This window comes from Fomitopsis serialis, assembly GCF_022376445.1.
Source record: "Fomitopsis serialis strain Sig1Antser10 chromosome Unknown B0H18scaffold_250, whole genome shotgun sequence".
Taxonomy (NCBI): Eukaryota; Fungi; Basidiomycota; class Agaricomycetes; order Polyporales; family Fomitopsidaceae; genus Fomitopsis; species Fomitopsis serialis.
In genome coordinates, this window is record NW_025955210.1 from 1 (window position 1) to 57,509 (window position 57,509).

The 57,509-nt window shown below is 54.8% G+C and overlaps 11 protein-coding genes across 11 annotated transcripts; 7 read left to right on the top strand and 4 right to left on the bottom strand.

Annotated features, from left to right (window-relative positions):
- Positions 1 to 38: 38 nt before the first annotated feature.
- B0H18DRAFT_1127401 (uncharacterized protein) lies at positions 39 to 1,574 on the top strand (the record flags this gene model as incomplete). The annotated part of the gene is made up of 6 exons (XM_048035277.1): positions 39 to 438; positions 521 to 637; positions 693 to 771; positions 826 to 856; positions 916 to 999; positions 1,053 to 1,574. The coding sequence occupies 6 exons, from the start codon at positions 39 to 41 to the stop codon at positions 1,572 to 1,574; spliced, it is 1,233 nt and encodes a 410-aa protein (XP_047885362.1).
- Positions 1,575 to 8,144: 6,570 nt separating this feature from the next.
- On the bottom strand, positions 8,145 to 15,229 carry B0H18DRAFT_1127404 (uncharacterized protein; the record flags this gene model as incomplete). Its single annotated transcript, XM_048035278.1, has 17 exons — positions 8,145 to 8,278; positions 8,702 to 9,049; positions 9,112 to 9,220; positions 9,269 to 9,436; positions 9,491 to 10,282; positions 10,343 to 10,575; positions 10,624 to 10,759; positions 10,814 to 11,107; positions 11,157 to 11,284; positions 11,340 to 11,559; positions 11,807 to 12,378; positions 13,025 to 13,177; positions 14,329 to 14,507; positions 14,564 to 14,578; positions 14,637 to 14,800; positions 14,868 to 15,125; positions 15,182 to 15,229. The coding sequence occupies 17 exons, from the start codon at positions 15,227 to 15,229 to the stop codon at positions 8,145 to 8,147; spliced, it is 3,951 nt and encodes a 1,316-aa protein (XP_047885363.1).
- A 4,329-nt stretch (positions 15,230 to 19,558) lies between these two features.
- Positions 19,559 to 19,815, bottom strand: B0H18DRAFT_826411 (uncharacterized protein; the record flags this gene model as incomplete). The annotated part of the gene is made up of 2 exons (XM_048039353.1): positions 19,559 to 19,646; positions 19,694 to 19,815. Coding segments are annotated over 2 exons (210 nt in total), but the record flags the coding sequence as incomplete, so codon positions are not given.
- A 1,222-nt stretch (positions 19,816 to 21,037) lies between these two features.
- B0H18DRAFT_961220 (uncharacterized protein) lies at positions 21,038 to 23,846 on the top strand (the record flags this gene model as incomplete). Its single annotated transcript, XM_048043038.1, has 13 exons — positions 21,038 to 21,136; positions 21,186 to 21,347; positions 21,378 to 21,455; positions 21,492 to 21,523; positions 21,645 to 21,655; positions 21,923 to 22,080; positions 22,163 to 22,453; positions 22,505 to 22,540; positions 22,639 to 22,678; positions 22,735 to 22,937; positions 22,991 to 23,275; positions 23,369 to 23,488; positions 23,610 to 23,846. 13 exons carry the CDS (start codon positions 21,038 to 21,040, stop codon positions 23,844 to 23,846), a joined length of 1,752 nt encoding a protein of 583 aa, XP_047885365.1.
- A 433-nt stretch (positions 23,847 to 24,279) lies between these two features.
- B0H18DRAFT_1127407 (kinase-like domain-containing protein) lies at positions 24,280 to 25,383 on the top strand (the record flags this gene model as incomplete). The annotated part of the gene is made up of 5 exons (XM_048035279.1): positions 24,280 to 24,355; positions 24,404 to 24,678; positions 24,730 to 25,208; positions 25,265 to 25,281; positions 25,340 to 25,383. The coding sequence occupies 5 exons, from the start codon at positions 24,280 to 24,282 to the stop codon at positions 25,381 to 25,383; spliced, it is 891 nt and encodes a 296-aa protein (XP_047885366.1).
- A 4,737-nt stretch (positions 25,384 to 30,120) lies between these two features.
- B0H18DRAFT_890420 (uncharacterized protein) lies at positions 30,121 to 30,656 on the top strand (the record flags this gene model as incomplete). Its single annotated transcript, XM_048041302.1, has 3 exons — positions 30,121 to 30,168; positions 30,213 to 30,455; positions 30,516 to 30,656. Coding segments are annotated over 3 exons (432 nt in total), but the record flags the coding sequence as incomplete, so codon positions are not given.
- Positions 30,657 to 32,725: 2,069 nt separating this feature from the next.
- B0H18DRAFT_1055045 (uncharacterized protein) lies at positions 32,726 to 33,467 on the top strand (the record flags this gene model as incomplete). The annotated part of the gene is made up of 5 exons (XM_048031038.1): positions 32,726 to 32,916; positions 32,952 to 33,001; positions 33,032 to 33,099; positions 33,130 to 33,279; positions 33,415 to 33,467. Coding segments are annotated over exons 1-5 (444 nt in total), but the record flags the coding sequence as incomplete, so codon positions are not given.
- Positions 33,468 to 39,287: 5,820 nt separating this feature from the next.
- Positions 39,288 to 40,212, bottom strand: B0H18DRAFT_1055048 (uncharacterized protein). Its single transcript, XM_048031039.1, has one exon. The coding sequence runs from the start codon at positions 40,094 to 40,096 to the stop codon at positions 39,647 to 39,649; it is 450 nt and encodes a 149-aa protein (XP_047885369.1). The 5' UTR covers positions 40,097 to 40,212; the 3' UTR covers positions 39,288 to 39,646.
- A 4,090-nt stretch (positions 40,213 to 44,302) lies between these two features.
- B0H18DRAFT_961224 (uncharacterized protein) lies at positions 44,303 to 49,374 on the top strand (the record flags this gene model as incomplete). Its single annotated transcript, XM_048043039.1, has 21 exons — positions 44,303 to 44,452; positions 44,786 to 44,953; positions 45,118 to 45,323; positions 45,395 to 45,565; positions 45,835 to 45,977; positions 46,058 to 46,378; positions 46,443 to 46,721; positions 46,781 to 46,900; positions 46,952 to 47,142; positions 47,182 to 47,496; positions 47,545 to 47,922; positions 47,971 to 48,195; positions 48,248 to 48,339; positions 48,389 to 48,404; positions 48,463 to 48,530; positions 48,558 to 48,573; positions 48,621 to 48,673; positions 48,731 to 48,826; positions 48,941 to 49,008; positions 49,062 to 49,108; positions 49,240 to 49,374. 21 exons carry the CDS (start codon positions 44,303 to 44,305, stop codon positions 49,372 to 49,374), a joined length of 3,258 nt encoding a protein of 1,085 aa, XP_047885370.1.
- A 2,830-nt stretch (positions 49,375 to 52,204) lies between these two features.
- On the top strand, positions 52,205 to 52,988 carry B0H18DRAFT_1127412 (uncharacterized protein; the record flags this gene model as incomplete). The annotated part of the gene is made up of 3 exons (XM_048035280.1): positions 52,205 to 52,437; positions 52,461 to 52,867; positions 52,912 to 52,988. 3 exons carry the CDS (start codon positions 52,205 to 52,207, stop codon positions 52,986 to 52,988), a joined length of 717 nt encoding a protein of 238 aa, XP_047885371.1.
- Positions 52,989 to 53,984: 996 nt separating this feature from the next.
- Positions 53,985 to 57,486, bottom strand: B0H18DRAFT_1127413 (uncharacterized protein; the record flags this gene model as incomplete). The annotated part of the gene is made up of 8 exons (XM_048035281.1): positions 53,985 to 54,125; positions 54,184 to 54,465; positions 54,521 to 54,686; positions 56,544 to 56,660; positions 56,715 to 56,840; positions 56,889 to 56,959; positions 57,019 to 57,189; positions 57,250 to 57,486. Coding segments are annotated over 8 exons (1,311 nt in total), but the record flags the coding sequence as incomplete, so codon positions are not given.
- Positions 57,487 to 57,509: the final 23 nt, after the last annotated feature.

A 57,509-nucleotide genomic window follows, 5' to 3' on the forward strand; every position in this document is an offset into this window, starting at 1 on the left:
GTCCCGTGCTGCGATTCAGGGCGTGGAAGAACTCCAAGATGGAGATCGTCGTCCCACAGGAGCTGAGGCCTAAACCTCCGGCAAGGCGCCACGCCCCAAGCCTCGGCAAGCCACTCCCGGACCGTCTCGCCCACGTCGCCGGCGGTCTCCCCGACGTCGCCAGCGATGAGGAATCTGCGGTGGAGACCGATGGAGAGGAGGACTTCGGCGAGGTGTTCAAAGCTGACTTCAGTACAGATGAGGAGGAGCAGCCGGTGAAACTGTCCCCGAAGCGCAAGGACAAGGGAAAGAAAAAGGAAGTGGTTCCCGCGTCGCCGGATGAGGACGCACCACCGCCAGCCCGAAAGGACAAAGGGAAGGGTATCGTTCCACGTACTGCGCCGTCGAAGCCCGAGCCCACTCGTCGGGCATCCGGAAATGACAGCTCGGTCACGGCAGGTCAGTCGGGCAGACTCAAGAAGCCCGCAGCAGTTGCAGCGGCGGCAAGGTCGTTGACGAAGCGGGCAACACGACCTCAAAGCCGGCAGCGAGCAAGTCCCGGGCGGCAAAGCGGGTGTCAAGCCCACCAGTGACCGGCCCGAGCCTGCCCCCGAGCCCTCTGTCAGCCGGAAGCCCGTCAAGCCCAAACCAAGGTATCGTACCACCACTGATCAGCAACCGACAAGGTCGCCAAGCAGCCTGACGCAAACCAGAAGCTGGGCCAGTCGGAAGAGAAGGCTCGGCCGAATCCGATGCCGACGACGACAACGAGGTGGTATTCTGCCGACGCGGGTAAGTAACGGTCAGTGTCGCATGTGCCACATCTAACATCCTTCCATTTTGTAGTCAAGCCGAAGAAGACAAGGACGCGCCGGCCGTGCGCACGGGTCGTCCTGGACCACAGCCACACGAGGATAGCCCGGCCGTCGCCGCAAGACTTGGGAGGAAAGGCGGCAGTGGATCAGGGAGCTAACCGTGGACGACGGCGTTATGAAGCTCGTAGACAATCTGCACCACCTGGTGGGTGTATCAGTTGAAGCCTGGGCTGCGTGGTGTTGACGAGCAGCGACCAGCCGGAGACCGGAGCATGGCAATCCAAGACGAAGTGGGATTGGGCCAGTTGGAAGTACCGCCGTGCAAGGTGCACTCCGGATATCCATAGGGACAAGGGTGTCCTCACGCAGTTCCGCTCCTGGCTCACCAGGATCCGCACAAGCCTCACCGACACTCCGATGGGCCGGGAAGACGGCCTCATGGTCACACTGGCCATTGCAATGGTTGTGAAGGACGTCGAGAAGAAAACCGAGCACCGGAGTGACGAGGAGGCGGAAATCCCGCAGTACGTGCACGAATCCCAACTGACTTACCGCTTTGTCGAGGAATTGGGGGAACATTGCACCGAGATCGCGGACCTATGGTCGGACATGGCATACCGCACGCAGAAAAAGCGGAAGGCGGATGGAGAGCCCGAGAAATCATCCGCCATCGGTGCCCGGGCAAAACGGGTCAAGCCGAACGTGTCTGCATCGCCGGCGCCGGGAAAGCGGTCGGCAAAGAGCACGAAGGCGACCAGATCGTCCACTCGCCGGCGTTAGAGATCATCCTGATGTCACGTTTGTACACTCTCAATTGCAATGAAATGCCCACGATGCTGTCTGTCCCACTCCTAACATGGACCTCTCGGGCCGAGTGTTTGAGGATATGCTCGGGCCGAGAGTTGATTGAGTTGCTCGGGCCGAGAGTTCGGTGAGATTCTCGGGCGAGGATTTGGTGAGATTCTCGGGCGAGAGCTCGGTGAGATTCTCGGGCGAGAGTTCGGTGACATTCTCGGGGCGAGGATTTGGTGAGATTCTCGGGCCGAGGATTTGGTGAGATTCTCGGGCCGAGAGCTCGGTGAGATTCTCGGGCCGAGAGTTCGTTGAGACTCTCGGCGAGAGCTCGGTGAGATTCTCGGGCCGAGAGTTGGTTGAGTGTTGGTGGGCGGTCAAGCTCGGTGCTCGCTTCAGTCTAGGAACAGTGAACTACTGTGTATTTCGTTGCCACAAGATACATTGTACAGATATTGGACTCTACGTTACAAGTCCATTGCGAGGACACTATCATACTACGACCCCCGGCATCTCTCACTCCAAGCCATTAGCACCACTCATGTCCTTCTGCGAGCCCAGCACGGGCGGTTCATTGTCTCCAGACTGAGGGGCCCCGGCCGACGGCTCAGTCCCAGTATTGTCAGTTGGGACAGGGGGCAGAGGTGGAGGTGCTTCAGCCGGCTGAGGTGGCACATCTGGGATGCTGGAGGAACCCACAGGGACGGCAGAGGACTGGCTGGTTGGTTTCGACGGCACGACCGGTGGCGTCGCCGGAGCTTGCTGGGCTGCATCGGGGTCGGGTGCAGACTGGCCGCCGGAGTTCGAGCCTGACGGGGCCGGGAGTGCGGGACGGCTCACCTCATGCGGAGTGCCCGTCGCGGTTGTCGGCATTGGCAGCGCGGTGTCGGCCGACGGCGGACGGGGAGGTGCGTTCGCGGCGGCCGCCAGCATCTGGGGCACTTGGCTGAACAGGGGCCTCGGCATGAAGCTACCCAGTCCGCCCGCGCCTGTGCCAAACTCGCGACTTGCCCATAGGAGGCGGGGTGGCAGAGCGGGAACCGCCGGGGGTCCCTGCGTCGACGGGCCGGGCACCGGAGCCTCGGATGTGGCTTGCGCCGGGGCCGGCTAGGTTACAGCGTTAATGTGCCGCTCGGACATAAAGGTACATCGTGGAAAGAACTCACTGTAGCGCGCGCACTGGGCGGCGATGCTTGCATGGGGACTGGTGGAGGGCGGGCCGGACCAATAGCGACGGCCGGCTGGTCTTCCACATCCTCCCCCCGAGCCTGACCTGTTCCCAGCGCCGGCCCAATGGCTTCCGGTGCGGGTGGTGGTGACTGGGACATCGACTGTCGCCCAGGACTGTTCATCTCCGCAGGGGGCCCTTCGTTCCCGCCGTCCACCATGTCGCGCAGGGCTTCGATGTACGCCGCCTGATTGCCCCCGCCCAAGAATGTAAGACCTGAAGGACATGTTAGCCCGAGAAAGCGAGGGGCATGGTGCGACTTACCAAGCAACCGCTGGTGCTCCAGCAGTGCATTGTTCATCGCCTCCAGGGCGGCCACCTGCTCGTTGAGCCGCCACACGTTACCTTCGAGCTCGCGGATACGTAGCTCAGTGTTCGCGGCGAGCTCGGCCTGACGTTGTAAGACGACCACGGGAGCGCCGAGAGAGCCGCCATCCCCGCCCGGAACCACTGGATACATACGCCCTACGACATTAGTGGGCAGTACCAGAGGCATGGGTACCTTTCACTTACTGATATCTGTCGGGTCGGGCGGCGGGTCCTGTGCAGTCTTCGCCCGCTTCCGTGGGGGCTCTCGGCCGGCATCCGCCTTGGATGATTCCTCGCCGTGGTCGGCCCTCCCCTTTCCTTTCGATGGTGCAGCACTCCGTCCTCGCTTCGCTGGCTGCTTCGTGACGGGCATTGGTCGCCGCGAAGGCGTATTGCTGCGACGAGTGCTTCGCCGCGAGCCCGTTGTGGCGACCGAGCCGGTGTCGCTTTCGTCGTCCGAGCCGGCGCCCGTGCTTGGGGGACCCTCGGCGACACTCTGCGACCGATCCGACACCACACTGCTAGCTCGAGAGCCAGAGCCTGGCGATTTCTTCGACGATGTGCCCGGCTGCTCTTCTGTGGCTTGAAGGTGCCCTCCGTGTCGATATCTACGCACCGTGTCTTCTTGACGTGGCAGAAATCCACGCCGGGACCTTCCTTTTCTTCGGCTTGCCGTCCTTACGGAGTGCTGACACCTCGGGTACCGAAATGTAGCATGGGAACCCCTTGCAGGCCGTGCAAGGAGGGTTCTGCAGAGGATGTGAGTGTGGAAAGATCAGGTTAGATAGGCGGAACGTACCCTCAGGTCCTTGTCAACCTCCTTCCGAGTTTCGCCTTCCGCGTTATAGTCCATTTGCCAGGCGGCACGATCCTTCTTTGCGGCCTTTGCGGCCTTTGCGGCCTTCGCATCCACCGTTGCGTCGCGCGTGTTCCGCTTGAGGATCCCCTTCTGCCCCGCTTTGCCTAACGTCCTGTCTGTTACCAATGGCCTCGCGACCGAAGCTCTGGTACTCACCTTTCCCCTTCGACTTCGCCTGGATTTCCTCCTCCTCCTCCTCCTCCTCCTCCTCCTCCACCTCGTCCTGCTCCTCCGCCTCCTGCTCATCCACGGAGTCATCGTCGTCCGGGCGTGCGCGCCGTTTACCTTTTGCCGACCTGGGCGGAGTTGCAGCGCGTTTACGCTTCTTCGACGCAGCCGACCTCTTTCTCCCCGAGCTGCTCTTCTTCACCACGGCCCGCGATTCCCTCGGCTCGTCCTCGTCGATCTCCATCTCGTCCTCATGCACCGGAGCCTCCTCCTCACCATTTGAGTCGTCTTCCGCAAGGTCCCGGAAGCGTACGGCGTGGCTTGGGCGGGATGGTCCCGCGGCTGCGTTGCCGTGGCTGGCGGCGGAATACAAGCCGGGCGGGGCGAGCGGGTTGTACCACTCGCAATCCGGAAGCCTGTCATCGAGGGGGGAAATCCGAGACAGCCTCACCGGGACTCCCTCGGAGTCGACAAGGTTGATCTCGAGGATGGCCGAGAGCAGCATCAGCGGGACAGTGGAAGCAGCTCGAGAGGCTTGTCCTCCGACCAGCACAGGGTGATCTCCTCCATTGCGTCACGCTGTTCCACTCTCTCAGCATGGCTTTGTCATGGGCAAGACATGTCACTTACCAAGAGGTCCACGAGAGGATCGAGCTGCAGAGTCCAAGGTCAACAACGCGGGAAATACACAGCGGGTATGCAACACTCACTATCTCCTCCAACAGCTTCTCCTCCTCGTCCGGACGAACCATGCGCCCCCCCAGCAACGTTACGAGACGTTTGTTTGCCTCCTCCAGATACACGGCGATTTCCGCCGGCGACTTTGCCGTGCGCGGAGGCTCGGGGTTGGCGGATGGTGGGGCGGTGGCGGTGGCAGCGTCGGTCGACATTTTGGGCGAGAGCAAAAGCGAAGCAGAGTGGATGAGGATGCGAGGACGGCGCGGCAACAGACAGTGGACGCGGGGTGATGAAAGCAAGAGACAAGCGAGCCGAAGCCACACCGATCGTGAAGATCAACACCGACGGTCACGTGCACACGGCGGGCCGCGGGAAAATTAACCGAACATGAACATCGTGATGGCGCGTCGCGTTGTTGTTGCCTTCCATCATCCAAGATGTCTACGCAAGGTACGGTGTATTCCACCCTCTGTGTTCTATTGCTGACTACCCCGGATAGGTTCTTCCGCTCGACCCGCAGCAGCAGAGGAAGATTCGAGCAGTGCTCGCATTCGGGCCGATGTGACGTTGGGACATACGGCTAAGGATGCTGCGGCTGCTGAATCTCAGGTACGTGGACGTTCAGCTCGAAATTCGGTATTACACTAACAACAGGTCGTCCTAGCGGGCGACACAGACAACGGCCAATGCGGATAAGCAAACTCCGGCCACAGCAGCCGGGGATATGAAGGCGCCAACCTACCGTGTGCGGCCGGGAGGGTTCAATGTCCCGATGAAGCGCAAGGGCTCGCATGCCCCGCCCGACAATGTACGTATATTGGATCATTTACTCTAACACTGACCGACGTGTATGCAGGGCCAATCTCACTCTGCCCGGCGCGAGACGGATCACTTGGATGGCGGGGAATCATCGCAGGCCCCGGAGAAGCGTGTCAAAATTCCGGTGAGTGCGGGTAGTGCGCTACTTTGCCAAATGCTTCGCGCTAATCCACCCAATCAACCAGCGAACCACCACACAGGTTCTCCCGGCGGACGCGGACAAGGGGGTTGCGAACGGCGCGCAGGCTATCCGAGGAGAACAAAGCCGAGATCCGGGAATGCAGGTAAGTCTTCTCCACGTTACCTTGTTCATTATCTTGTCTTCCATTGTTTTCGTGCTTACTGCGATGCCACACCTTCTAGGCGAATCCACCTCCGGCGCAAGTCGCTGCCGGGGGCCCAATCAGGCTCGGACGATGGGGCATCCCTTTCAAGCGCAAACCTGCGGTAAGTCATTGGAGCTGGGCTGGTTGCTTTACACTCACAAGGCGTTGCATCAGAGCCTCACCGAGGTATCGATGCCTACGGGTTACTCCCCGTTGTCTCGACAGGTGCCTCTCACGGGAAAGCAAGTGGGACCGAACGTCAAGGGGGGGAAGCAAGTAGTGACTCCGACGTCGTCATTGTCGGCCACACAAAGCCGGCGACGCAGAGCACAAGTGCGGATTCTGACATGGAGATGGTGGACGAAGGGAACAAATCCCTGAAAGCCGGTGCCACCCAGATGAGCCCGCCCCACGTCCCCGCCTCTACAAACCCTCGCCCACGCCCTCGCGCTCTGAAGGTTGCTCGGCCCGACGTGATTGGCCCCGCCGCGGTGGGTCAGGACAAACCCGCTAAGCCCGTCAGTCCAGCGGCGCAATCGGTCAACTTGGGGCACACATCAAGGCCCCGCGTCCAAGCTCATGCCCCGGTTCAAAAGAAACCGGTGTCTCGTCACGGTGCGAATGAGTCTGGCGGGGCTCCGGATCCAACCATTTTCGAAGACAATGAGGGCGAGGCCTCGGTACGTGTTCATGGGATATTTCGCGACTTATGCTCATTGTAGTCGTTCCCAGGCTTCAGAAATTACGCAAGGCATGGAGAACAGCACTGAAGACGGTGAGTGACCTTTGTACACAGCTCTTCGCAGCCTGGTCTTCGGCACTGCACCCATCGTCCGGGGCGTGCTTCGAACCGAATGCCATATGCAAGCCCGGTTAGCGGTGTAGGCTTGGGCGTGCATCCGGACTTTATGACAGCCGAGTGTCAGGTCTGATGCGACCATGTTTATAGCATACCGAGTACACGACGAGACCATGCTGCTTGGCAGGGAAGAAGACCCGTTTTTCACGTTTTCGGTGACAATGACTGCACGTCACGATCCCGCAAATCACTTGTGGGAGGCAGACGGTCACCCCGATGTGGACTGGCCGCCAAACTGTACTGTCGTGTTTCCCAGTGTGCGATTACTTGATTTACTAACATTTCGGTACTCAGTTCCCGGCCCAGCGTTCACCGGTGCCACACCGACAAGGGTGGCCGAACTACAAGCGGAGAAGGCCATCATCATGGCTCGCATTGACGCACTGACTGCACTTCAAGCAGCGAACACTCGAAACCACCGCGCTGTTGACTGGGTGACGGAGTACTATCAGGCGCGGAGTCGTTCGGGATAACGGACATAGTCGCAATGCATGTAGTAGTTAGATACGATGCTGTTGAATGCTACCCTGGTCTGTGGTGACACTCACGCGACCGCCCAAAAGAAATTCATTATAAGCCCAGAGTATGAATGGCGAGACAAGCCAGCATGCTATACGAGAGGCCGGCCGGACCGTTATAGTGTCGGGCCGAGCATGCCTAGCCAGCCCCGGGAAGGTCCTGCATGCCATACGAGAGGCCGGCCGGACCGTTATAACGTCGGGCCGAGCAGGCCTAGCCAGCCCCGGGAAGGTCCTGCATGCCATACGAGAGGCCGGCCGGACCGTTATAACGTCGGGCCGAGCAGGCCTAGCCAGCCCCGGGAAGGTCCCTACATGCCATACGAGAGGCCGGCCGGACCGTTATAACGTCGGGCCGAGCAGGCCTAGCCAGCCCCGGGAAGGTCCCTCCATGCTATATGAAAGCCCGGCCGGACCGTCAGGACGAGCCCGGGCTAGGTCATACATGCTATGCGAATGGCCGGCCGGAACGTCTCAGCTGTAGTCTCCATAATCCCCCATGACAACGGCCGCCACGTGTAGCATGGCATTCATGGTACACCGGCCGGGGCGCTGGGAGCGGTCGTGTTGACTCCCCGGCCGGTGCGTTTCACATGAGTAATCGCATTGTACGGCTGAGCCTGCCAGACGGCTCTGGAGACCTATGTATCCTGGACACCCACACCTCCCCTTGTATCTGTTCAGCGCCGGCCAGAACGTTCCCAGCATCGCCAGGCATCACCGGCCGGAACGCTTACAACGCCCGAGTGTTTGCTCCGGTCGGCCTCCGGGCCAACGTTGCAAACAGCCGAATCTCACTCCGGGTTTACCGTTGATAACGGGTTAGACACACTAAATAATGTGATGATGGGATAGTAACAGAGCGTCGAGACGGAGCCACAGAGAGGCGCGGTGGCGGTGGGCGACAAATGGTGGCGGCGGAGGGAGACTGGAGGGGATATAAGTCAGCACGCTCGGGGTATGGCGACGCAGAAGCCTCGGAAGGGGTCAAGCAAGCGGGCGTGCGTACAGCTGACGCATGGGCGACAGAAGGCCCGCTGGGAAGAGGCGAGTCACGAACCTCACGCAGAGCAAGTTGATGCGCAGGTGGACGCGCGGGGCGAGTGGACACATGATCAGGCGGAGGGAGAAGTGGACGGACGGATGACCGGGCGGATAAATGACCGGGCGGACGAACGGACGGGAGTTCAATATAGCTCGGTATTCCGATGCATGAGTACCAGAGTAGTCCAAGTGTTTGACGGTTGTAGTACTTAATGATCTTGTAGTGTACAACGCAATCATTATTCGTAAGGCTACCATATTGTCTGATACGAGTATTTACTACTCCAGTTGTTCATTAGAAACTTACTGGCCTTGTCAAGTACCGTATCCGAGCTCCAGTCTTGTGGTACTTGTGCAGGTAAGTCGATGGATGTAGGCTTTGGAAACTTCGGAATCAATTGACAAGACTGACGGATCGTTCTCAAAGGCACGATCTCCCCCGCTGAAGTCCCGTCTGCTCTCAGCGGCATCTTCTGGACATCGTACATCATGTGTACGGGGTCCGCTGAGGCCGGGAGCTTAGCGAACCATTCGACGTAAGCCAACGGACCTTCGTGAGCCCATTCCTCCGGTGCCTGCATCTCCGCCATCATCCCATGCTGGCGTATCTTCTGAGGTAAGCGGAAGATCACCTTCACCCTCCCAATTCTCGTACCTAGTCCCAGTCAGTAGTGTGTAAGTATGAAATGTAAGCATGAATATGTATTCTGAACTCACCTTGGAGCCCCGTTGCCTCCGCCTCGTCGCCTTGTAAAACCACTACGGTGTCGAACCTTGCTGCGTCTGTTCCGCAAGCCGGTTTGGCCTTGACAGCGTCGCGTTCTGGCTGAGTGTCGGTGAGTGGAATTGTTGTGAATTTGAAGTTGTGGAATACGTCGAGACGGGTGAATGGTAGGTATGAACTTGCCATGTCCAGTTCCTTAGGCGTAAGTCGACGGCCGAGTTTGAGCGAATATATATATTGATTCAGGGCTTTGGTGAACCCGCGAGCGTGGTGTCTGTCGGCGATCGACTGAATGGGTTGCTGGATGACAGATGGATGCTTGGGCATCATGAGACCGGTTCTGGGTCAGTGCGAGTGGGCTTCTGGAGCGACACCAGAGTCGTCAGTGTTGCCAGAGTCCTCTCGAAGCCTCTGGCGAAGCGTTTCGAACATCGATATCTTCTCCTGGCGGTCCAACCACTTGACCATCTGAGGGCGTGCGTCGCGATGATTGGAAGCTCGCCACGCCTTCTTCGCACAGTCGATGTGCAGCCGTTCGAACATTTCGGTATTGTAGTTGTCCGTCGTCCCGAGGTTTCGAATAGAGTCGATGTAGTGATGGAGTGAATGGAATTTGGGGATGTTGAGGTGCTCACGGATGCCGAGGGTCTTCAAGATCGATTTGTGCTTGTGGTAAGTCTTCAATATGTTGTCCATGTACGACAGGGTCGTCTCGTCGTGAGTTGGATACTGCGCGAGATAAATGAAATCAAGGAGCACGTGGAAGGTGTGGATGATGGCGCTAGGGACACGACCTACAAGACACCCCAAAAGGATACGAGCCATGTCTTTGCGCTCGCTCCCGGACACCTGTGAAAGTGCGGAAATTCCGTTCTTGAAGTGCCGGGTTCCGTACGCGGGCGGAAGACATCGAATGCGTGCGTCGAGTTCCTTCTCGTCCATGACCTCGCCGCACCATTCGACGACATGCTTGAAGACTCCCTGGTAGAGCTGGTGGAGGACATCGGGCGTGATGCACATGTGTATGTCGGTGAACGGTAGGTCTTTCCAGAAGGGCTCGACGACGTAGCCAGAGACGTTAAACTCCTTGCACGCATTGAAGAACGGCGTCGAGCCCTTCGTCCCTTTCGCCTGCGCCTTGCGTAACACATCCAGCGTCCACAGCTGTCTACGTGGAGTTCGCGGTGAGTCTTCCCCAAGACCCGACTCCGGGCACTGGCACACGCTACACGTCCCGTACTTGGTGCAAGTGACCAAGCACTGTTCGGGGTAGTCTGCGACGTACGACGCAAGAACTGGGTGTACGCGGCGAACCTTTCCGTCACCTCCTGTAACGTCGATTCTTTTCTTCCCCGCCTCGATCAAAGGCTTGAGTATCATCTTGACAGACGAGTGGAAGAGCTGCTGCACCAGAGCGCGGTGCTTGCGCTCGGTGAGCCCAGTTGAGTCCACTTTGTCTACGGACAAGTAACCGATCAGTACACAAGCGTGTTCCGAGGGCTTACGTCGCAGGGCCTTCGGAATGTTGCCGAGAGTCAGATAGACAGGGTAAGCCGATTTATTGCCTGAGAACTGCGTGAGTTGAGTTTTATCCGTCGAGATGATGACCGGTGCCAACGCTGCGCCAGTCGGGAGGAGACTCTGTATTCAAGGTAATGTTGGTCATCGTCTTTGACTAATCAAAATGCGACTCACCTGTACCGCGTGCCACCACTTCCCCGTCCACATCTCTGAATAAATACGGTTCTTCTTCGACGTGTCAGAGAACATCCAGCTCGGCCGGTAAACGATATGGTCGGCGTGAGCGGGATTTCCAAGTAGAGCCTTGATGGCTTCGATTATGTCGCGGAACTGCAAGAGGTGCCGTTCGCCTGGCCGATCCTTGAACGATAACCATCGTTCCTTCCACCGCGCTCGCTCCGGTAGGGAGTCAACCTTTTGAAGGAGAGCTCTCGTGTTATGGTAAGACAACCCGAGTTTCTCCTTCACCTGGGTACTCAGTCAGACTCTGGAGTTGCACAGATCGCAACAAACGCACCGAAGGTATTTTAAGGAAACGGTCTACAGCACCCTGACTAATACCCTCTTTGACGCACCAGGACACTATCTCCCAGTCCGTTTCGGATTCGAACGGCTCCCACAGCAATCTAGGAGACTCGTTTTCATCTACGGTAAGCAAGCGTGTCAATGTTTGATTAGCAGCTCTGCAATCAGTACTCACCTGTGTCTCCTTGCCTCTCCGAGTCCTTCTTTTTCCTCTTTGCAAGATGGTGGCGCCACGCCTCTTGAACGGTCTGTCCATCGCCTATGACCTTTCCGGCTTTCTCATCTACTACTTCCACTCTTGCGTCTAGTGTTGCCGCGGCTTCGGCGCTTAATCGACTTAAGTCGGCTCGAAATACGGCTTTTCCGCGATAGCTTTCGAGCTGCATATGTAACTCCTGGTCTGAACTATAAGCTCATCTCTGGCTGAGTTAACATTTGACCGAGCTCAGCCCGTGGCTCAGAGCCGGCTCAAGATTCTTTTATAGCATTGAAATTGGCTAAGTAATACTTATTATTATCTATCGATCTCTATCAACGACTCGTTTACCGTAAGTCGCGCTACTCGCATCCGACTCAATGCTGTGATTTGGTGAGTTCGTGTACACCTGCCTCGGGATGGTATACGTCGAGGAGCCTGCCCACCGCTGCATGCTTCTCGCCGATGATACCCACACCGAACGTGCACATCATCGCGACAGCCATGTCAATGTAGGGCTGTGAGATGACCTGCCGCCCGTCAGCTCGAGTCTGCTCGACGGTGATCGGGTGATCGGTTCCTGCGCGTATGGTGCACACAGCAAGACGGTCGTCCCCTACTGCCGGTGTGCGGCCTTGCAGCTCGGAAGGCACGACCATTAGGTCATCCTGCAGTGCAAACAGGTTGTCTTCCTGGCCAGCAACGTGTACGACGGACTCTACGTTCAGCATTACACTTGCTGGCGTGGGCGCGGATGCGGGCAAGTAGGTGTCGGAGTGGGTACATCCGTCAAGAATGTACCTGCACTCGTCGATGTTTGGTGCTGGTCGGTAGTCTGTACGTCGAACCTTGGGCTCGGCGTGCTGATTGTGCGATGGCTGGATGTAGAACGGTGGGGCACGTCGGGTGTGCAGCGCTGCGCATTCGTCGTGTCGCCATATGTAGCAGCCAGTATGACTCTCAAGTTCGTATTGGCTGGAGACGCTCGCAGCGAGCTTGATCCGTGTGCCCTTCAGTCCTGCAAAGGCAGTGGGAGCGAGAGACAGCCCTGGGCCTCGAGATACTGCCATCATACTGGATGTTGCTGCCGATCTGGCGCTACTTCGTGCGCGTGTTCCCGGTGATAACTGTGTGCTCGCCTGGCACTGAGTCCTACACGAGTGTGCAGACCTTAGCGAGGAACCGTGCAGCAGTTTCGGCATTAACGAGGTAAATGTTCATACCATTCGAAGATCTCGACAGAGAAACTTGTCCAAGGGCAGCGAGGAGCAGCGCACCATTGCAGATACTCTTCGAGTAGCCATTGTAACAGGGCTCTTCGTCGGGATGCCCGCCACGACCCTGACCACCTCCAACAATGTCTTGTATGGACGCTGTCTGCGGCGACAGAACACCGTCCATACTGGAGTGTCTTTTAGCTACTCTGACCTGCACCGCCTCGGCGCTCCGAGAGTGACACAGACGTCGAGCCATCAGAGTATCGACTGACAATAGCACCGAAGCCGGCCCTTGGCACCAGGTAGCGACACGGAGGTCCGAGAGGGACATGGGGAGGTTGTACGCCCTGAGGCAACACGTCAACCGCCCGACTGCGATTTGACTGACAACACCAAGTTGCCTCGCGACCTCCGCCTCCAGAATCATGCCAGCGCTGACACACTCACCATGGAGCATCGTGGGCGTGAGCACGGCCGCAATAGCGTCAAATTGTCGAGGCTGCGCAGGCTCGCACTCATCGATGGTGACGATGTGCGCCTTGACGGTGATGGAACCGGTGTCGACAGAGAGGAACAGCCACTGGGCGACGGAGCGTGTCGCTGCGATGAGGGCATGTGGATGGCCGCAAAGGTTTTGAGCGCGGAAAACTTACTTTCATTCCGGACGGCAGCAGTCGGTCTGTGCGGGCATACAATGTCACAATGGTAGGAGGGCCGGTGGGAATAGGAGATGGACGCACTGTGGCTTGGCCATGTCATTGCAAAATTCGCGCGCCGGGAATGTTTCGAAGGAAACAGACGGAAGATGTGGTCTGGCTGCCAGATATCTGAGGACCAGATCACGCTCGTTATACCCGAGCAGGCGAAACATAGCAAGAGCATACCTATCATACTCACATTAGGCAGCCTTTACACGACTCTCACGATTGCCGCTGTCCATGTTCACGCCCATACTCGCCGGTGTCCATGACATCTCTTCTGTTGGGGGGAGTTTCGTTACGACGTCGCACACGAGGAAGACATACGGGAGGATGGGTATCGGAAGCGTAGCCAGACGAATGGTACCTACCTCGAGCTTGCCAAGGACCTCACGACGTGCAACTCGTAGAATACACGGACATCAGTACTCACCATTTGTACCATCGCTGCATCCCTCCCTTCCTTGTGACTTCACAGTTCGGTCGCTTGCAATGATGTTGAAGTATTCGTAGAAGGAACACTTGAGGTAGTCGGCGAGATCAAGAAGCGATGACCGTAGACAGTGGGGATACAAACGGGCCCGAGCCACCAGTCAGCCAGACACCTGCCGAAGTGCTCTCGAAGAGCTTCAAGTCCATGTACCCGCCACCGAGTCCCAGGCATGCTGTGAGCCTAAAGCTAAAGGGAGGACTGTCACGGCGGTGTTGGCAGTCAGGATCAACGCAGGTCGGGCGCTAACTGAAGCCGACTGATCACAGCCAGCTATCAGGGAGTCTAAGGGAGCCTCAGGTTATTCTCCCGCCCACCATGTATACTTGGAATTGATAAAGATCGTGTAGCTACGTCGCGGCAGTGGAACAAACAGCTGACATCTATATTTGACAGCCCGATGGGATACGAAACTAGAAACATATGGTAATTGAGAGTTATACAGAACGAATTTACGGAATAGGCGGTAGGGGCACACTTGTGCGACCTGCTGGCGATGGAACATGCATTCTACACTGCACAGCGGAGTCAGGCAACGTACCACAAATGAACATATTACTCACCAGCTCGAGATGCCGATCTAAACGTGATGCCCATGAGGTGGTCCGTGGTCAACGGAGGCGTGTACATCGGGTTTGTGACCGTGAGATGGGGCTCGACGAAATAGAACGTCTTCTTATGCTGATCATGGTCTACACCACAGCAGGTCTGTATGTCAGTGCGTGAACAGCCACAGTCAGCGCTAGGTGCAAGAGTGGTGAGAATGAAACTCACAGCGCGGGCATGCTACACCCATACCTAGTCACCTCCACTCTACCGAACAAGCAGTGCGATCGAAGACGGATGCGAGGGTCGAGGTGAGGATGCGAACTTCGTCCCCAGTGAGAGCAGAACCTGCGGGTTGTCCTTAGAGAACACGCTGACGAGAGTGTCGATGAGCGCCAGCTCCTGGTGCTGCGACTGGTTCAAGCGGCCCTTGACCGAATACGCCTCCTTGAGCTTCTCCAGCGCGAGCACCAGGAGCTTGGTGTTGTGCTTGTAGTTAAGCGGCGGGAAGGGGTCAGCATGAGGGGTACTTGCGCTGAGAAGGAGGACGACTGACCTTGTACTTGTAACGGTACATTCCCGTAAGGGCACCAATGTGCGCGAAGATGTACTGCAACGCATCCACGAGCTGGGATGCATCGACGTTGCCGAGACGGAATTTGATGTGCGCGTTGACCAATAACTTCGTGAGACGACAGATTTCACGGCAGAGATGGAAGGCATTGCCGGATCGCGACTTCTTATGCTCCTTGGTCGTGAGCGTCGTCACCGGCTTCAAGGACATGTTGTAGTCAAGGTGGAGATAGTTCAAGTTCTGGTGAAACTTGAGCAGCGTCTGATACAATACATGAGGTGCTGAGTATCACGTACCGGCTGCGCGCAACGCATCAATATGCCAACATTCGGACCAGAAGGCATCCGCACCAGAGAGCCATCTCCTCCGCAGACGACCTGATCATCGGTGCCCTCCTTGACCACGTTACATGCTGCCGTCTGCTGGCCTTCTTGTGGAGCGAGAAGTTCCAATAAAAGTTCCAACCTGTTAGACGCAGTCAGTTTTCGCTGCTCAGATAGACGATGGGGACCTCAAGGTCTCACCAATTTCAGAGCTGGTCGTGCGACGTGAGGGAGCCGGTACTAGTGCTTTAGCGCCGAAGGACCGCGTCGCGCGTTTGACGCTGACCGACCAGTCGATTAAAGTTGTTAGTGCAATCAGCGTTGAAGAATAAGAGACAAAATCTGACAGACCTACTAATAACATACAGGAGGAATGATTCAAATGAAGATTTAACATCGGCAAATAATATTACTTGCGAGGGATGAGGCGCATTGCACCACTGTCGGGCGCTTGCAAACTGCCAGTGGCGTCGGGCGATCTTACACACAGCAAAGTTGCAGAATCGAAGTACTAGTGTATTGCATCAACATATCCAGTGCGAGAATCGTGTATCGAGCACCACCTGAGTCATCCTACGCTATCGTACATGCAACATGGAAGTAACAGAACAGATACATTGTACATCTGACACATCCGAGTCACGCCGCCTGAGCATCGTACATGGCTACGCGCATCTTTGTCAGTTAAAGTGGATTAACAAGGGTACTTAGAAGTACCTTAGGTCAGATTAACTTGGTACACTAATGTACTTCCTAATCTGTGATCCAGTATTGATCCAGGATTAGCAATTTGGATTTAGAGTTTGGATCAGTGTCATTAATCCTGGGCTAATCTGGGTGGATTAATACCAGCTAATCTGATGAGGCTACTGGATTAACTGATGATTTAAAGTGGATTAAGAAAATAAATGGCACCAGCCAGGATTGAACCCCTGACCTCATGCAATATTACATAATCACCTATTTGAGTCGGACTCTCTGCACTCTAACCACTTCACCATATGGTTGTTATAAACCTAGAAACACAATGCCATATGACACATTCTCTGAATGCTAGACTTAGACATATTCTGGCCCTCTGTTACTGTGCTCTGCACATACCTGGTTAATCTGCAGATTAGTACTGGATTAACACAAGCTGATCTTTCTGGATTAGTGGTGCTAATCCTCAGTCCCATCTTGTCTTAGACCAGCTGTGTTGCTGCATGGATTAACAAAGTTAATCCAGTGGATCAGAGCATACTGATCCAAATCTCAGTGATGGATTAGTGTACTCTAAATCTGATCTCAAAACTGGCTTAAGTGTAGATAGATCATGGATCAATACATTCTAATCCTGATCTCAGAATTGGATTTAAAACTGGATTAACTGTACCAATCCAAATCTCTAATCCAAGATTACACTCACAGTTAATCCAATTCTGAGACCAGGATTTATCTACACTTAAGCCAGTTTTGAGATCAGATTTAGAGTACACTAATCCATCACTGAGATTTGGATCAGTATGCTCTGATCCACTGGATTAACTTTGTTAATCCATGCAGCAACACAGCTGGTCTAAGACAAGATGGGACTGAGGATTAGCACCACTAATCCAGAAAGATCAGCTTGTGTTAATCCAGTACTAATCTGCAGATTAACCAGGTATGTGCAGAGCACAGTAACAGAGGGCCAGAATATGTCTAAGTCTAGCATTCAGAGAATGTGTCATATGGCATTGTGTTTCTAGGTTTATAACAACCATATGGTGAAGTGGTTAGAGTGCAGAGAGTCCGACTCAAATAGGTGATTATGTAATATTGCATGAGGTCAGGGGTTCAATCCTGGCTGGTGCCATTTATTTTCTTAATCCACTTTAAATCATCAGTTAATCCAGTAGCCTCATCAGATTAGCTGGTATTAATCCACCCAGATTAGCCCAGGATTAATGACACTGATCCAAACTCTAAATCCAATTTGCTAATCCTGGATCAATACTGGATCACAGATTAGGAAGTACATTAGTGTACCAAGTTAATCTGACCTAAGGTACTTCTAAGTACCCTTGTTAATCCACTTTAACTGACATCACTGCTACGCGTTTCAGCAAGAAAATCGACGATGGATCATCTAGTCGTACTAACAAGACCTACAGGACATTGCAACGAGTTTACGGTCATGACGCCTGACATAAATGATTCGAGTCAAATTCCGAAGGAAGCCGCACTGAAAGACTCACTGATATTGACGTTGACAAAGGTCTTGTGCGGCAGCTCAGCCCGACGGCTCGTTCGTAGGCGCAGGGTCTAGCTGGTTGAGCCGACGAAGCAAACTGTCCATAGCGTTCTCGGCGTCGCTGAGCAACAGATCGCCTAATCTCGGCATGTCTTGCATCCGAGGGAGCACCTGGAAATCACTTTCCACAGACTGCCAACCAGTAGTGAAGTCGATTGGGTCTTCCTGGCCGTTACTAACCCTTCGCTTGATCTCGAACTTCGCCATTTGTAGCGCTTCCATCAGGATCGGCGAGGTACGGTTGCGACGCTTTGTGTCGGTCTCCGCACCGGCCGAGAAAGCATGTTCCGCCGGCACCGACAAAGACTGTGCCGACAGATAGTCGAGGGCAATGCGGTACAGGATCGGGTACGCGACCTGTGATCTCTGATGAAAAAGAAATTAGACAGCTGTGGTTTCACCTCAGGAATGTACTCACATGCCAGAACTTGAGAAGATCGACGTCCTCCCGCTCCGGTGGAGAGTGAAGGTAGGACTGAAATTCACGCTCAACGATTTTTTCCACAGGCTCGTCGTTTCCTTGTGCAGCTCTTTCACGAAAGTCGGTCTCCATTGCGCGGACCTCGTTACCAAGCGCATCAGCGACGGTGTAGTACGAGGGAGCCCCTGCTGCAGAGACTTGCGACGTCGACGCGCCAGACAGCTGAGATGTTGACTCGGCAGACGACGTGGACGTGGCCGGTCTGACATATTCGTAGTATTTGATCATCTGTAATAGTACATATGAGCATCAGCGATGTATTGACGACCTGACCGATGCTGCCATACTTACCATCCGACGTACGATCGCATATGCGTCGATGACCCACGATGCGCCCCAATTAGCGGCGATCCACGAGAAACGCATATGCGGGTGGAGAACTGTTCCGTGTGAGCAAGGTGCATGATTAGAATCTCAGAGACTTACACATCGCGATGATGTACACGGGACTGTCGTCCATAAACCTGTAGTATTTCTTCGCGCGATTCAGTCCTGCCTCGATGACACCCTTAAGATGGGGCTTCTTCTTGGAGAGTGCCTCCCACCCCGTCATCATTTTCTCGAGCGCCATGACCGATCCGGCCAGCATCGGCGACTTCTCCTTCGACATCATGGTTTGCATGACGTGCAGGGGCTGGAATAGGTATTAAGCACAACATAACGAGGGTCAATGAAATCACGCGACGTACCCTCAACAGTTCATAAAGATCCTCGATCAAGTACCACTCGTCGACGTTGGGGATCATTGGCGTGATGTCCGAGTTGCGCTCAAAGAGCCCAAAGGTATCCAGTGCCTACATAGAAGAAGGTAAATTCAATGGGAGCAGCATTATGTGAAAGTGCGTACCGGTCGTAGCTCAATGAAGCGGATGCACATCGCATAGGTAGAGTCCCACCGGGTGCGAGCGTCAAGGATGAATTCGCGGTCCGTAACCAATATGACCTGATTGGTTCGAGCATTCTTGAAGCTGCGTGTTTCATTTCCGTGTTGCAAGATCGTCTTGAATTTCATCTTGTTGAAATCTGAGTTCCGGAACTTCTTGGAGACGTCACGCATGAGCAGAATAACTGGGTGGTTAGATCTCGAGGCAGCGTAGTTAAACTCATTGGTCTCCAGATCGTCTCCTTGGAGGTCCTCGTCGGTGTCGATGTCATTCTCGCCATCGTTCTCATCCTCACCGTCCTCGTCGTCGCTCTCGTCGTGAGAAGGTGAGATGGTACCCTTCGAGAACGCACGGATGACGACCTGAGCACAAATATTGACCGTATGGGGGAAACAGCGGATATACCGCGAACGTGCGACGAAGTCGAGGTTGGGGCTGTCGAGCCTCATGTTGCGTTCCAAGCTGCTTAGGAATGTGAGATTGTTGGACGCATTGTCCATGGTAAAAAACCCGATCTATTCGATTGAGGTTGTCAGTGCTTAATACTTAAGAAAGAGAATCACTACCTTCTCGCAGGGGAGCTCCGCACGCTTGAAGAGGTTGATCATGAGGAGCGCGATGTTTTCGCCGGTGTGTCTTCCTCGCAGATAATGAAAGGCGAACAACGTGGACTCCATCGTGAGATACGACTCTCCATCGCCCTTGCGCAAGGCGAGCCAATGAGCCGTCACCCCGAGGTAACCCCGTCGACGCTGATCGCTCCAAATATCGGCCGTGAAGTTGATACGCCCCGGAGCGCTCTACCAAAATCAGTACGCCCCCAAGCATGAGCAGAGAGCAATCACACCAAAAGCTCCTTCTTGACGTCCTCGAAGAAGAGCTTCCATCGGTTGATGATTAGCTCCCGCAGTTTGGTGCGGTGAGGAATGTCTTTGTCGCGCAACTCAGAGCGCAGAACGAGCATGAGCGCCCGAAACTCCCTACTCTCGACGACATTCAAAGACTGAATGAAAGTCAGTCTCAACAGACGTGTAAAAGATGGCGTAGAACTCGCCTGATCGGTTCCAACTACGAAATCAACCAACGAGGATAGAAAAACGTCTTGAGTGAACTCCTGTCGAGTCGCTTCAAGAGTCGGGACGAGTGACGTGGCGGCTGTACCAGATGTGCCAGCCGCTGTGGACGTGTCCGGAGGCTGAGTACGGTCCGTGTTCAAGTATTGCCAGCCAGTCACTTCGCAGACGGTGTTGTATTCGTCCGGATGCACTTGTGTCAAGTGCCCTCGAAGCGCGCCACCACCTGTATTTGGCCCATACGCCACCATCAAAGAAAACTCGGCATTAGGGTCAGCGTACACGCGCTGCCTACTCAGTATCAGCATCACGTTCCGAGTCAGAACAATAGGGATGGGTGCTAGTAATACTTACATGCAAAGTCGACACCATTTCAGCATGATTCCTTGTTCCGTCTTATTTTTGTGATCGAAGAAATGGTTGATGTCGTGCGCGACCTGCTTTTTACCTTGTTTACTGACAGAACTTGGCCATCCGCCTGGTGGCGGGACTGCGATCGACGGCGGTGGCGCTACTGGCGTCACCGGCCTCGGGACATCGGCGGCACGATAGATAGTGCGGCGACCTGAGCGAGAGCCTGAGCTGTCCGTCGGTGCAGGTTGGTTTTGAAGACTAGTGGCAGTCGTTGGCGGGGCGTGCAAGCCACCAGGCACGCCGCCCTCCGCCCGGGCAACGTCCGGGAACGCTGCGTCAATCGCTACGGCTAATCAGAGTATGTACGGCATGAGTAAGGGGTTATGACTAACCTCTGTCCGAGATGTCGATTACCTCGCCGCCGGCGTGCAATGCTGCCTGGGAGGCAGGCATCTCTGCTCCCCTCTGGACGCGATTCGGAGGAGCCATTGCCAGCAGTAGGACGGACTACATTCCCTTTTGTATCATCAGAATATATTCGCTTTTTTTAATGATAAACTGGTTTGCTCACCGACAACTCGACTTCAGAGTGCGACTCGGACGAGGCTGATCATCGACTTCAGAGTGCGACTCGGACGAGTCGGACCGTCTGTGCAGGAAGGTAGCTGATCATCGACGCCGTTTCGGGCCATGATCGTTTCGCCTAATAGGATTCAAGGGGAGTAAGTGTTACTCGTGCGTGTTCAACGAATTCGAAGTGTCATGTCAGGGACTCACCGGCACTTTAACTCAACTGGTTCGCTCACCGACGACTCGACTTCAGAGTGCGACTCGGACGAGTCAGACCGTCTGTGCAGGAAGGTAGCTGATCATCGACACCGTTTTGGGCCATGATCACTTCGCCTAATAGGATTCAAGAGGGGTAAATATTACTCGTGCGTGTTTCAAAAACTTCGAAGTTCCAATGTCAAAGACTAACCGGCACTATAACTCTTCAGAAGGCATGCGTGCAACTTCCGATGCCCTGAGTCGTGCGTTCGAGGCTTCTCAGTGGAACCTCGCGCCACGATTAGTACGCCAGACCGAGATCTTGAAATTATAGCTCACCTTAGAGGAAAAATGCCGAAGCCGTTGTCGTGAGACCCAAGAGCTAGGAATGACTCTCGTGTCTAGTGATAAGGTCAGCAGTTAGTTACTTCTCCTTCTATGACTCAAGCTCACTAAAACTGGAGTGATGCGATTGGCGAGGTGAGCAGAAGTACCGCGCGGTGTGTTTCACTTCATGTTTGCGATATTAATGTGTTTGTCGACTTCTTCGACTTCTGAACGCGCTGAATTGGAAGGATGCTTTCTTGATGTTCTATTGCAGCCAAAGCCCGTGTAAGTCCTGCACCTTGCACACCACACGTACCGTTTCGGACCTCCGACATCCCTGACACAAACTCGCACGGAAGTGGCGGACGTGGAAGGCGATCTCTCAAAGATATAGAAAACAAGTTAGTTCAGTGGTCAGTCCTCTCGTGTCTCCCACATCGCGCACTCGACATGGGCTGCCTCATCTCTCATCTTCGGTGCAGTGCTGGTGAGTCGTTTGACGTTCCGAGAATCTGAGTCTTACTGAGCCGCCTCTGATCATCAAATTTATAGCCAGTGGCCACAAGCCCTATACTGCGGAGCAGTTGCAGCAGCTCCTGCCAAGCGAAGAAAGTTTGTCGAAGGGGATCGCGTGTCGCTCGCATGCCAGTGCCAGCGATCCGGCTGCATTTGCCAGCACCAACCTACTCGCAGAGAGTCTCGCGCTGCACGTAAGTTCTGAACATGTGTTCGTCTCACTCGTACTTGACTGATTGAATGCTTGCTTCGTGCACAATATGCACTTTCTTGAAGACCGTTGCTTACCTTCGCTCCAGCGGCTGGGGCTGGCGAAGGACCCGACTCGGACGCGCGCATCAGAGGGTTCATGCTGCGCGCGGGCCAGTCGAGATGATTATCGCGTTCACCGCCATCCTCCTGCGCGACTCACCCGTCCTACCGATGCGTCAAGCGACGATCCTACACGGCATTCGCTTGGCGTTGGAAGCGTTGCTTACCCAGCAAGACATCGACTGGGTCGACGTCCTGCCGCTTGCGGAACACGCTGTGCGCATCGCAGAGTCATTCGGATCCACGGACACCGAGGTGAGAGGGACATACCTATCAGTTCTCCTCTTCTGATTGAAACCACTACAGGATGGCGCCTCGAGTAGCTTGCCTTCCTTAGAAACCGTCAGTAGTACATAAGGCTGCGAGCATACCGGTGTACGTCTTGGTGTACAATATCTTACCTATCATCGTCACGAGTCATTGCCTCTCGTCGCCTGCAGCGCACCAAGTGCCCATCCGATGATCAAGAGTGGTTCATTGGTATCACCCGAATCCGCATCTATTCTGAAAAATAACTCAATGTTCGCGGAATGAAGTCTCCGTGCCTCGTGTGACTGACCGCCCCGCACGCTCCCTGCATATCGCGCCTGCCCGCTCCCTGCATATCGCGCCTGCCCGCTCCCTGCGTACCGCGCACCCGCGCACCCTGCGTACCGCACTCACGCCTGTTCACGCCTTCGTCTCGCTCGCACGCGCCCGCCGCTCGCCAACATTGCTGAGTCTTAGCTGTTGTGCTTCAGTTCTTCGCCTTGGGTTTCTTGCCTTGATTTGCGGCTTTGACGACTTCTGTAGGCATTGACAGAACGTGAGTGCTACGAGCACCTGCCAAGTCCTGTCATACACAAACTGGAACGCACGCATGATTGCCTTGATATCGGGGAAATTGAGAGCCTCGCGTGGCTTGCGTGTACGTTCCTCAGGCCTAGCTACTACTACCGGTTCCTGCTTAGTCAGTATATGCAAACTCGCACTGCCTACGCACTTTGCGATGCCGCGGTCTTACAAAGCGAGGGCGAGGGCGTCCAGACTGGCTTCACCCAGTACTTCAGGTGTCTGCACAATCGGAGAGTCAGAGTGGTGAGTGCTACTAGTAGTAAATGGAGATGTAGTCTCGTGTACGTGAAGCTATAATGAGCATTTGAAAATGCGCACGGGTCCCGCACCAATCAGCCTGATGGGCGGATGGGTGGACAGGAACGAGCGGGCGACCCGGAGTTAATGGTCAGCAAATGCGTTAGCGAGACGTGTGCGCTGATGAGTGAGAAGACGCGTGGGCGGATGAGTGGGCAGGTCGGAATCTGACGTGTTCAAGATGCCCTAGGTCAGGCTGTACATTGCACGGACTCAGTCTTGTACGCGGGCCAGCTAGCACTTACCTGTACATATATTCATGCTGTTGACATTCGCTAAGGCTAAGTCCTTGGCAGTGACGCAGTTTCCCGAAACATGCAGAGGGCGAGAGTGGTTGTGGCAGCTCAGCACATTGCCCAGTGAGCGTGTTTCAATGGAACTCACCATCAAAGGCCACTGCACGTTTGACCGCCGAGACCCTTGCGAGACCCTTGCGAGTGCTGACGGAGCGGACAATGAAGGAGGCAATGATCAAGATGAAATCCGGGAGCAAGAGCGAGACAACCGCACGGATTAGGTACAGGCGACCTGAGATGACATCTGGTGAGCGTTGAGTCTGACACATCATAGCGAGGGTGCGCCTTCGCATTCGGCACCTTGGCTCGTTGACGTCGGTGGTGATCTCTGATCTGAACATATAGGTGAGTAGAGCTGACGAGCGAGCACCTGTGTAGCGAGTGAGTACGTAGATGCACCGGAAGTTCGAGGTCACTAATAGTCACTGGGCGTGGGAGTCCAGTGCTCAGCGCTCAGCGTTCATCTACGACTACGAACCGTGGGTCGCTCATACGTTCGCTAATAATACGTCGGGCAACCTCCTATATACCCACCGCAGTCGCATAAGAACTGTCATTCGTTCCCCCCCCCCTCCCCCCTGTACAATATCAGTTCCTTCAGTGAGTGGCTTGTATCCTTTATTATTGCGGTGCTCACGTTTCATCACTGTAGTCATGTCCATTAGCCTTGTTCGCACACGCATTGGAGGCAGGTTCCGGCTGAAGACCAGGATCGGATCCGGGTCGTTTGGTACGTGGCATACCATACTGAATCTCGTTTTGCTCATGCAGTCCTCAGGTGAGGTATACGAGGCCGTCGACATCATTGAGATGGTCGATGTAGCGATTAAACTCGAGCGCGTCGATCGTACACGATCAAGCCTGGAGCACGAGGTTACCGTCTACAAAAACCTAGGAAGGATGGTCGGTATCCCTCGTGCTCGTTGGTTTGGGGCCGAGGACGGATACGACGTCCTCGTCTTGGATCTTCTAGGACCATCACTTGCCTCATCGCCTCCAGGCGGTGAGCCTGTGTTCGGCCTTCAAGCTGCTTTGGTGTTTGGCAATCAAATGGTGCGTAGTCTCTTCTGCGACGTTGGCATAAACTCACATAGGATGTTTCAGCTCGCAATCCTAGAACGACTGCACGCCCGTGACTACATCCACAGAGACATCAAGCCTTCGAACTTCCTCTTTGGCCCTGAACCGTTGTCACAGAAGGTCTTCCTCGTCGACTTCGGCCTCGCAAAGCAATATCGAGACCCCATCCAGCATTTACACATTCCTTACCGCGACGGCTTACAACTCACCGGAACTGCTCTCTGGGCGTCCGTCAACGTTCACGTTGGCATTGCACACTCGCGTCGTGATGATTTGGAGTCGCTCGCATATGTTATTATTTATCTTCTCCGCGGATACCTCCCTTGGCAAGACCTCGCGACTGACGACATCTTTCACCGAAAACAGTCGCTGTCTCCTGCGCTCTTTGCCACGATCTTCCCCTCGAACTCACCACATTCGTCACATACATCCGTAGTCTCCCATTCACGGGAGACCCCGACTATCTTTATCTGCACCATCTTCTTCAAAGCGCTACCGAACGAGTCGGCTCTGAGCCGGCGTGCATCGGCCGACCGTACAATGGCAAGGGGACTTGCAGGCCACTGCCTAGTGAAGGTGAGTATTAATCGAAGTTCGAAACAATGATTACTGATGTTCCATGTCTGTGTGATAGGTTCTGGCTATGGTTTTGGCAAGAAGCAGGCCGGCGTTGTGTAGGTTGATGTTTTGTGTACCTGTAGGCCGTACTTTATTGTTAGTATGCCAATGTTGTATCATCACGCGCTATACCCTTCGCCGTCGTGTCTGTCCCCGTGTGTCAAGTACTTACTTACGGTAGCACTGCGCGATGCTTGCATCGTAACGCTCACGTTCTCGCCCGCTCCGAATGCATGTTGTAATTTCATTGCAGCGACGATGGTCGTTGCATTCATTCACGCATATCATCGCTCACCCTCACGTCTTTTCACTCGCCCTCACGTCTTTTCGCTCGCCCTCGCGTCTTTTCACTCGCCCGTGCGTCGCCACCGTCTTGGTCAGGATTTCGGGACTGCTTCATTTGAGTCGCATTTTGATTTAATTTTAGATACACTGTTCTACGGTCGAAGAGCTCCTATTGTTCATTATAGCCTACTAGAATACATTGTAACGTCGTTCGCACAAAGACTATGGCTACCGACAGAGTACACCCTCACGAACCGGCATCTATGGTGAGTACTCTACCCGGGTTCACCGCCAGTGTCGGTGGTGAACCATGGGTGACATATGGGCTTGTCGCCGTGCACACACCCGCGCCCGCCGTCCGCTCCATGTGACCTCTGCAGTTCGCTCAGCCTCATGCCACTTGCCCACTCGCCCTCGCTGATGTCTGCTCGCCATCCGCTGGTCGGCTGTGTTTGCACGCGGGGCATTTGCCCTGCGTGTTTGCAATCGCCGTGCGTGACGTGCTGTGCGCCTGGCACCGCCGCGCCCGCTGTCTACTTGCCCTCGTACATGGATGGTCCGTTCGGTAGGTCGTGCTTCCGTGGCCGGGTCTTTGCCCTGCGTGCTTGCGGTCGCCGAGGTTGCACCTTTCGTGCTCCGTGCCTCGTGCCCACTGTCCGCTCGCTGCCGCCAATCCCTGCCGCCAATCCCTGCCAGCCGCTCGTCGTGTGCCAGCGCTATGTCCACAAATAAATCGTGAGTTACTCACCGTGCATGGAATCGGGCGGCCCACCGTTCGTCGAGGCTGGCCCGATGATCGTGACGACATGCGAGACGCACTGCAGAAATAATAGCATTAGGAGGGCTGCGACGAGCTGAAGGAATGATGGCACTGAACTGTGACCGTACCTGTACCCGCCCCACTACCCCGCCGCAGCGGGTACGGGTGCAGCGCGGGTCAACGGGTATGAAGGATCACGCACCAGTCTGCGCGGGCGAGCCGGACGAGGGGGATGAGAGGGACGAGAGGGACGACGGACGATCGAGATTGACGAACGTGAGGGTGAGAGTGACAACAGAGAGAGGGCAAGGGCGAGCGTGCGAGGAAGAAGGAGGCCCAAATTGGGCGCCAGTGCGGTATGCAGGGGGCGAGTGCGGTATCGTGTGCAGTACGCAGGAAGCAGGTGGGCCGGCGGGCGCGGTAAGCAGAAAGTGGGCCGGCGGGCGTGGTTTGCAGATGCAGGCAATGGGCACACTATAGATGTGTTGTTCTACTGGCGGCGAGTGCATTACAGGAGTATCGGTGTGGCGAACACCTCGACGTGAGCTAACAGAGTACCGCCATTTGATAATTGATTATAATTCGATTTAAATTACTCAAAGACCAGCTCAGAGCTGGCTCAGAGCCACGAGCCCAAACTGATTTCGGTGCCTAGCCTGCGAGTTGACTTGCTGACTAAGCTAGACAATGTTATTCTAAGTTGAGTTATTGGCTTATAAGCTATGCTTGTGGCTTAGCGAGCTGCAGCAACACTAACTACCTCAAATGATGATTTGCCGTCGTGGAGTGTCATACTGTGGTAAGCCCCGCCCAACGAGGGCTCTCATGCGCCTCCCGTCAGGTTGATGTATATGTGCTCACAGACTTCCGTCTCGATGCTCGACGACGTGAAGGGCTTGCGTGGGTGCTTTCCTTTAATGCAGTCTTCGCATTTCCCGAGAGGCATTCCTCCGACCACTTCCATGCCCGTCACCACTCTGGATCTAGCCATCTCCATCACCGTGCGCTTGCTGGCATGCCCAAACCGGCGGTGCCAGGTGTGGACGTCGGCTGCTTTCGCGTTTGTCAGGGATGCCAGAGCGTTTGACTCCCCCGGGGTCGTGATCACATTCGGGATCAACTGTCCATCGACGCGGGTCAAGACGACCTCATAAAGGTTCCCGGACGTCATCCTCCCGACGAGGATAGGATCTCCTCCGCCTTGGCCTACGATGCGCATCTCCCCACCCTTGATCACAATGTCACAACCACTGCCGTCAATCCGTGATATGGATATGAGGTTCGCGGCCAGTTCTGGTACGTGTAGTGATGCTCATGGCCGGGCTGGAAAGCCCAAGCCCGGCCCAACCCGGCCCAGCCGAGCCCTTAATAGCCCGGCCCAAGCTGTCTTAGGCCGGTAGAAAGGGCCCGGCTTTCAAACGTTAAAGCCTGAGCCCGGCCCCCTAGACCCGGGCTTATTGTACCAAATATGGTGTGATGAGTCAGCAGCAAAGTGGCGCAGCAGACCGCGCGATGCGCGGCCCCAGCTCGTCGGACGTCCCAAGCCCTTTCGTACGCCTGAACGCTTTGCAGGCTTGCGGTATCGCCAGCACCACGCGGTCCCCGACTTCGATTCCCCGACTCATCTTGCTCGCCGATGCCACTAATGCAGCGCGAGATTGGCGATCACTCAGTCCGAGTCCGAGGCGCACTCATCATTCTTGACTGGCCGCCGTCCGAGACTCCGAGTCGAGTATGCACCATTGCACGGCTTGAAGAACGCCCTCATGAGACGTGTAGGCTTGAGTTCGTAGCTAAGTACCCGAGCTGTGTTGTAGTTCGTGTTGATCTTCTGTTGAACACGAGACTACGATTGCATTATTTATGCAGCTAGAAACATATGTCCGCCGCCTTGTGCCTGTTACGGGGTGTGCAACCGTGAATGATATCGCATCACGGTTGCACGGAACTGTCTCTATGAGCCATAGGTCGCGCTACGTGGTGTTCGCTGAACTGGTGAGCCCGAGTTTTAAATCTGGCAAGCACAGAGGGCTCTCACTCCAGAGTTCCCCGTCTTCTGCCACTGCGACGATTGTTCCGCCATGAGTCGCGGTGACAGCGGAATGCCACGACAATGGCTGCCTGCGACTCGCCGGCCGCACCGGCCGTATCTTGCCCCAAGTACACCTGATGCTATAGCCTTCCGATTCCCATCCTGGCTGGCTGCGTGTATCACGATCTCTGTTCTGCCCCTCGTCGTCCTCTTCTATGCTTTCCACCACATTCTAATGATTGCACGGAGCCAGCCTGGCACCGAACATGGTACTGCTCTGACGTTTACAGTGATGTACATGTACATCCTCTCGGCCATCTTCGTCTACGGTGAGTGGCCTGTTGCCTGATTGAGTCATGTGGGCACTTGACTTACATGCTGCGGACACAGTGTCTTGTCGCTTCCCGGTGTGGATCGCTCTGGATCGTCTCCTACCATCGTTGAGACGGGTGGTGTACCATCGCTCACACGTGTCGAACATGCGTTCCGACGATTTCGGCCGGGTCTTACGCTCGCACCCTTACACGATATTTGTCATGGGAACAGTCTCGACATCAGGGGTCGCCGGAACTCAAGGACCGAAGACCATACCCTTGCGTACGTTTTTGTGATAATTTCGGACCATTATATTTGCTTGATGCATTTTGTACAGTTGTGTCGGATGAGAACACGATCGGTGACGTCTGGCTTGCACTTCGCTGCCATGGACTTATACCATCCACCTTCGACTCAACACACTACATCACTGGATCAGGGCGACATCGTTTAGCAACACTTGCGCACCATCAAACCCTCGGGAGTCTCGGACTACGAACCATGTCCCATCTGACTGTCCGACTCCGTCTTCGTGCAGGAGGAGGTAGGTTATATCTCTGCTGGTGTCGTAATCCCACTAATGCTGCTATAGATGACCCTGACCCTGGCAATACAGAAGACAGCCGAACACGGCGTGCCTGCCGACCCAGTGCCCGAGTGAGAGACCCTGACAATGCGGAACAGCCTACAACACGCGGGGTGCGGCCGGATGCAAACAGACGTGAGCCATCCGAGAGCGAGATCGTGAAGGGGAAGGGGAAAGACAATGGTAAGTCGTAACAAAACTGTCTGCAATGCAGGCATTTGATAGCATTCCCGTGCCGCAGGAACCCAGTCATCCACAAGTGGACGGGTCTCGCCAGCTGTCATTGATGTTGATGGCGATGACTCCGACTCTCCACGCGCCCCGGGCCTCGACAGGCGGCTGGGAAGCGCACAATGAGAGTGGACAGCTCCGACTCAGACGACAATGGCTCTGAAGGTCAGACAAGTGCTCCACGGCCGCGGAAGCGAGGTATGTTGTCTGCACATGCATCATGCCACATACGTCTCATGTGTGGATGACCCATGTCCAGTTCGTCGTGTCGTGGCAAGTGAGGGATCCCAGAACCCCCAAACAACGAGCACGATGATGTGGATGCTGTGAATGAAGATGGCATCCTCAAGGACCTCGATCACATCAAACCGGTCACAGTCGCTGCCAAGCCAACTAGAGCAGACAAGACGGCCGATGTCAATGCGTTCTTCGGAAAGGCCTACGATCGCAAGAACCCAAGGATGGCCGGGTTCAGAAGGTTCGCGACTGCGAACCGTGCAAGTAAGCATGATTTGACGTGTGACCATTGCTAGTAGATCTGACACTCATCTGTTCATCAGATCGAAGCGAATCAGTGACTATACATTCGTACAAGATGTGTCTACATTGCGGCGACACCTGGCAGCACACCATAAGGTAAAGTCGAGACACCTATCGTGCTATATATGCGAAGATAATAGGCCAATTCGCTGACACTTGTTCAAGGGCAAATACTATCATGGTGCGACAAACACAAATACGAGTCAAAGCTTGAGGACGACATCAAAGCACGAGCAGCTGCAGCTGCAGCCGAGTCGGAGTCGCAGAAACAGACGACACTCGATGGCCATGTGCACAGCGGGCCCCCCGTCGATCCTGTCATTCCATACTCAGATAGCGCGTTCAAAAGTGCTGCGATTGAGTGGCTTGTTGCTACCGATCAAGTACGTACCATACGCCTCTCGTGACTGGCACACGGACCTATTCTAATGCATACTTCACAGCCTATTGGCGCGTTCGAGCATCCCGCCTTTATCAACATGATAAATATCGCTTCCCGTGCCAAAGGCGCGGTCACGCTGCCGAAACGTTCAGCTACTCGACAGGAAATCTTAGCTCAGTTCCATCAGTATCTTCGGACTTGAAGAAACGGTTCACGGTGCGTCGTGTCTCTGTTTGTGGTTTGGCTATTAGTACTGAGTCTGACGTGTTTGTACAGGGGAAGACTGTGCTCGGGCGGATCTGCTTGACGTGTGATGCGTGGCAAGCGAGCAAGTCGACGGCTACTTCGCGGTGACGCTCATTGGGTTGAAGACGGTCCACCAACGATTGGACACTCGAATCGGCCCTTATAGGCTTTGTTCGCATGAACGAGTCGCACAGCGGCAAACGGCTTGGTCAGGCTTTGTTCAAGGTTGCGACAAGGGTAGGGATTGCAGAACGAGTATGTACAATTTCATTCGAGAGAGCTGGATGTCCACTGACCACTATGTCATGCAGATCTTCATGGTGACGTGCGACAACGCAAGTTCGAACCTCAGGATGATGAAGGAGTTCGCCTTGGTTCTCAGAAGAACCACCCTGGGTCGAAGTTCGATCCTGCACGGCGTCGTATCGGTTGCCTCGCACACATCATCAACCTTGCGACACAAGCCGTGATCGCACGTCACAGCAAGTCCCCGCATTATGACCCGCATAAGCCCGAGGAGCACATTCCGGAGATGACGGCAGCAGTACGTGATGAGATTGGACTCGTCCGAGCTGTGTCCGTGAAAGTACGCAGTAAATCTGGTTACAGGGGAGCAAAACTGACCTCGATTGCAGGAGCGTTCATCAAGTCAGAGGAAACAACATTTCCGCGATATCCAGGCACACACAGGCATCGAACCGACGAGTATTAAAACACTTGTCGTCGACATGAAGGTACGGTGGTCCTCGACATATGTCATGCTTAACCGAGCATACATCCTGCGTACGGTGAGTCATGCTCCGAAATCAACTCGTCATCTATTCATGAATAGTTATAGCACATCCGGCAATTCATGACAGAACTCTCGCGCAAAACGTCTGATGCTCTCACCGCATCAAAGCTCCTTGCACTCATCCCGACTTCTGCGGAGTGGCGCGCATCAAGACATTCCAGCGGATTCTGCGTGTAAGTTGGAAAGGCCTGTGTCTCTGCATCACGAGTCGTCTTGCTCAACGGTCGCGGTCACCTTAGATCGCAGACAACTGCCAGCAGCGCTTCTCGTCCGAGCAGAGCCCATCCCTCCATCTAGCACTACCAGCACTCGAAGACTTACATGCCCAATGGTCGGCACTCCTCGTGAACGCAAACTACGAGTTCTTCTGGCCTGCCATTCAGGCTGGACTCGCCAAAGTCGCTGAATACTACGACAAGACGGTGACAATGATGCTTATGTGATGTCGATTGGTGCGTGTTCGTACTTGATTGCAAAATGTGGACTGATCTGATTTTTGCAGTACTCGAGCCTTCAAAGCGTCTCGCCCACTTCAAGCAACACTGGAAAGATGAGCCCGAGCTCTGTGAGGCAGCCGAGGAGCTAACGAAAGACCTCGTAAGTAGCTGTGTACTAGTGTCTTCAATTCACGTCGAATTGCTGATGTCCTGTTTAGTTCAAGGCACGTTACGAGCAGATTCAAGCAGGTTTGCAGGAGCGAAGTTCTTCGGCTTCGACCGCCGCAAGGAAGCCTTCGGCACGAGCACATCCAACTAGCATTGTGGAACTGTCCGACGACGAGGATGACTCGCCGGTGTCTCCGGGGAACCGGTCAAGCCATGTCGAGCGCGAGACTTGGGAGAACAAATTCAAGCGCTATATCGACCTACAGGAAAAGATTCCTGAAGGGACATCTATTGTACGATGGTGGGGAGTAAGTATCTTATGTCTTTGTCTTTGTTCATCGACTGTACTGATGTGACTCCAATAGTTGAATGCGCATCGATTTCCGACTTGGGCGGCATTAGCATCAGTAAAACATGAAATCTGTCTGACAGCCCTGTCAGGGGGTTCAGAAGCCTTCAGAAGCCTTCAGATTGCTTCAGATTGCTTCAGATCTCCAGCCCTCATGACCTCGAATTTTTTCGATGTTACCTCGTCAGACAGGATCCTCAGGATGCTCAGACAGCCTGTCAGACAGCCCAGCTCATCAGCCAGATCAGCCAGTACATACAAAATTGATTTAATTCACGTATATTGGGTTCTATGGGCTGCTACTACTGTACAAAAGACCACCCGCAAATCCTTATGTGCCGTATGCATGTGCGAGCTACTGCCCAGTGAGCCCGCACCTGTGTCGGCCTTGCACGTGGCGGGTTCGCTCCCGCTCGTTGTGTTCGTACTCGGGGGCCTGGGTCCTTCTCGGGCTCACCGCTGGCTCGACGTCCTCGCCCGATCCCCCACTCTCGAGCACCCCAGCCTCCACTGTTCTGGCCCCCGCCGCCCCCTGGCACCCATCCGACGGCCCCGTCCACCTCCCCAGGCTCCACGACCTGAAGCTCGCGGACCTCAATGTCAGCTACACGTGCACCCTCCTCTGCGCCCTCGTCGCCCCTGCCGTCCGCAAGTTCCACCTCGAGCCCGGCTTCATGGACAGCCCATAGGACTACACGCCCTGCATCAACATGCTCGTCACCGCGCCCGACCCCACCGCGTGCCCCGCCGTGCCCGACCCCGCCACGCTCTACGAACCGCCCGCCACGGGCGCAGGCGACGCAGGCCCAGGGAAAGCGAGGGAGCGCCCGATGTTCCCTCAGCTCGAGGACTTCACCGTCGCGTCGCTTGCGAGCTGGCACACGCTCCTGCGCGCCGCGCCGCGTGTGCGCGCGCTCGTGCTCCACTGTGACACGATGGGCGATGGCACATTTGACATCCTCGGGAGCGCGGCCCCGCCTTTCCCGCTGTCACCGTCTACAATGCCGGGCGCGTGTACATGTACATGCTGCCGTATGACGGGCCACGCGTCGCAGTGGGGCACAGCGGGCGTCCCGGGAATCCGAGAAGCGTGAACGGGGTAGTGGGGACGCTGGACCCAGAGCTCTTGCCGCAGATGAGGACGCTGAGGGTGGCGAGCGTGTCGGGGGCGGCGCTGCATGCGTGTTACCTTGCGCGGCGGTGGACGGGGCGGCCGCTCCGGCGGATGTATGTGCGGGAGCGCAACCGCGACCGGGATATGGAGAGAAGGTGGAGCCTGCGGAGGCGAGGGCGAGGGCGGAGAGGACGGTTAGGGAGGGGGATGGGAAAGATGGGGAGGGTGAGACTATACGGACCTGCGAGCACTGAGCCTGCGAAGGCAGACTTGATGGTGGTAAACGGACTCAGAAGGAGGCGGCGCACTTACCTGACTCGCTGGCCCTGCTGGCCGCAGCCCCCTTTCTTCCCTACATGCTAATCCCTTCGCGAGCCTCCAGCGATGCTCTTGGCGCGTCGCGGGGGCTCGTCACGGTCGGGTACAGCGCGATCCTGGGCCGTGCAGTGGTCCGGTGCCCACGCGGTTTCTCGCGGACGGATCCGCCTTGTATACTGGAGGTCGGCGGCGGGTGATCGAAGACGAAGCAGGCAGGAACGAGGGCGAAGCAGATAGGAACGAGGGGACGGACAGGTAAAGGCGGACGACTCCGACGAGAGAGGAGCGGCGAGCACGCGTGACGTGTCGTGGGCGCTTAGCACTTCTCGCGAGTTGCAGCCTCGCCGACTCCTCCTCCTCCTCCTCCTCCTCCTCCTCGTCGACTCAACTTCAACATACACGGTAGTGTTGAGGCACACGCAAATGCGGAAAAGCGAGGACAACAGGGAGCCGGGGGAGATGGGCGACAAGGAACAGAACAGGTGAGTACAACTCCCGCCTACTTGCGCACGCACTCTCGTCTGCCTACTCGCCCTCTCGCTCGCCAGTTCGCCTGCCTACTCCCATCTTTTCCCTGCGCTCCTCTGTGTCCCGCTCGCGCTCTCTCGCCCACCCATTCACCCGCTTGCTCATCCGGCCACCCGCTCGCTCGGTCACTCGCTTCCCCACTCGCCCACTCGCTGCCTCGCTCAGTCGCCATTCCATTTACCCACCGTCTGGCTTCCACTTGCCTACTGTCCCTCTCGCTTGCCATCTAGGTCGCCTGTTGTCCCGCCCATGACCGCTCTCTCTGTGTTGTTCCTAACTCTGTCGACCCTCTCGTCCGTCAACCCTGTCGTCCGTCGACCTTCCCGTCCGTCGACCTTCCCGTCCGTCGACCTTCCCGTCCGTCGACCTTCCCGTCCGTCGACCCTCTCGTCTCCTCTCGTCCACCAACCCTCTCGTCAGGCCGGCCCGCGCCGACCTGTGCGTGACCCGTCAAGCCCGCTGACCCGCGCTGCACCCGTACCCGCTGCCGCGGGGTAGCTGGACGTGTACGGGTACGGGTACGGGTATGGTGGCCGTTCAGTGCCATCATTCCCTCGCTCGTCGCAGCCCTCCTAATATTATTGATTCAGCAGTGCGTATCACGTCTCGTCACGATCATCGAGCCGACCTCGATGAACGGTGGACCCGCCCGTTCTATACACGGTGAGTACCTCGTGAATTATTCGTGGACGTGGTGCTGGCAGACAACGAGCGGCTGGCGGAGACGGGCGCGCAGCTGGTGGGGATTGGCGGCGGCGAGCAGATGGTGGGCACGAAGCACGGAACACAGCCACGGCGACCGTGAGCATGCAGGGCAAGGACCCGGGACGGAAGCATGGACGACTGAATGGTCCATCCATGTACGGGGGCAAATGGACGACAGGCGCGGTCCTGCCAGGCGCACCCCACGACACGCACGGCGATTGCGAGCACACAGGGCAAATGCCCCGCCTGCAAACGCAGCCGACGGGCAGATGGCGAGCGCACACGGGCGAGGGCGAATGGGCAAGTGGTGCGGGGTGTGGTGAACGTCGGGCTCAGTGATATGCAGGGGCCGCATCAAGCAGATGGCGGGCTCGTGTGTGCGCGCGGTGACAACCCGAGCACACGATACTCCGAACGCGGGGAACCACAGGACGGCGGGTCCTCGTACAAATGTATCCAAGTAGAATATGATGAATGCGAGCTCTTTGCATCATAGATGTATGATTGAGTATATAGTATAGCTGCTGTACTTATTTAAAATCAAATTGAAGAGTGCTTCCAATGAAACAGTGCCGCATTCCCGTTGGTTCATCTGACCAAATGGCGAGTCTGACATGCCTGAGTGATCTGGTACTCTGACGAGTCTCTGTCAGCCTGTCAGATGCTCAGGAATTGCCGAGTTTGCTGATGAGCGCGTGACTACCTCGCTATCATGGCGACATCTGTATCCAGTGAATGTGCCTTTTCGAGTGCAGGCATCACCATTACGAAACGTCGCAATCGACTCAAGGGTGACGTTGTCGAGGCCCTCCAGGCATTGAAGTGTGCTTTCAAAAGGAACTATTTCTTCTGTGATGTGGGTCCATCAACAGCGACAGACCCTGAGAATGACGACGACGAGGGAGATGATGAGGGAAGTGATGGCCAGACAAAGGTGCGAGGCTCTGGCACTGACATGGAGGACCTCCAGCTCGATTTAGACGATGATGTTGAGGAAGATGAAGGTTCTGCAGCATACTATAGTGACTCGGATTGGCTAAGTACGAAGCTGTAGTAATTCTAAAGCTCTCGTGTTCGTAAATGTGCTGTTTCGTGGAGATGCTATTATAATATTGCAATTGCTGTCTACCCTGCAATGAGCCCGGGCCCGAGCCTGAGCCCGGCCAGGGCCCAGCCTGAGCCTGCCCATCGGGCTGGGCAGTGAATATCGGTGAGCCCGAGCCTGCTAAAGCCGGGCCCTTGCCCGGGCTTTCAGGCCCAGCCCGGCCCCAACATCACTAGGTACGTGGAGGGTGTTGCGGAAGGTGACGACCGACCTCTGTCCTCCGATCATCATCTCGGCATGGACACAGCCGACCCCGATTATTGTGAACTCGGCGCCACGTTTCGCACTGCTTCCAGAGTGTGGGGTTAACGGGAGATACTCTGAGAAGTCGGCGCGGTTCATGAAGTAATGGTGGCTCGCGCCTGAGTCCAGGTATGCACGTATCAATCCGTCGACCTTTTCGTCCTGGACAAGGACTGCACTGGCCATAAAGACGTTGTAGTTTAGAGCTGCGGTAGGCGTCACGAATGGTGAGGAAGAGATAGTGTTCACGGGCGCGCTCATGACCTGAGCGCTCGCCATGGGGTGAGCTAAGTCGGCCGGTGAGCCCTTCTTCGGTCTCGGCGGCGATTTCCAGGTCGCTGGTTGCTGACCCGCCATTCCCCCTCCCATGCAGTAGCATCTCTCCTTCGAGTGACCCTTCCACAGGCACCAGTCGCATATCATCGCGGCCTTTGCCGCCGTCATGAACGCCGAGGTAAGTTGCTGCTCGCCTGGTACTGAAGTGGTCTGTGTAACGCCAAGAGGGTTCTGTGGCTGCCCGGTCCGAAGCATCTCGTTGTCGTGCACGGCGAGGATCGTCAGAATGACGTCCTCGGGGTCGGACTTCGTGAGGAGTCCAGTGGTGATGTGGTTGTAAACGTCACCCATCGACTGACAGATGATGATGGCAAACCTATGGTCAGTGAGCGGCGACCCCATCTCCCGACATGCCTTGCGACGGCGACGTAGTTCCTCGAAGTGCACGTGGATGTCCGTGCCATGGACGTACTTGCATTTCTTTAGGTACTCCTCCGCGTTCAGCACCGCTAACTCACTCCGCCTCTCCTTCACTGCCAATAACGCCTTCCAGAACTCGGACACTGTCAATCCGAGCGGTTCGACTCCGACACTCTTGATGTCCATGTTGTGCGTGCAGGTCGCCTTCGCATGGAGGTCGTCCTTGGTCCATTTTGCAAGCGCGGTTGTTTCGTCAGGAGTGGGAGTGGGTCCAGCAGGCTGAGGAGCGGTCGACATCCCGAGTAGATGCCCGAGTTTGCCCTGAAGCTCGATGATCGTGAGGATCTTGCTTTTCCACTGGACCCAATTGGTCCGAGTGAGATGGAAGTTCTCAGGGAGGATTATGACTTTCTCTTTGTCGTCAGACATGGCGAATATATGCGGGATCGTGGGTATATGCGGTCTTTCGGTGGTTGTATGCGCGTGAACTACGAGAGTTTGGCCGTGGGATCGTCAAGGGGCGTCAAAGTCAGGTGGTTGTACCCGTAAGTGTCCTCAATTCGGATGAGGAGGAGGGTTTTAAAACGAGACGGGGCTCATAACCTGACAAAGTTACAAGGGTCTCAGTCTCGTCCTCGTGGTACTCGACTCCATTACTACAGTACCTGTTAAAGTTACAAGGGTCTAGCAATACAGTATCAGCCTCGTAGCCCAGAAATACAGTTCAGACGAGCTTACCTCAGTCTCGTCCTCGTGGTACTTGACTGAGGTAGCTGTACTCTACACGCGTCCATTACGGTCAATTCGTCAGTCACGTGTCCGCGTTGTCACGAAGTGCCTGCGTCACGGTCCCACCTCAACAGAACCCACTGTAAGGTATGGAAGCAATTGGAACATATTCTAGCCAATTGTATAACATATATGACCTACAGCAGTCATACTTTGAAGGTATAGAGCTACACTATTCTGTACATGAGCGTGGGGAACAAGGAACAAGATGTATTTGGTAAACTACGCTAGTTACAGCTCAGGTCACGTGTGACCTCTGTAACGGGCAGATCGGGTCAAGGGCCGTAATGATGGGTTGAGAGGTCGAGGCGCGAGGACGAGCGAGCGGACGAGGGATTCGCAAACAATGAAGGGTGGGATGCCTGGACACTGGCATTGGCAAGACAAGGAACATACAAGCGAGAGGGCACGAGTCTAAGTAATACGGGATAGGCCGGGTCGAGTTGTCGGGTTCCTGGTGAGTACCTAAAATGGCCTTTGTAACTAGATTGTCCATTACTATCTAATCAGTCAAGTCCATAGCACATTGTATTGCACTGGTAAGTGTCCGTTGTAACGTGGCCGTTACACCACTGGCACCTCCTCTCAAGGAGCGCGCTTGCGCGGTCCTAGAGCGAAGGATCGTAACGGACGGGCAGTCGCAAGACCCGACCAGTTCGCGTCGTCGTCTGTGTGGGCGGCACATAGACGTCACGAAGGTTCTCGCAAGCTGGGCGAGGGCTCCATCGCGAAATTGGGAACAGACTGGCAACGGTCTGGTACGGCAAAACAATGGATGATCACATATAACAGAAGTAACAGGCTGCCCGCAAATTTGAACTAGGTTTCTTTTGCCTAGCAGAACTTGTTCATAGACGTATCAGGCTGTCTGTACTCAACAGGGTGATAGTAAGTGGTCATAAACCACTAGGGCTTCAAGTGACTGGCTGCTATATGCCAGACTAATGCGGGCTCACCATAAGTAGAACGTACTTCAACACTCTGGTCTGTTCACGAAGCCCTGATGCTTGTATGACATAATGAGACCGATAGTTCATGTTGTATTGGCCGGCTGCGCACTATACCCTCAAGGCGGTTGTTGCTCGTACTGGCACGTAGCCATGCGCGAACCTCTAAGATCTGCTGGGTACAAGTTTCAAGTATATATATTGATAGTCGCCCTCTCGATCCTTAATCTAACTAAGTACGTTGCATTCGACATCTACAGAGTGTTCGCCACCGTGACCGGAACCTGCGCAACTGCCCGCAGCGATCTGAGCTTCGTTTGCGACCTGCTTTGTGGCACGCTTTCCGAAGATCCGTCTAGCATCAGCTCCCTGCGAGGACAACCCCGGCAAGTCAAAGCCCGCCGACCCACGGCCACCCGCTCAACGAGCACGAGCCTGCCGACCACTTGCTCGACAAGCCCAAGCCCGCCGCGGGCCATTATAGCAGGTAAGTCGCCCACGTCTCGTCGATTCCCACGAAGATGACCCCGACAAGCCAGAGCCCGCCGACCACGAGCTCGATGAGCACGAGATCGACGAGCACCCGCTGGACGAGCACCATCCTAGCGAGTACTGCCCCGGAGATCCCTCGCCCAAACCGAGGCGCAATTGAAAGCCCGCCAACAACGCGCCCAACGACGACCCTCGTGTTGCTCGTTAGTCCACCCGCCCGCCTGCTCGCGCTCGTTCCGACGTTCGTCCACACATCCACCCACTATGATGTGAGGCCATCATAATACCTGATGAATGACACGCTTACCGGGTCCACTATGCGAAACATCCACGAGCAAGGACAGATGTTTTGGGTGTTGCCATGATGAGGGGAGCAAGTCAAGAGCAAGCAATAGGCAGCCACGTTCAAAAGGCTCACCTCAGATGGTTGAGACTCCGAGATCACGATTGTCACTGCCAAGACGACCGCAAATAACGACGGATTGATATCGCGAAGCAACCCATGCATGGTTACCTGAATCAGTCCGTAGATCGCCCGAGCTGTCCGAGACTCGCTCTGCAGCACGCAGAGTAGCCGGCCAGCCTCTGACATATCCGAGAGCTCGCTTGACAAGGATCCAAAAGAAGTGAGCAGCGAGTTGCTACTCTTTGCCGGCTTGCAGCGCAATTGCAGCTGCTGATTGAGTCGAGGGAGGCCTGCGGCCGGTGACATGTGTCCCTGTCCGAGTCATACGCAATCAATCCATACTGAATATCCACATACCTTCAAGGAATCTTCGTTCACTGAGTGAAGGCGAGAAGCTACTGTCAACAATGTGTGGAGGACATGATGGGGCGCACATACTTATAGTAGTATTTCCCAACTTGAGTCGATTACCCGGCGGTAGACCACCGTGACCGATACTCCGCGAGAACATCAACGAAGACGAAGGCGCCACCATGGCAGTCAGCACTTCGGCACGACGAGCTTCTGTTATATACCTTGTACTACCCGCCCATGACGTGCGTGCATGTTGTAGGCGGGTCGAACACTTATCAGTCTGACGGATTTCCGCACACAGTTGGACTTACCTAGCGGGCCACAGCCCACAGCTTGTCGAAATGATAACAAGAATATGTGGACATCGCCAGGGTCAAACAGATGGACGATAGAGGAGCAGGCGACGAGAACACTGTTCTCTGGAGATCAGCACATAACAGGTCGATATGAAGACGGGCAGCCCTCCGCCAGACCGATAGCGGACTTACAATGCAGGTTTCTGAGGTACAATAAGCCACCATCTTTCTCACGATGGACCAGATGTATCAGGCAATAACGCCGTTGCGCAAATTCCGCGATGTCGGAGTGCGCGAGGCAGCGGGAGGCACGGCAGAGGCAGCAGGCAGAGCGGGCACAGACGGAGGCATGGGCAGAGCGGACACAGACGAGGATGGTCTTGGGGCAGCAGTGGAGGACTCGGAGGACGCGGGGACCTGTGGAGCAGAAGAGGAAGAAGATGAAGTTAGTAGGGCAGCATCTGTAGATACTGTTGAATGAACGTCGGCGTCGGGTGGGAACAAGCAGGTAGCGTCAAAGAGCAACGGGGTATCTCGATAGAACGTGTGTGGTTTGTCTCGTCCTCGGGACGGGGGGGGGGCAAACCGCGAGGTAAATACATGCAAACATCGAGCTAATAAAGTGAATCCTTATCTAAGTAAGGTACAGATCGGGTGCAATCATATCGCGCCGCAGCACGGCGCGTTGGCGAGCCGGGAATCGGGTATGCGCTCGCCTGGTTGTTCCAACAGATACAGACACCACTCGGTCAATGAGAAGTTGGTGAGGACACGGAGCACGAGGGTGACGCGGTGGAAGTGTTCTAGGAGTTCATTGTCGGAGGTAGGGATGTTGGAAAGAGGGAGCCATGAGTCTTTGTCCTCGGAGAGGCCTTTCCAGTGCACTAGGTACTCGTAACACTGTCCGAGCTTGCGCGAGTCAAGGACGGCGGCAATGGGGTTCGAAGGAGCAAGGTCGTCAATGTCGAAGGGGTCAGGGGTAGCATGGGTATGGAATTGTGAAGGGTTGGAGTAAGGTTCAAGGAGGGAGACATGGAAAACGGGGTGAAGGCGAGAGAGATATGACACATACTGAGTGGAACTTGACCGTTTCGAACGGTCCACCCGGAGTGCATTTGGCCCGTTTCTAACGGTGTACCCGGGCTCGGCCGGAGCACTCCGGGTCTACCGTTTGGAGCGGCCGCCGCCAGCAACGAACCGGCCGGAGGGAGGGTGGTGGTTTGGAATGGTCCGGCCGGAGTGTTGGGTAACGTTCCGGCCGGAGCTCTGGTGAACGTACCGGCCGGAGGCCTCGAGAAATATGGGTTTCCTACGGTCCGGCCGGACTGTTATCGAATGTTCCGGCCGGACCCCTGGTCAACGGTCCGGCCGGAGGCCTCCAAAGATTTAGGCTTCCTACCGTCCGGCTGGACACATATTCAATGTTCCGGCCAGACCTTTGATCAGTGTCCCAGCCGGAGGCCTTGAAAATTTGGGCTCTCAACGGTCCGCCGGGCTCATCACTAACGGTCCGGCCGGAGCACTCAGCAATGATTCAGCCTGGCCGGGGTTGGTTTCGGACGTCTGGCCGGCCCCCAGGTGAAACGGTCTGGCCGGGCAAAATCCCAACTTCCAATGTGAACAGGCCAGCCAGAAGCCTTGCAAAATCTGGGCTGTAAATGTTCCAGCCGGGCTAGTTTCTAACCATCCAGCCGGACCCCAGATGAACCAACCGGCCAGGCTTCTCCCAAACCAGCCAGACCCCTCAGAATTGATACACTAGTAATATAACAACAAGAATTGTTAGTTGTAACAACCAAGCTCAATATTTAACCACCAAGCCCAGAGATGAGCCACCAAGCTCGGTATCAAACCACCGAGCTCAATAGTGAGCCACTGAGCACAGTATTGAACCACCGAGGTTAAACAGCTAGGCCCGGTGGCCGAGAAAAATTGGCCGGGCTCGGCGCGAGGATAAATGGCCGAGGCTCGGGCCGAGGTTTCAAGCGCCGAGCTCGGTGAAAACCGCTGAGGTCAGTATCAAAGCATTGAGCTCAGTGTTAAGGGGCCCAGTTAAAGGGCCGAGCTGAGTGTTCAATGACCGAGTTTGTTGTTGAAGCACTGAGCTCGGAAATGGCTGAGGTTAAACCACCGAGCTCGGTGAATAAGACTATTCCTTTGGAGGACTCACTCATTGTGAGGAAATGAATCATTCTAGATAGTCAAACACTATTTGGAAAGAATATTGGCTGCAGGGAGTGAACATCATTATCCAACATGTATACCCTTATCTCCTGTCCTGCATTCAGCTTCAAAGAATAAGACTATTCCTGTTGGGGATGTAGGCTGTGCATTGAAATAGCACATTCTAGATGGTCAAACATTGTGGGAAAAGAAAACTGGCCTCAGGAGTTGAATAGTATGTTCTCAGAGAAGCCTGTGAGCATTTTTTATTTTGTATTCTCTGACCTAACTAGGCATCTCTGTACACTAGGGAACATATACTGTACTCTGTGAATGAAGGGCTACCAGATGATACCAAATTTCCTTATATGGCAATCTGACGGCCCGGCCGTTTTTCACCGAGCTCGGTGGTTTAACCTCAGCCATTTCCGAGCTCAGTGCTTCAACAACAAACTCGGTCATTGAACACTCAGCTCGGCCCTTTAACTGGGCCCCTTAACACTGAGCTCAATGCTTTGATACTGACCTCAGCGGTTTTCACCGAGCTCGGCGCTTGAAACCTCGGCCCGAGCCTCGGCCATTTATCCTCGGCGCCGAGCCCGGCCAATTTTTCTCGGCCACCGGGCCTAGCTGTTTAACCTCGGTGGTTCAATACTGTGCTCAGTGGCTCACTATTGAGCTCGGTGGTTTGATACCGAGCTTGGTGGCTCATCTCTGGGCTTGGTGGTTAAATATTGAGCTTGGTTGTTACAACTAACAATTCTTGTTGTTATATTACTAGTGTATCAATTCTGAGGGGTCTGGCTGGTTTGGGAGAAGCCTGGCCGGTTGGTTCATCTGGGGTCCGGCTGGATGGTTAGAAACTAGCCCGGCTGGAACATTTACAGCCCAGATTTTGCAAGGCTTCTGGCTGGCCTGTTCACATTGGAAGTTGGGATTTTGCCCGGCCAGACCGTTTCACCTGGGGGCCGGCCAGACGTCCGAAACCAACCCCGGCCAGGCTGAATCATTGCTGAGTGCTCCGGCCGGACCGTTAGTGATGAGCCCGGCCGGACCGTTGAGAGCCCAAATTTTCAAGGCCTCCGGCTGGGACACTGATCAAAGGTCTGGCCGGAACATTGAATATGTGTCCAGCCGGACGGTAGGAAGCCTAAATCTTTGGAGGCCTCCGGCCGGACCGTTGACCAGGGGTCCGGCCGGAACATTCGATAACAGTCCGGCCGGACCGTAGGAAACCCATATTTCTCGAGGCCTCCGGCCGGTACGTTCACCAGAGCTCCGGCCGGAACGTTACCCAACACTCCGGCCGGACCATTCCAAACCACCACCCTCCCTCCGGCCGGTTCGTTGCTGGCAGCGGCCGCTCCAAACGGTAGACCCGGAGTGCTCCGGCCGAGCCCGGGTACACCGTTAGAAACGGGCCAAATGCACTCCGGGTGGACCGTTTGAAATGTGATTTCCCACTCAGTAGGCTCGATATGAAGGGAGGCGAAGTTGGTAAGCAGTGTCAGAGACGGCGTGTTCCATAGGGAAGGGACCAAGCTTGCAATGGTCGAGCTTGTCGGAGGGGCACGTCGTCTTGATGTTGCGATGCAGCAACCAGACGAGCTGGTCGCGCGCAAATGGGGGCGCAGCGGTGCTCGTTGTAGGCTCAAGCTTGTCGATCTTGGGCTTTCTTGAGCTCGGCGCATAACTTGTCATGAAGGCGATCGAGTCGCTGCGCAAGATCAGCAGCGGCGGGTATGGTGGAGCATTCCGTGAAGTGAGGTTCCATCAGGAAAAACCTACTTGGCTTGGCAAGATATATAAATACTTGACAAGTCATGTAGAGTGGTTCTCAAGCCATACAGTACTTAAATAGCTTGGTCAGGTGGAATATTAGCTTGTGGTACATGTAAAAGAGTACCGTTCTTGAATTAATGTATAGTAACACATGTAATGTCCGTTTGAAAGCACATTACAGCTTGTTGCTACTCCAAGAATACTTCCCAAGACACTTATCCTTCCGTTGAACTTCAATTCAAGCAGTTGTCAGTATCCCAAGTGACAATGCACAATGACACAATTGGATTCATTGAACTGTAGTAAATAGCTTCACAGTTGTATCTACTGTATACTCTGAGTACTAGGGAGCTGTCATTCTATCTACCGGCTTGCCCAGCGCCATTTGCTAACCACCTAGTCGTCCAGCGACCGAACGGGTATCAACAACCGCGTACACGTGCTAAGACGAGCTGCCGTGCGGCTAGACGGGGGCATGACCAGCGAAGACCGGACAGATTGCCGTCCGGCGCTGTCGAGTCGCGGAGCATTCCCGTCTGGTGCGAATATGTGTTCATGGATACGTGAGGTGAGGTCTATTTTGTTGATAAAAACTGTGTTGCTGACCTAATTCGTCTACTGCGTTATCAACTGGTCGCCGCCCGCAATCGACGTTGTTCCGAAGGACGTACAGTGAATTGCAGAATTCGTTTCGGATATCATTCCGGACTCATCCCCCCGCACGCACATCAGCCGCGGATGAAGGGGCTGCTGCACGAGTTCGGCGTGGGACTAGCGTCGGTGGTCAACATGCCGAGAGGCTCATCGCGCGCAGGACACGGGGGCGCGTGTGCTTGCGAGGTAGGGGTAGGGGGAGAAGCTGGTGCTACCAATGGAGATGGCGCGGAGGACGAGGAGCATGAATCCGCGGCGAGAGTTGACGGGCAGTGGGGCGGGTGGTATGCTCGATGAGCTCGCAGCCGAGAGTGCGCTGGGGAGCAGACGCCGCGCGCGCGGATGTCAATTGCAGTCCCGGTCGAGAGATTTTGTCTCACTTCATGGCAGACGACCACCTACATGTCCTGACGCTTGGGTCCCATCCGAAGGAATTCAATCAGCTTCAATTCACTACGCACGGTTTAGCTCCGCGGTACCTGGGCATACGAGAACTGCTTCCGCCTCTCCAGCTCGCTGAGACCCGGTAACGGTATGTGTTTGTTTTTGCGCCTGTGTGCTTCAAAATTACTGCACTGTTTCAATGAATGAACTCCAGCAAAAGAACGACAAGGCTCAAAGTATACCACAGGACTTTCAGGAACACTTGGTAGACCGTCTGTGTAATATACTCGAGTTCGTGAAACTCAGCCTTCAAGTTCGCCTGTCAAGTGTTGTGAATCTTGAAGTGCTTACGTAGATCAACTGTATAGATTGTATTCAGCGCTAACGCTAACAACACTGTCTGGTTCGAAGGCTTCCAGAACCGCGACCAGCCGCGAGTCTCATGTGCTCATGCCCGCAGTGCGGTCCGATGCTCTTGCACTTGGCTTCCATCATCCTCCGAAGTTTGCGCGACCACTACGACCGACGGAAGACTTTGAGAACCTCATCCAGCGGTGAGTCAGAGTCCGCTCACACGGTGTGTTATCTAATATTTTTCACTGTTCCGTCAACACTCACCACCGCTCGCTCTCAGTGAACGTACTGCACCTTGGAATGGCTACACGTCAGTCTCTCCGTAGTGCGGCACGCCAGCCCACCGGCCAGCCGACCACGAAGGCTAAGACTGGTCAGGCCGCTGTAAAGTCAGCGCCGGCTGCTAAGAAGTCCTCCACCGCTACGAAAGCCTCATCGAAGGGCGCCACGGGTTCCAAGCGCGGCAGGCAGGAAACCCCAGAGAGAAATGGCAAGACCTCCCAGCCCGACATTCTGTCCCCGTCCGAGAAGCGGTTGTATGACAAGTTGAAAGCGAAGATGGAGCAGGCCGAGAAGCAGGCGGCGGCCGAACATCAATCCAGTGAGTGCTCAACTTCACGTTGATTGGGATGGACGACACAAAACGAATGCTGAACTCACAACAGACGTACGAAGGACGAGCACAGCTATGTTGCTAGAGGAGAACACGTCTGGCGCAGAGGACGAGGAGGATGAGGATGAGCAACTGAGGCGCAAGAAGGTGAAGAAGAACGTGGAGATCAAGCTCAGCGAGTATGAAGAACAGGACGAGCTTGTCGAGGAGGAGGAGGTGGCAGCGGAGGCGGAAGCGGAAGCAGAGGAGGAGATGCGAGTGGAGCCAGAGCGAGAGGTGGGCAATGCGAACAATGTGGATAATCCCCCAGAGGCACCTCTGCCTCCGCGCCGTGAGTCTTTTACACAAGCTAATAAGTATATCGAACTACTAACAGAAGTGGTATGCAAGCCAAACCTAAACCAAGGCCTGCGTTTGGTCGGAAGCCGGCGAACGAACCTGAGAAAGCCAAGAATGACCGGGGCGACACTTTGCTCGACGCAGACGAGTGTAACCTTGCGACAGCTCTCGGTATGTGGGTCCTCCCATAGGTTCCTAGCTAATCTGCAAGCAACATCATAGGTAAGCCTCAATCGTCGTCAGCAACGTCAAAAAACAATCCGAAGGCAAGGCAGCGAAACAACCATGCTCATGGGGACAGTGGGTCAGAAGACGACAAAGAGCAACGCACTAACGTCACGCAGCGTGCCAAAGCCAAGAAAGTGTGGTGCATGGATGCCGTTGTCATTGACTCACCTCCAAAAAAGGTGAAGGTGAGTGCATCTTTATTTACTCATCTCAAACTATGATAGATTACACAGCAGACGGTGGTCAACAAGAACAAGGGCAAGGGTGCGGCGGTCAAGACCAAGGGCAAGGGTGCAGCGGTTGAGAAGAACAAGGGCAAGGGTACGAGGGTCAACAAGAAGCAGAAGAAACAGCACGACTGGTTGGACACCGACACCGAGTCGGAGAACAAGACCGAGCCGGACGCGGACGATACGGAAGAAGACCATGAGTCGGACAGTGACTCGGACAGCAACAGCGACAGCAACGACGATGATTCGGAGGAAGACAGAGATGCGGAGGACGAGGCGATGGACAAGGACAGTGAGGATGAAGTGATTGTAAGTCAATCATCCCGCATTCACTGCTTTGTCGATGAAGTTCTGCAGGTTGTCAAGGCCCCGAAGAGTAAGGCCGGGCAGTCCAAAGGCAAGAGAAGCAAACGTAGCAGCAGCAGCGCGGCCGGGCAGAAGTCCGAAGGTCGTCGTCGTGCGCAGGCCAGGGACATCCCGGAGACCCTCAAGCCTATTGTTACGTGCTCACAGATGTACCTCTGCCTCCGCCTCTCACTCGACCACGCATGGACCTCCGAGAAGACGCAGAACATCAGTCAGCTGCCCCACAAGCACCTCGTCATCAAGAGGGCCTTGAAGGACGCTCGCCGCCATCGCGCGGAGGATGGCAAGAAGATTGATTACCTTGTGTCAGGGTTCAAGACCCTGAAAAAGAAACGCAACCACGTTCTTCGCGAGAACGTCGCCAGTGTTGTAAGTCACTTGTTCCTGACACATCAAACGAACTGAGTCTTGTTGCAGGTGTGGACAGGCGCGTCTCAGCTCCGAAACGAGGTCAAGAAGAAAGCGAAGATTGTGGTCGACAGTGCCTACAGCCTGGGAAGCCTCTCGACGCAGCACAGAGTCGCAGCCGCAACATTCCTCCTCAAGTCGAACACACAGGGCAAATTCTCAATGCCGAATTTTATCTTCGGCGAAATCGACATCGCCTGGCAGTCGGACGAACCTTACGAGGTCGACATGAAGGTATGTACAGTCATCTTGGATGTTTACTGCTTGTTCTTGAAGGGCCCCACAGGCGAGCGTCGTGAACCGCAAGAAACCGTTCCAGCACAAGGCGTTGTCCGACGTCATTGTGCAGCACTGGTTCCATGGACACAGGGACACTGCGTCAGTCGCAGGTACGATCGGTTCAGTGAGGTTCCGAACAACCTCATAGCCCTGTGTGCAATGCGGTAAGTTTTGTTCACGTTAGTTTATGGACAGCTGTAATACTGAACAATTCTTTTATAGATCGAGGCGGCGTTGGTGGACATAGCCACAGGGACTCACCACTTCTCTAACAAGCTATATGCGGCCAAGTGAGTGTAACAGTCTGTCTAGCGTAGTGTTTCTCCCTCACGTGTGAGTAGGTGGATCAACATCATGGGCATCCTGGATCAGTTCGAAAGCAACCATCGGAGGTGTACCAAGCTCTGAAGGAGATGATGTGGACCAATGTCAGGTAAGTGGCATTAATACTAACCTTCTAAACGTCGAGTCTATCTCAATGTTGGTCCAGCGCACTCATCAATGAGCAGCAAGTCTCGAGATCGAAGGATAAGCAAGACATCGCTGACGATGGTAGCCCTGGCGAGCAGTTCATGCGTGGAGCGATGTAGAGGTCGGCGACACTAAGGCCACCGGAACGAAGGCTGCAAAGCCATCGTCAAAGCCGTCGTCTTCGAAACCGACATCGTGAAGCTGTCATCCGAAGCCGACATCGTCGAAGCCGTCATCTCGAAGCCACATCGTCGAAGCCGCCGTCGTCAAAGACGACGACGTCGAAGGCGCCTGAGGGTAAGTGCATCACTGTCAATAGTATGTGTGTACAATGAACGATTGTTCCCCAGTCGAGCCTCAGGTCAATGAAGAAGAAGCTGGGCGTGAGGCTTCCCACGTACTCTCCGACGCCTGAGCACAGCATGCCAAGGTAAGTATCTTCTCATTCTTGTACATCCTGGATCAGCGCCTGAACAATCGTCAGACTATCTACTACAGCATCTACACAACTTCCTCGTCTCTCTATAGTCAATCGCTGTATCGTCATCTCGCCGTGTCGCCGTCCATGTCGCCGTCCATGTCGCCGTCCGTGTCGCCGTCCGTGCCGCCGTCCGTATCTCCGTCCATATCGCCGTCCTGCCATCCGTGTCGGCATTCGTCTAGCCGTCCGTCTCATTTCTCGACATTCTCTCGACATGAGTGACATGTTGCTGGTCACTGGTCACTGGTCAATCATCAGTTGTCGTTCGTAAGGCGGTTAGGTGATACATTTTTTATGTTGCTCTGTAATGTTGTATAACACGCTCTGTACTGCTCTAACAATTACCTATGCTGTGATGTCATGCGCAGTGCGCAATAATATTATTGATTTCATCTCAATTTGGGTTCCAATACTTGTGGAAGTTGCCCACTACGACAAGACACAGATTTTTTTGAGAGCCATGGAGATTCAAATGTTGATTGACAATGTCCACATGTCTTGAAATAAGCACATTATCATGTACGTCTTGCAAGCTCATCAAGACATGTAGAGTAAACCTACATCAATAGTCTGAAGACACAAAAGATATCTTAACTTCAAGCATAGGCTCTCTTGTGCAGGTACTTCAAGCATATGACTTGTCTTGCCAAGTACTTTATAGATTTCAAGACATGCAGTACTTAGAATACTTGTCAAGACAAGGGAGTTTTTCCTGATGAACTGAACCTGAATCAAAAGTGAAGCACACTCAGCAAAGATGAAGTGAAGGGCAACCAAATTCAGAGAAACACCAACTGAACCTGAGTCAAAAGTGAAGTGCACTCAGCAAAAACGAAGTGAAGCACCAACTGAACCTGAATCAAAAGCGAATCACACCTAGCAAAAATGAAGTGAAGGGCAACCAAATTCAGAGAAACACCAACTGAACCTGAATCAAAAGTGAAGTGCACTCAGCAAAAACGAAGTGAAGGGCAACCAAGTTCAGAAAAACATCAACAGAACCTGAATCAAACACCAACTGAACCTGAATCAAAAGTGAAGCACACTCAGCAAAGATGAAGTGAAGGGCAACCAAATTCAGAGAAACACCAACTGAACCTGAGTCAAAAGTGAAGTGCACTCAGCAAAAACGAAGTGAAGCACCAACTGAACCTGAATCAAAAGCGAATCACACCTAGCAAAAATGAAGTGAAGGGCAACCAAATTCAGAGAAACACCAACTGAACCTGAATCAAAAGTGAAGTGCACTCAGCAAAAACGAAGTGAAGGGCAACCAAGTTCAGAAAAACATCAACAGAACCTGAATCAAACACCAACTGAACCTGAATCAAAAGTGAAGCACACTCAGCAAAGATGAAGTGAAGGGCAACCAAATTCAGAGAAACACCAACTGAACCTGAGTCAAAAGTGAAGTGCACTCAGCAAAAACGAAGTGAAGCACCAACTGAACCTGAATCAAAAGCGAATCACACCTAGCAAAAATGAAGTGAAGGGCAACCAAATTCAGAGAAACACCAACTGAACCTGAATCAAAAGTGAAGTGCACTCAGCAAAAACGAAGTGAAGGGCAACCAAGTTCAGAAAAACATCAACAGAACCTGAATCAAACACCAACTGAACCTGAATCAAAAGTGAAGCACACTCAGCAAAAACGAAGTGAAGGGCAACCAAGTTCAGAAAAACATCAACTGAACCTGAATCAAAAGCGAATCACACCTAGCAAAAACGAAGTGAAGGGCAACCAAATTCAGAGAAACACCAACTGAACCTGAATCAAAAGTGAAGCGCACTCAGCAAAAACAAAGTGAAGCACCAACTGAACCTCAATCAAAAGCGAAGCGCACTCAGCAAAAACAAAGCACCAACTGAACCTCAATCAAAAGCGAAGTGCACTCAGCAAAAATGAAGTGAAGGGCAACCAAATTCAGAAAAACATCAACAGAACCTGAATCAAACACCAACTGAACCTGAATCAAAAGCGAAGCGCACTCAGCAAAAATGAAGTGAAGGGCAACCAAATTCAGAAAAACATCAACAGAACCTGAATCACCAACTGAACCTGAATCACCAACTGAACCTGAATCAAAAGCGAATCACACTCAGCAAAGATGAAGTGAAGGGCAACCAAATTCAGAGAAACACCAACTGAACCTGAATCAAAAGTGAAGCGCACTCAGCTGCCTATGGCACCAGATGCAGGTCATGACGACAACGCGTATTGAAAAGTGGTTGGCCACCATTTGGTTCTCGCTTGCTGTATGTAGTACATCCTCGCACTGCTCTGTCGTCGACGTCGTGTTTTCTTGCTCGTTGCTCAGTATCCAGCCAAGGTGACTCTCGAAATGAAATTATTTTGCGCAAACAATAGCGGCACTGGCTTCCCTGACGACTAGTGTCCGACTTTGCCCTCGGTGCTCAGCCGTCCTGCAGACCCCTCGTCCCATACAAAATTCAAAAATGAATCACCTCCGCGTTTGTCCCTAGGTTGTCTACAGCATTTCAAGCAGCATCAGCAGCTACCTCCCTCTTCTAGAGCACAACACCCATGACGGACCGGAGGCATCTCCGCATCATGATCTCCCACACGCACATTTTCCATCTTGGATACTATATCGGGTCACGATCTCGGCCACCTAAGCATTCGACAAGCCCTCCTCACTCTGTATGGGCCATAATGACCTGAATTCTTGTGAGAAGGTATGTTAAGAGACCTCATAAATACGAGAAAAATATGAGAAAAAATATACGATCATTGAGTCGAGCTCAGTAGCTAAAGTTCTGGTCGAGAGTAGGGTGAGCCACACTGCTTACCAGAAATAGGTATCATCGCAAAGGATGATTTTTCCTGCACACAGATCTCAGTGTATTGGCTTCAAATTTTGTACAGGCATTACAAGGATGCATTGAGACATGCTACGATTTATTTCATAGCTATAGAAGGGGTGATTGTTGAATGAGGCTCGAGTGACCGACTACCTAGGCTGTCCGAGATCGTGACCCGATATAGTAAGGATGGACACGGGTATCGGGTACACCCGCGGTAACATACCCGAGGTGTCCCCGGGTACGGGTGCGGTGTGCGATCCTCGCCACACCGCGACTACCGCGTACCCGCCTCCCGGTGTTGCGGTGTTGCGCGGTGTCGCACCCGTGGCGGTATTGCCCAAAGAGGCAACTCCGCGAGCGCCCGAACTTGCCCGAGGGTGTCGCTCCGCGGGGCGTCTGCCACCCTATCCTCTCGCCAGGTGAGTGCTCAACTCGCCCACAGCCCCAGGCGAAACAATCCCAAGCACGGCACACACGCGGACGGCGAGCACGCACGGCAAAAGCCGCATGTGCAAGCGCAGCCCACGAGCACGCCGCGGGCGCGGGCACAGCAACGAGCGACGAACATACGGCGGGCGCGGGTGACGAGCAGACGGCGGGCGTGGACAACGAGCAGACGGCGGGCGCGAACGACAAGCGGGGACAACGAGCAGACGGCGGGCGCGTACAACGAGCGGACGGCGAGCGCAGATGACAAGCGTCCGGCGAGCGCAGATGACAAGCGTCCGGCGGGCGTGGGCGACGAGCAGACGTCGGGCGCGGAAGACGAGCGGGGACGACGAGCGGACGACAAACAGACGACAGGGAAGGGTGTGGCGGGCGAGGGTAGGCGAGGGCAAAAGTCCCCCGGTGAGTGCAGACGCACGCGAACGAGCCCACTAACGTAGACACAGAACGCGGCGACGTGCAGTGCGATGACCACGAGCACACAGGGCCAATGCCCTGCGTGCAGACGCGGCCGACAAACTAGCGACGGACACAGGAACCGGGGATGTGCGAGCTGGCGGGCGTGAGGGCAAGTGAGCGAGTGGACAGCGGGGAGGGATGAACGGGCGAGGGCCAGTACCTCGGGTGAGTGCAAACACACGCGAACGGGCCCACTAACGCAGGCCCAGGACGCGGCGACCTGCAACCTAATGCGCACGACGACCGCGAGCTCGCAGGGCCAATGCCCTGCGTGCAGGGACGGCCGACAAACAGGGTGCAGGCGGATGAGCAGACGTGTGAGCGGACGGGCGGGCGGCAGCACACGTCGACCATGAGCGCGCTGGGCGAACGCCCAGCACGCAACCTCGGCCGATGAAAATGCCTGCAAGCGATCGGGTAAGCAGACTGAGGAGCTGGGAGACGGGCGGACCAGCGGGTGCGCTGGGAAGTGGGCGCGACAGCGGGCGGGCGGGCAAGTGGGTGAGTGGGTGAGAGGACAGGTGGGCAAACCAGGGAGTGAGCGGGCGAGAGGACGGGCGAGAGGACGGGCGAGAGCCACCGACCACCAGCGCGCTGGGCAGATGCCCAGCACGCAGGCACAGCCGACGAACGCTCAGGCGTAGGCAGGCAAAACGGGCAGGCGAGTGGGCGGACAGGCGGACAGGCGAGTACATGTACACAAGCAGGCAACGACGCACGGCAACTGCGAGTGTGCAGGGTCAATGCCCCGTACGCAAGCACGGCTGACGAACGGGCCGCGTGCGTGAGCAGGAGACAGGAGACGGCGAGGATGAGTAGGGCCCGGACGCGCCCAACACACGCCGGTCGCGAGCGCGTAGGGCCAATGCCCCGCGTGCAAGCGCAGCCGACGAACGCGCTGCGGATACGGACACAGCAACAAACACCGAACGGGCAGCAGGGCGGGAGGGCGCGCGGACGGTGCGTGCGGATGGGAAACGAGCGGACGCGAGCATATGAAGCTGTACATTTCGTAGTATTTACATAACAATTGTATAAAATGGCTACCCTCGGCTACACATCACAGGCAACTGCTCACGGACTCGAGGGAGGGCATGTCTGATTCAGCGTCCGAGCTATCAGATACATATATGGTGCTCGACCTGCCGATCTTATGTGCTGCAATGTATGCGTGAGGTTGGTCATTGATCATGTGCACATCCTGCAAGGAGTTCGTGGCGAGTTCAGAACAAACAATGTGCACGAGCATGAAGACTTACAGTACCAGTATTGATGGTGAGATAGCCCTCTGCAACACGCACCATGAAGTGCGCGAGCGGAAGGGCATCCGGCCAATCAAGGTCTTGTTCCACTCCGACGGCCTCCAGCGCCGTGCGCAGTTCACCCAAGACGGTGAGGTGTCGGCAACGCGGGATGAAGGAATCATGAAGACATGCAGCGATCAGCGCGATTGTGAGTTCAAGCGGAGACGTCGCGGTCACGGGCGACGTATACCGCAACGCCATGCGCCAGCCGGTATCTGCACGAAGAAAGTTCACGACCTAGGGAAAGTCACAGCATTGGAAAACGAGCCCAAAATGTAACGAAATGACTTACGTGCGTTGCGAGCCCGAGATCGATTGAACCACTGAGCTCCAGTCCACTGTGAGTCTCGCTCTTGAAGAAATCCTCGAGCTTCCCTTCCAACATTCCATCGCGCTTCGCTGGGCTCCCGCGGTTGGCATCTGAGTGGACGCCTGCCGCGTCCTCGCTCCGGGAGTTTCTGACAAGCGATGAGCCTGATCAAAAGTTAGGTTACATAAGTTGGCGTGTTTTGCACACAAGGCTCGAATCGCCGAGTTGGACGGCCACTCACTGGCGGTGTGAGACAGTGAGCATCCCATAGCGGTCGGCCTGGGGTAATGTAAGTCGTAGTACAGTGGTTCGGGCAGACGTGATTCCGAGACGCCTCGGAGCAATGTGCACGAAAGGGCAGGAATGAGAGGCTGTCTGCGACTCGCAGGGGCTTTGGCATTTCGGATGTTAGCCTGAAGTATCACTGACCGCCAGAGTGTGAAATGCTCGTACCGAACCGCCGATCCACTGAAATGTACCATGTGGTCTGTTTATTGACCCGGACACCACACTGCACCTCGAGGCCTTGAATATCACGCCGAGTGGCCCTATATGACTCTTGGCAAGTGTTCAGTACCGATGAGATCACTGCGATCTCATTGGCTTGTGCAGTGGACGAATAAGGTAAGCCTCTTCGTTATCTCACCTAGACTTGGGCTTGAAAGCTTGAGACTCGCCGAGTCGGTTGCAGGTGCATATGCAGGAAGAGGAGTGGGCGCGTCGGCCGTCCATTCTGCGGACGTGTTGTCGAAGCCACTGTCACAACTCACAGTGTTTGTGTCGTGGATTCGGCGGACACCGGTGTGCAAATACAGGCCAAAGAAGGCGTCCAAAGACAGACCCACAGAGCGTGACAGGGCAGTGTCTAGCGCTGTCCCACGTTGGTTCAAATCGTGCGACGCCATACTCGACTCTTGACTGCGTGTCTCGAGACCCATCCACACAAGTACACCTGTCAATAAGGACAGTATTTCGTTGACACGGTGAGTACTGACAGCCGAGTCATGTTCTCTGCAGCCAACTAAACAGATCCTCCGATGGCAATCGCGCCACGTTGCTCTCCGGGTTGATACCCACCAGTTCAAGTTGTACGCTGGGCGGTGGCCTGATGGCTATCTCGGACTCGGACACGAGTATAACCGTGGCTCGAGTCTCGACCTGTCAACGGCAGTAAGTCTTTGCGGCGGTGGTGAGTGATACCGTTCGAGTCGTGTTCTCTGCAATGTACTCAATCTGACAGATATTCCGATGGATTGTCATCAGAACGCTACACTAGAGGGGGAGCATTTGATGATCTGCAGCAGGGCAGGTGAGTCATACCTTCATGAACCATACTACCACGGCCTCATGTACTTATTCTGCTTCCTTCAAGTCAGTGCATCAGGAAAAATGCCCTGTCTCGGAAAGCCCTTACAAACACTTCTCACGGCTTTCAGAGCAGAAAAGCACCTCCAAGCGCCAAGAGCGGCTCATACACAAGTGCCCTAATCTGAAGCCTTCAAAGTAACCCAAACCCTTTTTAGCTGTTTAAAAGCTACCCTCCCTTGTTAACATTCTCTTCACATTGGTTTCAATTTCATGGGTTCGCCGTCCATTTAATCAATAATGCTGCTTTCAATCACTTTGAAATTGCTCTGAACCATTTTCTTTGGTCCTTTAATAATGCTTTTAGGCTACTTGGAAGGTGTTGCAAGGCTTCCCAGAGCCCTCTCAATTCCTCAGTATTTTCTCAACCGTGATTCACAATAAAATCTGGGCCATTGAATACATTGCAAAAGATGATACAGATGGGGCATACAAACAACACATGACAGGCAGACGTACATCCAGCAGCTGATGGTAGAGACAAGAGGTATTGTGCTACTGGAGGTGATGGGACAACAGTGGGCAGTGACCGGACGTAAGGAATGGGGAGCCTGTGCGCATGCACCAGAGAAATACAACACAGAAAACAATACGTATCGTACATCCCCGTTGGAGACTGCTCAATAGCGATGTTCGTTACGCTCTGGAAGCGGTCTTCTTCTCCCAGTTCGCGTTGAACATGTCATCGTCCTCATCGTCTTCAGCGGGGCCCCCGTCGCCAGCGTCACTGTCGTCGACACGCAATCCTGCGAGCGCACTGACAGTGTAATTTATGGTCAGCAAGAATTGAGAGCACACAAGATCATGTTACCGTATATAGTTGTTCAGCGTGGAGTCCATGGACTTGACGAAGGCAATGACCCCGGCACGCTTCTCGCAATCGCCTGTGCTGGCGAGCCGCCTGAACTTGTCGATCCGAGCCTGGAAGCGGTCGTGCCTGGGACTCTCAAGTTAGCTGGGTGTGTTATAGCCGGTGTTGACTTACTCGACAGTGTAGTGCCTCTCGTCGAAATTGATGGTCTGTCCCCTTGCCGCCTCTTCAAGCGCAACAAGTATCTGGCCATCATAAAAATCAACTGAGGGGTCATCTAGTCAAAGAGGATACGTAGACTCACCGCACTGCACGAAAGTGCAATCATGTTGCTGGATAGTGGTTTGCCGAGGTCAAACCGCGCCTGGTTCTCCTTACGCATTCCCTCGGGGTTTGCTCCAAGCCACCACTGACGGGCCATGAGCTCCGCCAGGGTCTCGCTGTGGAAGGGCATGTCGAAGTCGACTTCCCAGGTCTTGTCCCGAGGTCAGATGTCAGTTATGACCACGTTGTAGGATATCAACTATATACGTACCACGGGGTCAAGGTCGGGGTCAGGCATTTCGAGGTTGCCGTGGTGGAAAGCGTCCTTCTCCTTGAGCCATTTGATGCGGGCCTCTGTCGCCTTGGCCAGCTTCTCAGCCCTGGCTGCGGCGTTGAGCCTCTTACCGTCACGGCCCCGGTCGGACACCTTCACGTGCAAGAAATCCTTCTCAACCACAGTTTTGCTTTCTGCTTGATTTCTTGACGGTACTGCGAGGAGACCTTGAAGACCTGATGCCCAGCAACATCGCG

Bases quoted from the DNA above. Each gene is read 5' to 3' on its own strand.
- B0H18DRAFT_1055048 (XM_048031039.1), bottom strand. From the start codon at position 40,096: ATGTCACCGGCCGCAGGCCTCCCTCGACTCAATCAGCAGCTGCAATTG.